This window comes from Buteo buteo, chromosome 26, assembly GCF_964188355.1.
Source record: "Buteo buteo chromosome 26, bButBut1.hap1.1, whole genome shotgun sequence".
Taxonomy (NCBI): domain Eukaryota; kingdom Metazoa; phylum Chordata; class Aves; order Accipitriformes; family Accipitridae; genus Buteo; species Buteo buteo.
This window is the reverse complement of record NC_134196.1, coordinates 3,851,154-3,912,203: the sequence shown is the minus strand read 5'-3', so window position 1 is coordinate 3,912,203 and position 61,050 is coordinate 3,851,154. Positions and strand designations below refer to the sequence as shown.

The following is a 61,050-nucleotide window of genomic DNA, read 5'->3' as shown; positions in this document are numbered from 1 at the left end:
TGAAGATTCCTGAAATAACACCTTTTCCCACCCCTCCCTGCCTGGAGCTGGGTTATTTGCCAGCTCTACTCAACACAAGGACTAACCTGTACCATGGGAATACCTATTTAAAGAGATACGTTTTTAGCTACTCCTTTCCATAGCCAAAGTGCCTGGAGAGAAGCCAAGAGTGATTCTCAGGCATCTCTGAGCCCCTGGGTAATTCAGGGGTAGCAGAAGCGCTGGGGTGTGGGGGTCAGGGTGGCAGAGGACCAGTTTTATCTGGCTCACAGCTTTACAGTCACTCTTTCCAGGAATATGTTCAGAACTACTCTGGCTCAAAAGGTGCATTTTTTTTTGCTCGGCTGTCCTTGTTTTCCAGCTGATTTTCTGATGTCTGTCCTGGCTTGAACATTTCAAAGAAGGATGCACACCAGGAAGTCACCGCTGGAAAGCTGCAGCCTTCCTTCTTATCTCTTACGGATTATCAACACCGCCGAGACCAGAACATGTGTTTTTTCCTACTGCATTAAACATTTTGAATGTATGCTAAAAATGTTAATACGTTATTGAAGGGACTGGAATTTTTCCTTCAGGTGCGATGCCTTTAGGCCATTTGTGCTTCACACACGATTGCAGGTAAGGGCTTGTTACACTGGCAGAAACATGCACTTAATGAAATGTTATTCTCCGTCTTATTATAGTCAATAAGAGAGCTCACTCAGCTTTAACGTATCCTACTTTTTCCTCAAAAGCTTTGCCCTGGAGTCAGAGCTGCAGTGAAGCTGGGGCAAGAAGGATATCTGTCCTCCAAGGAAGACCCTGAGTGGGTGCAAACACGCCAGGACCCCCGTGGCTGCTGTGGGCACCGGGGAAAGCAGCCAGGAGATGTGCAGCGAGCAGGAGGTGACAGCAGAAATGGGAAGGAACCCAAGAAGGAGGAGGAGAGGGCACCGAAGAGCACCAGGAATAAAAACCTCTGGAAATAGAAAGGGATGGTGGCACACCAGCGTGATTTCGCTGATGGTTTGACCCTCGCCAAAGCTGCACAGCCCCAGTGCCGCAGTCCAAAGCAGCAAGGAGGTTCCCTGGGAGGTCGGGGATGTCCCCGGGTGAAGCCCGGTAGCAAAACACGCAGGGGAGGGCGGACAGACTGTGGGTGCCAGAGCCACGCGTGGCAATTCTCACCCAGGGACCTGGCACCCCGGCAGTGAGCCGTATTCCTCACAGGGAGAGCCCTGGGGGGGATCCAGTCGGTCCCCGTGGCCCAGGGGGGGTTGTGGACCCGCTTCACCCCGGGAAAGGGTAGTGGCACAAGCCCTTGTGCTTGGAGAAGCCTCTTATTCCTCTCGACAGCTTTGCAGAAGTTGGCTATAAGCTGGCTGTTCTGCTCTGCTCAGGTAATACCCCGATGGGGTGTCCACCTCAGGGATCCCAGGGCCCTTTTGGAGACTTTGGCTTTCCTTTCTGGCGAGCTTTATCATCAGCTGTGGTGCGGCTCTTTCGCGCTAATTCCATATTATTGGATAAAATAGTCCCATACTGGCTCATCTTTCTCTTGAAGCCTCAGAGAGCTGGCAGGCTGAGTTCTCCTGAAGGTATTGCTCAATACCCATGGATAAGGGCTGGAGTTTCGCAGTATAACTTGAACCAGCATCAGGTTTCATTTGGGTTTCTCAATTTGGATTTAACTTTGAGCAATTTGAAGACGTTAGGGTAGCAAAGGGCACATTCCCAGGTAGCTGCACTCATCACGGCTTTCTTGCTGGATGTTGGCAGGGTCTTATTGCGTATTTACAGGCAGCGTCTTGGGGCACAGAGTGCGTTCAGGGTGTCAGAGCTGATGAAAAAAATTCCATGTGCAAGGAGATAGATCCATATGGCTTAGCAGAACGGAAGGATTTTGGCGGGGATCACGGGGCTGAGCCGATCGTTCTGGAACCACGCTGTGGCCGCAGAGCTCACTGACTTGGCTGGGAGGTGAGCGTTCTCCCCTCCCAGCGCCGTCCTCACCACCTTGCAGGACCGTGCCCGTATTTTGACTCCTGAACGCGTGGCCTCAGCGTGGCCGGGCGCTGGTCCCAGCCTCTCGAGCAAGCAGAGCGTGTTGTTCCGCCTGTCTGCTCGCAGCTTTCGCCTTTCTTCTGTCCTCCTGCTATTCTATTGCTACCATAAAATGCAGTTCTGACCTTTTTGTCCTCGGCAAGCTATTCATTTAAAATACAAATGCTGTCCTCAAACAGCAGCCATTAATATGAGGCAGCAAATTCTTTTCTTTGTTCCTTTTTGTTGATTTCCTCCCATTGGGAAACTGGGTGGCAGGAGAACTGCATAGCTGCAGGAGCAGCTTGCTAATTGCATACTTTCAAATACTAATTTGTATGGGTTTGTTTGGTTATAAAGGGAAAAAGAAACAAGCCAGGGGGTGATAAAAAAATGTCAAGGTTATAAACCCCACAGCAGCACTCTGGCCTGGAATTTTTATTAATTCTTTCAATGTAAATTGTGGCCCCACGGCCGCACATCCGTGCCTCCCGCGGAGCGCCAGGTAGCGCGGTGCAATTCGCCCCGCGGACCTTCGGCACGGCGCTCAACCCCGGGAGCTGAGCTCTGCCCTCGGCTGCCCGGGAAGAAGGCCGGCGAGATGCCAGTCAGCCCAGGGTTCCCACTGTGGGCATCGTTCCCAGCTGGCGCCCAGCTGGCTGCAGGCAGGAGCCGGCCCCCGACCCAAGCGGGGTCAGATCGTGGTGGGGGCGAAGCCGTTTCTGCCTTTGGGGAGCTGTGGTTTGGAGGGTTATCGTATCAGCCTTGTGTCTGTGATGGGCTAAGGGGAGAGGTGAAAGAAGGTACGCGTCGAGGAGTGACACTTTTTACTAAATCGAGAGGGACAGTTGAAAAAAGAGACAAGTCTTTGGGCGCCTGTGCTGAGGCTGCTGCTCAGTTTCCCCTGTGCGCGTTCACCTTTCGTAACCGCCAGGGAAAGCGCTTACTAAACATGAACTGCAAGCTTTCAGCGTTTTGTAACGTGACCGAATGTTTTGTAATGGAAAGCAAAACAAGACTTACGGATATTCAGCTCTTTGAAGTGTTCGAGCCCTTGGGTACCAGCTCCTGCTAGGCTATTAGAGGTGGTTTTTTGAGCAGTTGTCTTTTTTGCCCACTTCCAGGTTTTTTGCCGTACTTGATGTCTTCCTATAGGTTCTCCTTGCCACCAACCAATGCCTGCCATTTTTCTTCTCTTTTTAAAAGGATATTTTTAGACGCTCTCTTCCGAGAAGCTCACAATTCCCATGCATGTTACTCACGTATAGCGGGGGAATCTCTGCCTACAGCGATCCGCTCTGTCCCATTCGGACATTCTTATCACTTCATCTCCTTCTCTGTCTCTGTGTTTTCGCAGTCACAGGTTTGGAGAAGGGCCCCGGCACCCCACCACCCAGCAAAAGCAGAGCATCCCGCGCTCACCCTCAGCACCAGCGCTGCCCTTGCACCCATGGGTGGGGGTGCTGCCCGCAGGGGTGTCCCCCAGCAGGAATTCTGCAGGAGCGAGCCTGCCTTGAAACGTGTGTCGAGCCGCTGCGACTGCGGCAGATGATCGGCTCTAAGTACCCGCCGCGGCGTTCCTGCGCGATGGATGTGACGGCAGCCAGTGCCAGGAGGGACCTTCCCAAGGGAGCGAGCGTTGAAGGGATGGGCACGGCACGGGGACCTGGAATTCACCATCATCCCGGGCAGAGCTGTCGTTGTTCTCGGCAGCTAAAGTTACCGGAGGGCTCCAAGGCTGTGGATGTGAGGGAGGCACGGTCAAGGAGAAATTTTATTCACTGTGTTATGTTTTTGTCTGTTTGCACGGGAAGGGTAGCTATCTCTGGTTCTTCCCTCTCTTGTTGTCACATAACATGATACAGAGTCAGAATGGATTTTTTTGTGTACCACGTGCATTAAAAAAAAAAAAAATTCTTTCCCAGTATATGCTACAATAGGCCACTGTTGTTATTTCCCCCTCTGCTTAATAAAGTAATCATGGTTGCATGACAGCATCGAGGGAAACAAAGCACGCAGAGGCACCAGCTCTCTCAAAAATAACTTATATTGTATTTCATTGATGAGAAAAGGTCAGAGTCATTGGCCAAGTCATACAGTTTGAGTGGGTTTACAGTGGAAAGCACCGTAACTGCAGGACTGTGCAGCAACAAAACTAGTATCTAATTATAACACATACAAATGCTTTGTTGGCTGGGAACTGATACCTGAAGGTTGTTTCTCAGCTTATAACGGGCAGCACAGTGGATCCCTTGACAGGAATCTTTGGGGTTTTTTTGAGTTATGTGATGCTTAAGATAATCGACCAATTCATTTCCTTAACTGGCAGAGAAAGGATGAGTCGGTAACCTTTCTGGCTCATTATTAAAAGAGCATTTATTCAAGGAGCAGCAAGGAGAGCAGGCTGGGTGCTAGCACACGCACTCCCCGGGACTCGGGTTCCTGCAGCCACCCGGTGGGCTCTGTCCCTGCCCCGGGGCGTTTGCTGCTCGATGGTGGTCTGCTGGTGGGGGGGACGGGCTGTCGACCCTCCGCAAAATCTGCGTCAGGACCGCGACAAGTGAGAGTTGTGGTGGTCCCACCACGAGAGCGCTGCTGGTCATGAAAGCCCAGCCCTGCTCTGCTCCTGAGTAATGCCAGGGAAGGAAAATAAAATCCTCCAAGCAGGACAAGGGGGACAATGCTTCTCCCACAAGCCCTGGTCTCCCTGGAGCCCTCAGACCCTGCAGTCTTTGGGGGAAAACCTCTTTGGGCAGCGCCTAGTATAACCCAGTACCAACCTCCACCAACAAACTGGGTGCCATTGCTGCACCCACTGGGGAGGGGGAATTGGGACGACTACGGTCCTATTACTCCCCAGCCTTTTTCCATGGATGTATCTCCGTGGACTAGAGATAATTAAAATAAAAATATTTCCTCAGTATAATGAAGAAACATTCAGACAATTTCAGAAACTATACTAAGATCATGGTAACGCTCATAGTCCTTCACCAGCAAAGCAACAGGCTTTCTTCATTCAATTCACTGGGAAAAAACCATCCTTAACATAACATGGAAGCAAAATCCTTGCTTCCCCAGGTGAGGGAAACTCAGGGATTAGCCATATAGGTTTATTTTTCAGGATGCCTTTGGATAAGCTGTCCCCCAGGATACGCTACGCTGCTAACTCAGCTAGAGGAAAAAGAACAGTGCAGAAATTGTAGCATGAAGCAAGAAGTTATCTCGGTTGTGGATTTGAGCTTGGAGCTGGCATCCAGCTGGCGGAGACCGGATGGCTGTTAAAAATGTCAACAGCCCCAGATAAATGCCAGGATAGCCTTGTGAACAGGAACTCCTGATGGTATTTTCTCTTGTACTGTTGCTATTTTAGTTCTATTTGTTTTCTCTCTATTCTGGACATTATCTAGAGAAAAAAAAAAAGACTCTGCACAGCTAGAGAAAACGGTGTCCTGGAAGGAGAAAGAGGATGCCAGCCAGTTACTCCTTTGCTCCTGGCTAATACAACTGCTGCGTGTTTGATTTTTTCCAAATCATGGAGGGTTTAAATGACAGGTATGGTATGTCCTCAGTTTATGTCATCATCTGCTGGGTATTCAAGGATTTCTAAGGATTTAAGCTTGCCTGCTGTTTGAATACAGGATGAGCAGCAATCCCTGTTGTCTGGCATGTGTAGGGCTTCCCTGAGGGTGGAAAGGCAGACTGGAATTTAAAGTGATTCTCATTTATTTAATATTTCCCTGTACAAAAGCTGGGAGTTTTCCAAAGCTGACTGGAGTGCAGTCATTTGTAGAGAACAACCCGTGGCTGCTACCTGGGTTATGTCGGCACGTAACAATACCTGTCTGCTACACGAATGTCAGACAAAGCTGTCATAAATCTTGAAGCCTGGCAGTAAAATTAATGGGAATTGCAGAGAGCAGGACCTTGTCAGCTTCAAATAGGTCTGTGGGTGGAAGAAAAATTCTCATGCTTTCCTTCAGGCATTAGGCAACCCAGCTACTGATGCTCAGTGGCCATTATCCAATTATAAGTCCTTTTTTTTTCTCCGAAGAATTCGGTCGTTACTGCTTTTAATGTGTCTAAGTTAAATAGTCACCAGCACGAAGCACGGGCGAGGGAGCAGACCCCACTGCAGTCTGCGGCAGAAGTCCCCCGGGGTTTTCTCCTCCTCTCAGCCTTCGGTCTTCAAGCTCTTTGCAATATTGCTTGTATTTTTGTCATTTGGAATATTGCTCTGTCATTTCAGAGGTGAGCGGGACGCAGCGGGGACCCGGCCTCTTTCCTCTTCTGCCCCGTCCAGCTGATGGCTATCATCAGCCCTGGGGTGGGGTGTCCTGTTTACGTCCCAGAGCAGGACTGGGAGTGCTGGTCCGTCCCACCGGCACCACCGTCGTCCCCGGTTCCCGGCGTGCCGCCGCGGGGCGTCGCGCCCGGGACCGGCTGTTTGTCCCTGCTGCGTCGCATTGTATTTACAGTGCATTTCGGGGTTTCTGCCAGTCACCCGCCGCGACCAGGGAAATATTTTCCACCCCCCCGCCTCCTCTGCTGCATAACTTGGCTTCTGTTTTCTTGTTGTTGTTTTTTTCCTCCTGCCTTTGTAGCTGTTGGCTGCGGCCGGGGCCAAGTCACGGGGCAGGATGTGCTGCTTCTCCGGAGGTACGGACATGCGAATAAATTACATAGTTTTCAAGAACTTTTCCAGGCACTGGAAGGTGATCATCTGTACCGCCAAGTTGTTAGCACGGCTCCTGACACAGCTCTGGCCCGTGCCACTTCGTCCCCTCCTGACCCCCCAGCTCTGGCGCTGCCGAGGGCCGGCGTCCCTACCGAAACGTCTGTTTCGGAGGCGTTTGACGGCACAGACGGGGGTAGTTCGCACTGCAGAGCGGCTCTGGGCACCTCTAGTTTGCACACACAGCTCCGCGTGAGCGTTTTCAAACTCCTCGGGTGGCTGCTATCTCCACGCGTTGCAGTCACCAGGCTCGGGCTCCCTCGAATCAACCTCCCTCTTCCAGTCACCCCAGCGGCTCTGGGAGCCTTTTTGAGGACAGATCAAGAAATGACCCCCCCTCATTGCAGCTCTCTGGGCGAAGGGGCTGATCGGGTCTGGGTGGCCATGCCGAGCAAGGGGCGATGGCAGCCGTGGCTGAGCCTTCCTCGTCTCCCACCGCCGGGGTCCCTTGTCCCTGCATTTGTCCACATCTCGGTGATGCTCTCAGAGCTACAAAAGGACCTGTGCATCTTCTTGCCCCCGGACCTGCCCCTGTGGGGCAGTTGGGCCGTTGTAACCACCCCTCGGGGTGCTCCTGGGTCTCTTCTGCAACCCTGAGGGCATCAGGGGATCCTTGCAGGACCACCGACACCTCGCGTTAGGTGGGGCGAATCTCAAGTCCTTGTTTGTGTACCTGAAATAACGTTTCCTTCTCTCCTACAGGTGTTACTCAGATAAAGCCCAAGGAGAGATTATGCAGCAGGTTTGAGCACATGGAGGTTGCACAAATGCTCAAGGTCCAGACGCGAGTTGCACCTGATGCAAACAAAAGAGAGTTCCAATGAAGAGCAGGCACAGAGAGCGCCCACGGTTTTTACAGGTATATATTTTAAGGTTATAATGTTAGAAATATCACCTACTGAACCAGATAGGGATGACGTGAGAATCAGGCATGGGAAATACAGTGAGGAATGTTCTTTACTCCAGGTAAACGTCAGCCTAATGACGGTTGCTTGGTTTTGAACTGGTTTTCCTGTGTTTCAGTACCTCAGCGTGTGTCCTGCACCTGGGGCTGGACCGCATTTTGCACCTGCTAAAAGGGTGCATGTCCACGTCCACAGCAAGTCAGCTCAGGGAAACTTCGCTAATGTTGATTTTAGGAAGCAGTTTTATTCTTCTCAGCAATTTTCACACAGATCTGAGGCCTTTTGCCAGCCCTGATTTCCAGGTGACTTAAAATCCATGTCCTCTGCTCAGTAAGTGTATATGACTTCTATGTCTAAGACTGAGAGAAGAGGCCAAAGAAAGAAATGCGGGCAGTGTGGGCAACCTGCCTGGTCAGGGGGAGCTCAGAGATGTAAGCAGAGAAAACGCAATCTGGGAAACAAAGCAGTGAGCAGTCCCATGGGAACGCACTTACACATACCTGCACCCACAACTATAACCTCCTTAGACCTCTCAGCACCCCGATAAACTTCTTTTGTGCATCTTCTACCACTAAGAAAGCGTCCAGGTAGAGCTTGGAGATGCCTTGAACTGCAGATTGCATTGCAGGGAACGAGGCTTGGGCATGACAAAATTTTCCCTGGGCTACGTGCATCAGTTGGGCTTAAGCATACCCGTGAGCGCATCACATCTGTGAGCACATCACACCCATGAGCACATCACTTCTGCAAGCAGCCTGGCATTATTTTTGCTCCAAAGGACCCACCAGAGTGATGGAGAAGTGAGGAGAAAAGCACAACCTGGAGCTGGGCTGGCCACAGAGAGCGGCTCTCCCGATGCCTGCCGTGGCACGTTGGCCTCTCGGCCACGCTAACATTTTCGATATGCCAACAAGTTTCCCATATATAGCGTATTTCCCAGCCTGTGAGGCTTGCCGAGGCCTCACTGCCTTCCCTTGAAGCAATAAAAGGCATTCGTGATGTTTCTGTGCTGAACTGTGGGAAAAGAGCGGCAAGAAGCTGTGACCTCTGGGCAAGGGCATGCTTTGAAAACACCGTCATCGAAAAATCAACACATCAGCCCAGAAGACCCACAGACAGCTGATCTCCTCCTGCCTTATTGGAGAGAGGGGTCCTTTGGATGCTGGGGCAGCAACCACCAGACATTTTTGAGATGTTTATTCTATCCTGTCTTGATACTGAAGTCAATACGATAACTAAAAATAAAGATTAAAAAAAACCCCAAAACACTGCAGCTATTTGTTCCCGAGTTGTTATGTTTACCCATACCAGCCCGGCTTTCCATTTAGGCAGGCCGGTAGTACCAGATGTTCGGTCATTCTCAGCAACATGGTCATATCCCAGAAGATTTAGCCTGCCGGAGCAACTATATTAAACACGCCTGTAATTTTCCACTGCGGCTGCAAGATCACATTCCTCTGGGGCGAGCAACGGCTGGACGAATGGGCCCCACGCGCGAGCAACCGGTGCAGTCCCGAGCCCTCTCCCGGCTTTCACCATGGTTTCTGGTCTGGGAGGTGTCGAGGACGGAGGAGGTCTCCACCAGTAGCAGCTCCTGGGAGGTGGGGGACACGCTGCTGGGTTCCACGTGCTGCCCAGTCGTGGGAAGGATGCGGCCGGCGCTGCAGGCGACTTCTCCCTCATCCCTCCCGGCAGCCTGTAGGCACGGCTGGGGTCTGTTGAGGTGGTCCGAAGAGAGAAAAAATGCTCTTTAGCAGAATAAAACCAGATGTTTCACCAAAACGCCTCTGTCCGGTCACCTCCTGCTTCCCGATGAATGGGCTGGGCAATGGTACCCATTCCACAGGCTGGGCAACGGTACCCACCCCACAGCTGGCACTCACCCCCTTTGGAGATGTTTACTAGCGAGCAGTCGGGTGCGTAAGGTGACCTCTCTGAGGGACGATGTGGGACATCTCTGAGTACAGCCTCCTCCAAGCACCCCGCTTCAGGTTAGCGAAAACTAAGGGGCAGATCTGGGTGGCTCATCCTGCTTTCTTCCGCAAGCAGCAGTGGTGGCAGAGGACGGTGGAGAAGCCTTCGCTGGCGCAGCGGTGTTCTGTATTTGGCTCAGCGCCTGGTCCTGGCCACCCTCACGGCACAGGATTTGGGCTCGGAGGGTGCAAGGAGGGACTGCAAACTTGTTGTTGGGGCTGGGTGTTCCCCGCTCTGCGCCAAAGCATCTGCTGAGACCTCACGTGCGAACCCACCAGAAAGAGCGAAAAAGTACTTCTGCGAGTGCCTCGGGGGAATAGAGGTTTGGATCCTATGTCGGTGCCCTGGAAGGACTCTATTGCCACGTATACTTAGGGTCTGTGTTGTGGCGGTAGCTGGCTCCAAAACACCGGCTTTAATTCCCCCAAACCAAGAGCACGTCACCAACTGAGAGTCACTCCTGCAATGCTGACCCACAACCAGGAGCGTGGGGGCTCTGCCAGCCAACCCCAGCCCCTACCACTGACCCCCGGCCACTGCTCACATCTAGCCTCCTGCATTGGAAGCCGGGATGGTTGAAGACTCTACCTACCGTGCTTTCTACAGGTCTTTATGTGCAGGTGAGGCATGAGGGATGCTCAAGACTCTACCTACCGTGCTTTCTTCAGGTCTTTATGTGCAGGTGAGGCATGAGGGATGCTCTGGGGAGAGCTGCTGCAGCTCCCGGTGCCACCGTCACCGATTTGGTCCCTGAAACCCCGGCGGCACTCACCTCCACTCTCCTCTTGCCAGGACCAGCACAGTCCAGAAAGGGGCTGCTGGGTCTCTGGGGAGCTGCCAGCATCAGCGACTCTGGTTTGTAAGGCTGGAGGGGTACGTCTGGAAGAAAAGACCCTTTTGTGGATGCTGCTGCCAACTCTGATGATGACCAGGTTGGTTTTCCTGCCACCGATTTTTGTCACGCAGCTGGACTGGTCAAGGCGTTGGTAATCCTGGAGTTGTCAAGCCATAAATCTCCTCCTCGGGTGGGCAGGGACAGACAACCTATTCTCATACACGTAACAGATGGGATTAAACAGATAAACCAAGCAAGTTGCTTCCATAAACTCGCTCAGTTGCAAAGATTTACTGTCCAAACAAGCTTTTCTCACGGAGAAGGGCTTGGCTGGCCATCTCGTCACTGTGAGGTGATCTCATATGGATGGAGGGATACCCAGCTCGCCCTCTCTGTAGAGGGACATTTCTCCTTCCAGCCAAAATCCCCTCACAGAAATCTCTCATGGGCAGATTTGCCCTAGGGAAGTTAAACCCTTTCCTTTGTAAAACCATCAGTGCCCAGACCCAAGGCTACGAGAGGGCTCAGACAAGGTGCCATAAGCAGCGTCTGCCGCTGGAGCCATCCCGGTTCCCTGTGATGCTCCAGCCAGCCGGGACTGCGGACCCTCCAGCTTTCACGATGCCACGTTAATCCACCAGCCATTGCAAATGTTGTTTTAATGGCATTAAAATAAGATGAAGCTAAAAATACCTCCAGCAGGTAAAACTCTCCAGTTTTAAATCAAAACGGAGATATTGGAGGCTTTTAGTCTCCAAGTGCCTCCACACCAGGAGCCTTTCCCTGCCCTCTCCTCTGCAGCGCGGTGCCCCGGCAATCACTAATTAACCGCTTTGCCTTTACAGTTTCAAATGTAAGGAGTGAGCCTGATTTCCACCGTCCCCAGCTTGCTCTTATGGGTAACTGCTCAGCAGCTCAGCCATCAGGCCTGTGTGGCTACAAGGGTCTGGCCAGCCTTGAAAATATTTAGGTACAATTCCCCTTTTTATAAGAAGAGCTTAGAAGCCTCCCAAAACAGAGGTGAAATGGGATTTCTGTGAGCCGTCCATGCTACTTGGCTTTTTTACCACATGGTGAATGTTACCCTCCCAGAGAGGAAAATATCTCCCACGGCAGCTTCTCCTCACCCAGCACCATCTTCGCTGCGCTCTTTAGCGCAGGCATGAAGTCTGCATTGCCAGTGGCGTAAGCAGTAACAGGAGATGAAGATGTTGGAATCATATTATATTTATTACATACATGAGATATAAAAACAAATTACCAAAATAGTAACATTTTTTTTGTGAGTCCACAGGACCTTGCAAGAAAAACACATAAGTAATGTGGATTGGTAGACTCATGACTTTTCTGGTGTTGCATGTCTTCCTTTTCTTTCCCCTCACACTCATGAACAGAATATACTCTTTGCAATGTGGTTTAAAGATGCTTTACAGAAAAGATATATTTTAGTGCTGAAAACTGCAGTAAACTGCTATATTCCATACTGGTGTTAATGAGGAAGTATAATGTGTATATACTGCAAACAATAACACAGAGGAAAACAAATAAAATGTTCAGTTTTAAATACTAACACAAAAATAAAATAAACTCCAGGCCCACCATGAATCGCTGGGTTGTGATATGCGAACGCGAGTCCTTTCCATTCTCCGCACCCACTCCTTTTCCTGCAGGCAGAGTTTTTCTCCTCTGGCAGTTGCATTTTTTACCTCAAAGTCTCTTCTTCTTCTCACACTGCTTGCGAAGTCTCGCTGGAGTCCTGCCCACGGGGTCCAAGTGCTGGTCTGAAGCTGGGACTTCAGTGCAAAATACTTTTATCTTTCAGATTGCATCCTCAGATACTCTGAGTGGCCAGTGCCAGGCTGGCCGTTCCCTTTATACCATTAACGCCGTCCAACTGGGGGGGTCTTCAGGAGTGCTTCTGTTTCAGGGAGTTTTTTCCTGTGCCACCTTCAACCTCTTCTTTCCCCAACACAATTAGACTTCCCGCACCGTGAAGTGGCAGGCAGTAAAGTGCTTTATACATTGAAATATTTACACTAGGGCTAGGTTCATTTTTTTAACACTTCAAGGACAAAAGCTCAGAGACGCTGCACCCTCCGGACCCGGCTCTTCTCCGCGGCATGAAGCGGGTGGACAGCCGGCCTCTGCCCTGCGTCGCGCTTGTGCCAAGGCAGAGGGATTCCATTCGCTCCAGCAGCTCCGTCCTTGCCAGCGCCAGCAGAGAATTTAGCCCCTGAAACCCTCAGCGGGGTGACCAGGTTAAAAGCGAGTGGCGTCAGGTTCTCTTGGGTGCCATGTCCTAACCCGACGGCGTGTTTCTAAAGTTCTAGCCACGCTGCTGCCAGCATCTTCCCGCCGCCTTCCCCACAGTATCCACTGGGAGCCTCCGGTAGTCACCCAGGATCTGCGCTGGTGGCACTGGTTTGCTTCTCAGCTGTAGCTCATGGGCATTCTTTCCTTCTCGAGAGTGGCAATTTAGTCTGGGGCGATCGGTGGCTTCATAGGAGTTGCTCCAACATGGCCCTTCCTCTTGTTTCCCTCAACGCAACGATGAGGTGGGCTCAGGCGAGCCCCCGGCGAGGAAGCTACAGGCGAGTGAATGAACGTTGGCCAGGAAGGGTTAAATTAGACAGCGCCTACAACTCTGAATGCCTCGCTACACGTTTTGGCACTATTTTCTTACATTCCAGTTTTCATCCTAGAGGTCTTTCTCTCTGTGAAGGCGGTTGCATTTTGTGCATAAAGAAGTGCCCTAGGCAGTCGCGCGCCTCTAGTTGCAGTCTCTTTTCAAAATCTCCAGGACCTTTCTTCCAAGAGCCGACTTCCACTGATGGACAAAACTTTTCATGTTGACGATGAGTCTGCCCGTTCGGATGTCCTCATGTCCTGCCACGAGGTACTCCAAGCCTGCAAACCAGCAAAGCGGTCAGGGACTGCACAGCACCATGCTTAAGAAGCCTACTGACACTGCAAGGTCAGCCTGGATATCTAGCCCCATGTCAAAAAGCACTTATACAAAAAAAATATTGAGACATATTAACTCTCTCATATATCTGTATATCTATATCTCTGGAAAAATGACCCGTGGCGCATCTGTCAGTGAGATGCAGTATATAAACTTTGATTTTATTAGCTTCTATATATATAAATATAAATGGAAGCTGAACTCCGGGGGGCTGCACTACAAGTTTTTACACCTCGTTTGGAAACTGCTATTACCTTCATTTGGCAGGCACCTGCCTCAGCCCTCCCTGAATATGGCCTGGAAATCGGTCAGTTCAACACATTCCCGTAATGACAGTGCAGGATGACCTAGTGCCGGTGTCTTGCTCAAAATATCCAGTGCCCCCTTGCAGGCAAAAGCACACGGGACCCTGACAAGAGGCAATACTAGATTTGCCAGCGCCAGAAGAACCCAAGGGGGTGGCAGTCACACTGAGAAGAGCTGCATTAAATTCTGCCTCCGCCAGATGTTTTAGGGACACGACAGCAACATCTGGCAAAGCCTCGCCTGGTGTCCAGGAGCTGCCAGAAAGGGCTGGAGCACCGTCCCCTGCCGCAGGGCTCGCCCCGGGCATCCAGGTCTGCGCTTGGAGGCAGGCGATAACTGCTAATTGGGGGCACGGAGGGAAGCCTTTGGCTTGAATTAGCTAAAGAAACACTGCCACAGATCCCAAAACGGGCCACAAATGTGACAGAAATGGGGATAACAAGGAGGATAAGCCCTCCCACGGCAGGAGGAGCTCCCTACCGGGGCCAGCATCCCACTGGAGCATGTTTGGGATACAGCAAGCACGAGCCCCCCCCCCGTACCCCCTTCTCCTTGCACGGGTCTGGGGAGCACCACGTGGTGGAACGAACTAGCCTGGGGGAGATGGGTCTTCTCCAGCACTCTCGGTCGTCCCACTCCATCCTGGCTGCAGCGGGGAATCTGCTGGCGTTTTCATGTTGTAGTTCAGAATAAAGGGAGAGTGTCCCCTAGTTAAAGGTCAAGCATGTTTTTCTTTAATTCAGTACAATTTGTTATCTACTTCATCTGAGTTTTTGGGCACACGCATCCTCTCTGCTGCCAAGTACACGCAGGATGTGTGCGCGGCAGTATCGCCCTTTGCAAGACATTCATTTTGGCCGCGTCAATCCTGCTGCTACAAGCGCGACTTTTCAAGGGCTCCTAAATCTATCCCCCTTGAGAGAGAAATGTGGCGTGCACCCTCAGAGAGCAAGCAAATATTGCTGCGGTTGCTGATTCCGTAGGGCTTTCTAGATATTCTAGATTTTCAACCTGATGGTAAAGAATCGTAAAATTAAAATGACTCAGACGATTGAGATGACACAAGCCAGGACTTCAGGCCGTGCGTTTTGCCCTGCGTTGCCGGCAGGCAGCTCTCTGCTTCTTTGTGTCTGGGCTGGGCAGAGCCGAGGAGGAGAAGGGGCTCCTGCTCCCTTGCAAATAGCAGAAACTTTTAAATCTTGCAGCTCAGTGTTCCCCCCCAGAAGCCCAACCTGCCCCTGTGGGTGTGTGTGGAGGGGAAGGTGTTCAGGGGTAGCGAATATCCCCTCATAGGAACTGAAGCACATTTATCATCCGAAAACAGCCCGTAGAGATTTGATAAATGCTTGGAGCTTTTATTTCTTGCCAGAGCCTTTAAAAGCCTACCCTCCTTTTGGTATCCCTTTAGCACTGTGAAACAGAATAAAAACATGTCTTTTTTTCTTTTATTTTTATCTTTGATCTCCTCTATGTTTTGGGGGGATGTGATTTCCATCATAGCTATATGTCAGGAAATTGTTTTCTGTCAGCTTGACTTTTTATCTGGCTGTTGTCAGTTTATTCATCTGGAGGTCAGAAGCTCTTACTCTGAGAGAGGGTTAAATCTGCTAAAATAGTATTGCCAACCGTTCAGAAATGAATGTGGTAGCTGAAGAAAATAATGAGATTTCAAAAAATACCTGGGATCCTTTTTCTTCCCCTGTGAAATGATTAGATCTTAAAGATGCACTCGATGTTTTCAAGTTCCCCATTAGGACCAAACTTCACATTTTCTTTCCAACTTGAAAGCTGAGATTAATTTATACGCCTTGGACTCCAGCAGCTGCATTTCAAGACAACACCAAGCTTTGCAGCGTAAATCATGAGAGCCGGCAAGGGAGTAACACCTGATGTGTCAGACGCCTGGATTGTCCCTAAAGACAGTTGCACCTCCACCCTTCCGCTGGTGTTCATTGATTCGGTGATTCCGGCTGCCTTTTCCTCCGCTGGGGAAAAGCAGTGAAGCTCTTCTGAAGTCAGTGGGCTCACAAAGCTGGGTGTCAAGGGCGGGTGTCCGACAGCTTCCACGGCATTCCTCCAGGTTCCTATTAAGGCAGCGGCACCTGGGCTTTTGTTGCTTGCGTTTGCATTGTTTTTCCGCAGAAAAAGAAAACAGCTGTGTCTGTTTAATTACAGATTTATGGTGTTTTACCAACATGCAAAGTCTTACTGCACTTAAACAGTAAAGTCCTGCCTAACGCTGCTGATTCATCCGACCCTTGCACCTGACGAGTCTTCCTGACCACGGCTGCGCAATTTCGGCAGCGTGCCTTCAAAGCCAAAGCCGGTCACTCCGGTGGAGGTGAGAGACGACTGCAAACGCCTCATCAATGAATAACCTGTCTGTGTGATCCAGCCTCGCAGACAGCCCTTTCCCCCCAAAAGAAGTTGGCAGCGCTGCACACGTAAGGGACTTTTCAGCACTGCAGTTGATGTTTCGATCGGTGATTTCCAAGCGCCTTATGGAAAAAAAACCTCCTTTATCTGAATTGGTTGGTAACTGTTGGTTTATCTTGGAGTTGTAAAGAAAGGTGTGTCAGCTGGAGCTTAGTTTTGCTCTATTGAAGAAAACCTCGTGTCTGCATCAACTCGATCGTACTGGAGACTGCATGCACTGTTTAGCCACCACTGGTTATACTCCATTTCAGTACAAGAAGATGAGAAAAAAACTGTGAAGCCAAAGCTCTCCTCTCACTGCATAAGAGAAACTCTTCCAAATCTTGTAGATGCAAATTAGTGTTACTTTCAAAGGGACATCTTCCCTTGAGTTTAGATTAGAACTTCAGTACAATATCATGACTCAAATTAGACCTAAATGTGCTTTTATGGATTCAAATTAGCATTAGTTTTGAAAAGATATGTCATGTGGTCGTGGCGTGATGTGCACCTCCCTACCTCTGGGAACACACTGAGACTGGGGAAGCTGTAAGAATGTTATTATGCTTCATAAAGAGAATCAGATGTTTGAAAGTCTGTAGAATGAACCAAGTTTTTCTCTACAAAACTCAAATTTGATGGAGATTGCTGTTGGAATCCAAATGATGTAACAGCCGGTAATTTTTAATCAACACCGGGCTGCAATCTCAGCTCCTTGGCATGAGGGGACAGAGGGGTGGGAATGAAACCTGTGTAAATGTGGTGGGGATGTACTGCTCAGGGAGTCAAACCTACCGGGATTGAGGATGGGACAAGTGCAGCCTCTGTTAGTCCAGGATTCGGGGTAGAGGGTCCTCTTGCCCCGGAGGATCTTCAGCTTTGTAGATTTCAAGACTTTCTTGATCTTCACATTGACTTCTGCGTGGGAGCCTTTGTCATGAGCTGACAAGATCTTCGCCTTGATCACTGGGAAGACACAAATTCAAAACCAGTAATATATAAACTAGTTACAGTGCCCTTTTTTTGTCTAGTGCAGGCGTCTGGGTGAAGCAGCGAGGGCAATTACTTCGTTACAGTGGAGTTAGCCCTCATCCCACCCTGGTGAGCATTCCCGCTTTGCAGAACGGCCAAATCCAAACGCAGCGGCGGAGGCCGAGACGTTGGTGGGGACTGAGGCAAAACGCGGAGAATTTTGAGCTCACAGATACCCGCAGGCACACTGCCGCTGCCTGGTACCCCACCTGCCGAGCCCACGGATGGTGGAGGCTCAGGGCTCGGGTCCCACGCGGGAGCCTCCCCACGACCGTGCCACTGGTAGGTATCACCGGATCGTGGTGCTTTATTCAGCACTGCACGCCAGGAGGCTCAGGGAAACCTCTCCTCCTACAGCACGGCCCCCTGAAGCTCGTGATGAGCCCCATAATTCATCTCTCTCCAGCTTAGCTGACACCTTTGCATGTTGAGTGATGAAATGGTGGGAAGCCTGAGTGCACTTTAGATAAAATTTATGAACTTGGGTTTTTTTGTGACTTTTAAAAAATTTATTTCTTATCTTTTGCAACATTAAACACAGTCACTGTTGCGGCCAGGGAGCAAAGCAAAGCAGAATCAGATTTTTTCCTAATATCGCTAAGCCGGGGCTGTGCTTCAACAGCTGGCGGCCACTTGAACTTCCCTTCGTGGGCTGCTCCGCAGCCTGCAGAGGTATGAGTTATCTCCCTGTGCGTTTTCAACTTCAGTGTGAGATGAAACAGGTGCAAGAAACCCCTGGAAGACCGTGAAGGAAGGGAGTGCTCCGCAGAGCATTCCTCACTCTGCCGCGGTATGAAGGAGGAGGTTCACTGGCACACACCAGAGAGGTCTTGGGAAACAAAGTGCCTCCTCTCGTTCATTTAAATCCAGGAGACACGTAGACAACATACATCACCCCATTGCAACAGCTGAACTTTGCTGACAGGGGGAAGTTCCCAGCGGAATTCAGTGTAATTCAGGTTTAGTGATTTCTAGACCGTGCTTGGGGCACCTGGTCTCCAGACAGAGTTTCAGTGTCTGGTAACAGTGCTTTACAGCCTGTCTTGGACCTGGATAACCTCTCAGGGACACTTCCAGCTCTTGTCCTCCCGTGATTTTGGCACAAGGGTATTTTGGTAGCAAGCGAGGTGGGTAACAGAGCAAGAGGCTTCACCCACCTTGACCTGGCACCATGGTATCTATACATTTTGGAAAGGTCAAAGATCTGCCCTTAGACCATGTAGCCCATGGTTACACGCTTGCACGGCCTCGCAGCACCTCCCTTTACACCCCGACATCTTACCCACAACTCACCGTAGGTGTACTTCATCCCGCAGAAGACCTTGCGATTTCCTAAAACTTGCTCTTTACATTCGCATTTACCTGGGGAAAGAGGAGGACGCAAACGGCTGTGGATTGGACTTAAAAGACAGGAGCCTTCGCGGGCAGAGCCCGGGACCTGCCAGAGGTTTTCACATGGGCACCAAGCCCTGTGCAAAAAAAGTCCTATTTTCAGATCCAGGCTGAATATACAATCTTAGTCCAAGGGCAATTATTCCTTGTTTACAATTTGAAGAGAAGGGAAACAAAGGCCGTATTATTTTGCCTTGGGATGCAAATAACACTGATGTCGTTCCCCGTGGTATTTTCCACACCGTAATGTACCAGACAAAATTTTAAAAGGAAATGTTGCCGAGGTTAAGGCAGATTAATGACTTCCGTGATCTTAGAACAAAGAATAACACGATATACTTATTTACGTTTAAAATGAAGTTGCCCAGACAAATGATGGAGCTTTCCCCTCAATTAACTCAATTATTGTATCTTCCAGATTTTTATCATGCCGCTTTCTGAAAAATGGAGGAAATGACGCTTGCCTGCTTTGCATGCAGGGATTGCAAGGCAATTATTATTGCCTTATTGCTCGAGGCTGCGCCGTGGGGCCGACCTGCCTCGCAGCACCCTCACGCAGCACCCACCTTCTCCAGACTGGGGGGACTGGAGGGAAATAATTTCCCCAGCTGAAGCCGTAGCTGAAACGCTAGGCCATCTCAGATTGCATCGTGAGCTGCGATTGATGCCAAAATTGTTGTGGGTATCGGGGAAATAAATTCTGTATTTCCAAAATCCCTGCCAGTGAAGCGGCAAACCCCACCCTCTAAATAACGTTGCTGGTTTGTCCACCATGTAGTAGTTCTAGTGAGTACAAAGACATGTTTAAAACATGATGGCCAAGTAAAACAGGGGAGTATTCAGCCTTGAAATACACAGCTGGGACTGCAAATTCAGGCAGGCAACTCCTGCCTTACTGACGGCTGAACACCGGGTGCAGGCTTTTAGGATGGAGCATCTGCCTAAAGGGTTTGCGTGTCCTCGCGTTGATGGGACAAGCCGTAAGGCTCCTCCGGCTGGTGGAGGAGAAGGAGTTGGTTACACAGGACGTTAATGGGGGAATACCCCCTCCTGCAATTGCCAGGGCACTAATTACAAGCCGGTGGAGAAGATTGTATCTGCGCTGGCTGCTGGTGGGAGGGATGGGGCAGGGAAACACGGGTGAAACCGCCGTCCTACCGGAGTGCCGGAGCGCCGAGAAGCCCTGCTCGTCCTCCCAGCCCCAGGCGGGCTCGCTTTCGTTGAGCATCGCCTGGAAAGGAGGTGCTTCGTTGTGCCAGGTCACGTCCGAGCTGTCGGGGGGGGGAAAAGGGAGACGGTCAGCCTTCCTCCTGGAGCTCCTGAAAGCAGGGCCAATATCAACCCGTCCTCTGGGCACGACGTGGCTGCGCGTCTTAGCGACGTCGAACGCAAGGGGCGGTTTTGGAAAGTGAACAGGTTGAGGGTTGCCAGAATGGGTCGTGAATCCAATTGGGGTTTAAAATACGTTATAGGGATATATATGCTCTAAATATCCCCAGTGCGGTAAAAAAAAGCAACATATAAGATCAGGATGGTGGGGTATTATTAAAGTGTGCTGTCTTCTAGAAGTCAGAGCTTGACTCTAAGTCCAACACAGGCAATGCAAGCTGAGTTGCAACAGCAACAATATTAAGCCTTTGGTCTCCTCTCGCTCAGATGTCCCTGAGGCCCGTATTTTGCTCATGGAGAGGAAGGAACTGTGAAGGTTATGGTGAACACCCGATACATTAACATCAGCACCCAGAGCCAATAATCCAACATCAGCGATGCCCTGCCGCGGTGTGCCAGGCACCCAGGCGAACCGCAGCCTCACCCGCTGCTCTATCCCCAGTTCCTGACCCTACCAATCCCCAAATATTTCCTACGACGGCTATTTTCCAGCACAAATAGGCTCAGCGCAGCGCCTTCCCTGGGATCCCGGGGTACGGCGAGGCTGGGAAAGGGGGTGGCCCCAAAAACTCACCCACTGCTGCGGCAGTCGCCGGTGCGGGGGTCGCAGGTACGGGCGCAGTCGCAGGGTCGGCAGCCGTAGGGACCGAAGCCCCAGTAGCCGGGGAGGCAGCGGTCGCAGCGGGGTCCGGCCACGCCGGGTTTGCAGGGACAGTCACCGGTGCTGGGGTCGCAGAAGGTGCGGGGACCCAAGGGGAGCGCGGCCGATCCCAGGGGGTGGCAGGAGCAAGCTGCGGGGGACACGGCGGGACGGGGGGGGAGAGCATCTGTGAGTGCAAAAACTCCGAAAAAATCTGCGGGATGAAGGCGCGGGAGATGCCTGTGACAGTGATGTTTCTGGGCTTTTTTTCTTTCCTCTCACCCATATAAATCTGACCTGAATCTCCCTTTAGAGACTGTATGTCTTTAACTTCCATGAGCTTTCTTAATTAGTCAACCTAGCCTGGTTTCGTGTTATGTTTTGCCAAACGGGCCTTTATTACTTTCCTTATAGCATCTGGACTCCAGTCCAGCCAAGTACCCGGGGACGTGCATGGCTTACGATGATGTTTAAGCAGCTGTGGGTGCTTCATTGCAAAAATGAATCACAGCATAATTGCTTTCTAAAGTAATAACAACTGCCTTGCATCCAGGAGGTTAAAAAAACCCCTCAGAACAGCCATTATAATTAAAGTGGAGGCTGAGCAAAAAGTAACCCTCTGCCTCTGTCTGATTTTCCTTTAAAGCCATCATTTCAAAACATTAAAAAAAAAAGAATGAGGACAGGGACGGCTCAGAGATATGCTTTTGCATATACTCTGGGACACAGGTTTGCGGAGTGTGTGTCAGAAACACCGGCTGCAATTTTTTCCACCCGCACAGTCCCTTGCAGCAGAATGATGGACTGGAAGCGTACTGGGACGCACTGGGAGAAATGGCCATTCTCACAAATCAGAAAGGGTGCCCTAAAATAGGTGCTATGAAGTTTTCCTTGCCTACTTCTTTTGCATAAATATAATTTGTGTCTATTGCAAGACTACAATCTTTTTTCCCCCAAAGGCTTTAATCTTTTCAAAGATCAGAAATACAGTTAACAAAAGGCTCTGACCATTTGGCCTGGCCAGCAGGCAACGTGGTGCCCTGCAGGACCAGTAGCTGGGTGACTCGTGCTCTCCTTCCCTCAGGATTTGGTTCTCTCACCAGGACGTGTTATAGTCAGCCTTGTGCATTATGGTAAAAAATTCCCTGCTGAAAGACTTTTGTCTAAAACGCCATTTATCTAAAAATCAGAATTCCCGAGAAAATTTCATTTGGAGGGAAAATTTTCACCAAATTCTAATACGAGTATTTTTATTTTGCAACTGTGAAGGCAATAAAGCAGAAAAGCCACTGCAGGCAACACAGCCTTTCTTTCTCTTAAAATACTTATTGCTGTGCACATATATTTAATTTTGCTCTGACAACATTTTTGTGGTTTCAGGGATTTGACATACTTGGAGTGTTGTTTCAAAATATTAAAGGATAGATTAATATTGGCAGTTAACTTAGAGGCGACTACGATTCCAAAATCTTTGCCAAAGTAATCCCCAAATTTTCCCCACCCCTTCCATTCCCAAATAAATATAATTATATAAAATTAAAAGATTAGAAAGCCTCTCCACAAACTGCATAACTAGCTGCAGGCAGTGAACTCTGGTACCTTTAATAGCATAGTTTTCAACAGCGCTCACCGAGACTCGCATACCTTTCTCCTGAAGTCTGTGAAGTGTTTTACACCTGACACATGTAGCCAAATGCTCTCTTTTCCTACTAGATGTGGTGGGTATTTCTGGCATTCCTCAGCCCCTTCAGGGGAAATATTAAGCACTTAAAGCTCCTCTATTCTCCTGCAGTCAGTGAGCTAAACCCACTGCTCAGAGAGAGATTTGGTCCTGTTTCGGTCACGTTTCAGCTGAGTTTTACACCCAACCCTATCGGGGCTGGAGCTTTTTATGTTTTAGACAATGCTTTTGCATAATTTTTTTCCTAATGGAAAATTTAATGGCAGCAGCAACACCCTGGTGAGGCGAGCATATTAAATTTACAAAGGCTGTTATGAAAAATACAGCAGCAAGCTCATAGGTAATTAAAAATGAAAATGTAGCTGGCTATACTTTTTAATAAAAGCAGCAAAGAGATGTCTTGTAAAGGTTGGTCATTTTTACAAGGGCTGCCCACCCATCTCCATGGATTCCGTCCCTCCTGGCTGCTCCCATGTGAGCTACCAAGGTGCCGACCTGCCTTGCATCACCAGCCGGCGATTTTAAGGTTTTTGGGTGCATCTTGGGTGCGGGCCCAAGGTGACACTAAGTGGCGTTAATCTGGATGATTTTTGTGGCAAATTTACAACAGGGTAAACATTCGTGACGTGCTGCAGCAGGAATGTGCTGAGCCATAAAGTGCAGCCACATCACTGCGCACCGAGCGCAGAAATGAGACTCCAGAGCTCAGATGGGAGCGCGTTGGACCGATTTTGAAAGAAATGCGTGAAAACAGGACCAAGTGCTTCCATACTATAGCAACGGCAGGAAGAAAAGGGCTGCAGGACTAATAATACGACATGGGGCAGCTGCAGCAACCCTGTACTACATAGCAATATTTTGCACGTGACTTCCACGCACATAGGAATTAACAGCCGCCTGTCCCGGTGTCCCATGAGCTGATTGGGATCGAAACCCAGCGAGCGGGACTCCAGCGGAGCTGCATTTCCCCGCCCTGGACTGGTGATACTGTTGTGGTTTCTTCAGCTGCCAGCTAACCTTTGGAAATGACAAATATTTACCCTCAAAAACCTGCAGTTGAAAAGCAAAAATAAACTTGGCAATTATAAAACCCGATTTATTGTCTGCAATTATACTGTAGCTGAGGCTTAAAAATTCATGAAGGACGTAATGAAAAGGACCGATAGGTAGGGTGGGGGGGAAAGAGTTATCAGATTGCTGTTTTAAACGGCAGAACGTCTCATTTATCGGGTACACACCTACTCCTGAGCAAATATTATATACACTCTTTGCCTACAAGAACCTTTAAAGTATCCTGAAAGATTATGGCTTAACAACTCCTTTATTTACTTTGACCTTGGTATTTTTAAATTTTCAATGCTACCCTGCGGTTGAGCAATAACCGTGCCTCGAGCCAGAAGCAAGCAGGCAACCGCTATGGCTTTCCCGGAAAGAATAACAGGGCACCACGCACGTTCCTCGTTATCGCAGACCGTGGCACGGTCCTTGGAAATGTGCCAGGCATAGGCTGTAATCGGTCTTATATAATTGAATTTAACAGTCATTAGTCATTTGCTACGGCCCTGTAAGCTGCCGTGAGATGCCGGGTCCCTGGGTGCGGGGAGCAGCCCCCGGCAGCAGGAGACCAGAAGGAAAATAGTGAAGGGGTCTTAGGGAGGAGAGCGTTTGTGAGGGTTTGCAAAGCCCAGAAAGAAATGATCTGTGTTTGTGGCAATAGGGTCTCTGAAAGGAAAGCACTCGGATAACCCCGATATTTTTACGGAACCCAGTTTATGCTGGGGAAAGTTGTCTCCCTGAGATACTTGAGTACTTCGTGTTCTGTAAATCATAAATACCAAAAAAAAAAAAAAAAAGAGCAATGAACTAGATGTACTTAATGCAGAAGGTAAATAAAAGTAGACATTCCTCACTGTACTCAAGGCTATCTTACAGTTCTTCTCAAATATATGCTACCTTTGGCCTTTAAATACCAGAGTTCATGAGTACAGAGCGGTCCATAAAGAGGCTGGACTGTTGCATTAGAGAGTAACGGAAACAAATTTACAGTCTTTATGTCAGGCACACTTTTTAGGGGGTAAAAATATGGAAAGTGGAATGCCACAGGGCAGTGACTTAGAGATGAATGCAGAAAGCCAAGGGGACTGAGCACCGGCATAAGTCAACAAAAATACCCATCAATCATCTCATCGCCACAGCTTCCTCCTGCCCAGAAAGGCTGGGAGAAACCGTTCAGTGGAGTCTCCTGGGATTTGGCTAACATATAGCTAATGACGTGGTGTAACGCCTGACTTCATTAGCGCCGGTCTAACTCACAAACAGGCACACGCACGCTGTTGGCAGCCTTCCCTTCGAGTCGTAGCTGTTTTGCAGCGATACATCCCGAGACCTCTGCTTCCATCTGGTTTTGCAAGGAAGGACGTTCCACGCTGGCCAGCCCAGGACATCCCATTTGACTTCGTCTCCGACCCTCCAAACGGCCACAGGATTTGCACCGGGCGTTTTGGCATCAGGAGAATCCTACGACCGGTCCCTTGTGAAACTCCATCTCCTCGGTGGGCTGGATGAGATGTCACAGGAGATGGCGGCCACTCCTACCACTTCCAAGGTGAAGGGTGTTATTTTTAGGTTTCCAGAAGACCGCACTCAAATCAGTGCCAAAGCTTGACTTGGCTTCAATGGCCTTGGAAAAATGCGTGCTTTTCCCTGACGGGAGCTGGCACGTAAAGAGCATCAGGAATTGTAATACTAGCGAAGGTAGTGCAACCCCAGTAAAAGCACGTTGCAGGGCTTGAGAGTCTCATACAGAATTTATTTCAGCCCTTCATCCTGCTTTATCTAGCAGGAGTCAATTAATCCAATTTTTTTTTTTTTAAACCAGCAAGGCTGAATCCATGAGTTAGTTAGAAAAAAACCCTCAAGCCCCTGCTTTGGGTCTAAGCGCAAGATTTAAACCTGTCTTTTTACTAATGAGACCCCAACCCAAAAGTTCGTTGCCTAAGTTCTGACAATAATTATGGAGGGAAAGTATCTGATGTTTCAGAGAAGGAGACTTGGAACTTCGATGTACACAAGTAGCTAAAGGAACTTTAAAAAGTCATTACATTCACTGATTAAAAAAACAAATTTGTGTACATACTACAGCAGTGAAATAATTATTTACACAAGTAATGGAGAATTGTGGTCAATTCTATTTTCATAAAGAGAATTAGGGCTGTAAAACAGGCGGTTCAGCCGTTGCTGCTCCTCCTTGCAACGAGTGAAAGGTGGAGAGGAGGAGAACTTCAGTGACAGGCTGGCAGGGACACCGGCAGTCTCACGAGGATGATGTGCAGCAAAAAAGTGGGACAAAAGAGGCAGACAAAAATAAAACCGCACGCACCCTCCCAGCCCCGGGTGCAGCTCCCCACCCCAGAAGAGTTTCTCTTCCTTTAAACGCAGATAATTCTCCTTTGGAGGAGAGCGATGTGCTCGGTGTCCCCTCAAATGACACAAGTAGGGTGTCTGTTGGGTTTTTTTCTTCCACCCATGAAGGTTCTCCTCCAGATTGGGGTCAGTGAGGAGAAATCTGGTAAGGCCGGTGGGTGGCTGTAGGTTCGGAGCAGAAAGCATGCCTGCACTCTATATTTAGCTGAGCAGTGCAAAGTGCTCAGCGTGGTTTGGGGATCCGGAGTCCCCCACGGTGAGTCACCATCCTCACAGTGGTCCCTGGGGAGCGTGGCTTTTGGATCGCTGCTTTTGCTTGGGAAATATTTAATTTCACATGTGGCCGAGTCATTGCCTTTGGCCTGGCCTCCTTAGTGTCAGACCTTCTGGAATATCACTCAACTCGTGTTCCCGTCTCTCCCTCCGTGCCCACCCGCTGCTGCTGCGGACACGCGCCGGTGAGCGATGCTATGTACCAGCTGCACCCTGCCGTTGGCTGGGGCACCCCAATTCTGAGGTTGCGGCAATCGCCAAAGAAGGAGAACAGGCAGACACGATGCAGCTTTTACTCTCCAAAAATAGTAGGAGAAGTCAATGAATCATCTCTCTTCCCCTGCCCCCAGGCTACGGGGATCCTCGGGACGGATTTGTCAACAGCGTCTGCAGGCTTTCGCCCTGCAAACCGCACCATTGGTTTGTTTTTTTTTTTTGCAAAAAGGGAATGGAGAGCTCCCCATCCTTGGCTGAAGCAAGAAGGTTGCTCCAAGGAGGACCCTCAAGTTCTCACCTTTCCTTTGCCACCCTCCCACTTGAGAAGCATTTTACTGGTAAAAGGTGGCCGACTTACGTTTGCAGGCATCTGGGGCAGAGAAGGGCTTCCTGAGGTCGCGGTAGAAGCCCGGCTTGCAGCGCTGGCAGTGCTGCCCCTCCGTGTTGTGCTGACAGTTGTCGCAGATGCCGCCGCTGCGATTGCCCGATGCCAGCCACGCATCCATGTCAAAATGACAAGTGTCGGCATGCCCGTTGCACTTGCACGCTGAGACAAAGCCAAAGGGAACAGAAAGACTCGTTAAGGCAGTGAAAGATGTTGATTTATAGAAAAGAGACACAAAAACCCAAACCGTGCTTTGGAGTGGGAGACCTGGCCTATGAACCTGTTATTCATTCAAATGCATCAAGTATCATCACGTTTTCATCCATGCTTCCCAACCTCTAGAGGTGACATTTAAGAAAAAATAGTTTATTTAATGCTTTTATTTCCACATAGGCAGGCTGGTGCTAGCTTAAGTGTCGATAGCATCGCGCCCACGGCAGGACGGCACTTGGCATGCCTGCAGACCTTCCCGGGATGCTGCGGTTAATCCTCAGCGCCCTTCTGGCTAGACTCCTAGTTGCTGAAGCAGGTCGCCCTGTGATCCTTGAGGTCCCCTGCAGCCTGCACTCCCCCCGAGCATCCCTCCCCGGCACCGCAGGAGTCATCCTCAAACATCCCCACAGCCCACGGCCGAGCAGAGCCCACGTCCAGCAGCAGAAAGCCATTCCTCCCGCAAATGAATTTGTCAGCGGTGCCCACGGAGGGGACAACGCCGGCCCACCGTCACCTCCAAGGCAGCTTGGCCGGCCGCAGCCTGCCCGCAGCAGAAGACCATCTCTCAAGGAGATGCGCTTGGGTCCCAGAGAAAGGTCAAACCGAGGGACAACACGAACTCGTGAGGATTTCCAAGTGAGGGGCTGCTCAAACAGGGACGTCCCTGCCATACAAACACGCGGTGGGCGCTGGGCAGGAGCGTGGCATTGGGTCTCCGCTCTCTGAGCCACTTCGCAAGCACCTACCCACCACCCCAGTATCTGCTGCCTCTTGGAAACACGGGAGAAAGGCACCCAAGGAGGAAGCGTTCCGCTCCGGCACAGGCTCTGGAAAACACTTCTCCTGGCTGGCTACTTACATTGACACTCTTTGGGTTCTCCGGTTTTGCCGTCGGCAGCCTGCCAAGGCTGGTCGTTGTAGAGCGGGGCGCAGTGCTGGCAGTGGGACCCGGCCGTGTTGTGCTTGCACATGCATTTCCCATGGACCTAGGAGGGGGAAGAGAGCAAGGATCACCCACAGCAAAGCCCAAAGAGTCTCCAGGGCACGAGCAATACCCAGGTACAGGAGATACCGTGCCAGCTACACGCTATTACGTAGACTAGAAAGAGGGCTCGCACGATGTCTGCTTTGATGTCCAGGGAAATATTCTGCGGTTACGCTTTCAATTAGATTAGTATTTGTGGATCTGCATGTCATGGTATTGTATAATCATACCTTTTTTAATTTTTTTGAGATCTAAAAGGATCTTTAGCAGAGTTTCCAGCTGCAGCGTGAATTTCCAGGAGAGATTTAAAAAAGCCAATATTCAAAGCATCCTTGGGAAACACTGTAAAACCTTTCTCCTTTTCTCCCTCCTAAACAGGAATACACCCTTGCAGTACTGCAGGAATAGCACCCACAACCTGAGCACCCAGCTCTGTGTGCCCAGCCATCACCAACATAACTAAGAAGAAGAAAAAAGAAATTCAAGCCCCTGAAACACAGATATCTACTCATCCTAGGCGGATTTTTTGCCCCGCAAAGGAAGAACCAAGGATAGCACAAGGACCACGAGTGACTATACTCGGCTATGTTCGTGACAGATAATTTAACAGCTAGACAGCCTGGTGTAAGGGGGTAATTAGAGATGAAAAGCCAGCGTAGCACGCTTCGTGCCAGCTGCCCTCTCAGCCGCTGGCATTACTCACGCTGTTGGCAAATGCAAAGAAAACAGAACGTAGCCAGAGGGCAAGAGCAGCCCGGCAGCGCTTAGATGCGATGAAATCAAGCTCTGAAGCAGCACGGCTCTGTCGGCAAGGCTGAAGACCCTGCCTTTTCCCATGGACCGCGGCGGGCACCTACCTACCGTAGCTATTTTGGTGGCTGCCTGTGCTTGTGGCTTTATTCTGCTCGATGTTTTGCTTTTAAATACGGTTTTACTAAGAGCATTTCAGCTGCAAGTCTCTCCGGCTACCTGATGCATGGCCAAGCTTGAGGCACGACCGGCATCCTGCATTGGCTGAAAAACGAGCTGAGCGGTGCCTCGCCACGCTGGTGCCCCTTCCTTCACCGGTCACAGGGAAAGTGATGGAGAAAGAAAAGCAAGAACCTGAGCACGGCTCGGCTTCTCCTGCTGCTCAGTAACGAGCCAGAGACCTCAGCTCGCCCTGCCAGCGAGGCCCAGCGCTCGTGCCGCAGGTTGCCGTAAAAACCGACGGAGCTGGGGAGCTGCACCAGCCACCGGCTGCTTTCGGCATCGGGAGCGACGCAGGGCGGTCGGGATGCCTGGTGATCCGGCAACGGAGCTGGGGCATGGCTTTAACTGCTGCTGGAAAAATGCTGCCTTCCGCTCTGTTTAACTTGTGGCTTTACAAGTGTGCTGTTCCTAACTGCATGACTTGCTGCCGAGACCTGCCACCAAAAAGGTTCCTGTGAAAAACCTGAACATTAAACAAAACAGAAGAGGAACTTGACCATGTTGTAAACAGTTCCTGCTTGTTACGTAGGTGCACACACACACACACGCGCTCCCCCCGCCACGTACACTCCTGGCTGAGGATGACTTTCTGATTTATTTATTTTTAATGAATAGATTTCAGCTGCTATCTCAGAGGGGTCGGATGTAACCGGTACAGAAGCTTCAAAACTGACCTTGAAAGGCCTTAAAAGACTTTTCAGCAGCAATGCAAATAGCAAAATCTTCCAAAAACTTTTCAAAGGATACTTTCCTGCCTTATTCAAATGTCTGAATCATCAAAGCAGGAATAAGCAAAATACAGTGCAGCAACTGGACTGCGTAAGCAATGGACAGATACAGATGGAATCAGACACAATGCGCAAGCATCTACGCTAAAGCACAAATACTAAGATAATATCACTTTCTGTGCTATTTGGCCTCATCACAGATATCAGTTGGTCTCACCACAGATACTGGTTGGTCTGTCTGGCTTATCAGATTGATACATGCTTAAATGTGTGCTAATGTTTGAAAAGAATGAGAAGCAAATACAGAAAAGAAACAAGACAAATTTGCAGAGGGAATATTTAGTTCTCAAAGGGCGTCTTGTGTTTTCATATTTTCATTTTTGCTATCACCTACAAAACATTCTTCAAACTCTCACATGCCTTGTTTTCCTAAATTGTCACTCTTCAGTAAAATTTCTCTCTCTCATATATTTTTTAGGCAAAGTCTGCACACAAACCAATGTTACAGAGCTACTTCACACACATTTAAAAGCATCCAGCTGCATGAAAACAGAAATTGGTTAAACCTGTATTGGTCGGGTGGTCATCTTCTGGTGGTTTTGATGGAGCCTTAACTTTGATGTCATTTTTGGTAGGGCTTTCTTGCAAGCCCTTTGGCGATTGAGTGGTTAGGGCTAAACTAAACAGGTTGTAGTAGCCTGAACCACATCTGTGGCCAGAGAAATCCTTCAGCTTGTTCCTCACAGGCCTGTCGCAGCTTTTAGGGTAGAGGGACCCACCAGACCTGGGATGTGCGTGATCAGGAGGGGAAGGTGACCTGAGGGAGCCAGAGGGTGCCATGGTCAAAACCAGTTGGTCCCTTGGTGCTTTGGTAATTGTGATGCCAAAGTGAGAAGGACACGGGAGAAGACTTGCGAACAGGGGGATGTCTCAGACACGGGGACTCTTGGGATTACTGCGGGGACGCGTGCTCCCCCTGCACGTGCCCACAGCCTACGGCCTCACCCCTCAAATTCAGCGTCCCCCTTGCCAAAGCCGCACAAAGCATCAGTGGGGACTCAATCCATCAGCCAGCAGCTGCTCAGCATTAATAATGTGCCACTCTGAAACTCAGCAGCACCTAAGAAACTCTCAAAGGATTAAGCATCCCAAGACACCAACAGCGAGTGAGGCAAAACTCCCTGCTGAGGAGCATTCACGGTCCCAAGGCGTAAGAGCCTGCATTTTCTGAAAGCCCAAGTGCTGTATAATAGAGTGTTGCCAGAATAGGGGGAGGTGGGTGAAAATACAACAGAAGAAGATGGGTACCCAAGAACCTGACGTGCAGCCATTAATTTGGCATGCAGAGCTAGTAAGCAAACCCCTAAATAGCTGTGCGCCAACTTATTAATGTTAATCTGTATGCGAATCCTAAAGAAGGAGGTTTTATAAACTTGAAAAACTGCTGCAGCAACGGCAGGCTTGCGGGCTCTCAGATGCTGTGGCAAGGAGCGCTGCAAAAGAGCCAAATTTGGAGACGGTGCAAATCGAGCCAGCTGGTGTTAGATCGACCCTGAGGCAGAGCGGGACAGGATGCTCCTGGTATTGATTGCTTGCGAAAGTACGATGCACCTGGGGGGAAGGAAAAGAATGGTCTGGCTGAAAAGCTTAAAAAATAACAGAACAGTGCGATTCCGACTTCTGCGTAAAGGCGAGCGCAGGACCAGCGCAGAGGTCCGTAGGTTTGGGGTCCCCAGCTGACTCGGTGGGTGCTGTCGCAGCCTGGGTCGGAAGGAGCCCCGTGTTCCCAGCCCTTATCATAAGGGTCCTCCTTTGCAGCCTCCTTTCCTCCGGGGTTTATCCCAACCAGATGCATTAGTGTCTTCACCAGATGCTCTCTCCCAAGCCCAGATCCCAGTTTGGATCCTGCACCCCACCTCCGCTCACCTGGGCTGGGATGACTGTTCTGTAGCCCAGCCTGTCCCCCACGCTTCCCAAACCTGTGCGTCCTCGCTCGCCGTGGGGCTCGGGACTCGTAATCCCAGCGGGATTCACATCTGGGTGAGCACCCACAGAGGTACGGGACGCAACAAGCTCCCGTCTTTGGGAGCGAGCTTTGGGAGAGGCAGCAGGGTTCCCGATTCCGGCAGTGCCAAGCCTTTACAGCGGTGCCGCTCAAACGGGCTGGACCCCGAGAAAACTCTGCCTCTCCCAGGTCCCCCCAGGTCCCACGGTGGCCCTGACCCCTCTCAGCCAGGCAGAGCTGGGCACAGACCCACGAGCGAACAAGCTAAACTGCTAAATGGCCGGTCTTAACCGAGCGAGGGGAGGGAAACGGGGTCTTCAATAACTTGTTTCTCAGTGTAACTGTTTAGTTAATACCTTCTTTCCCCGAAATGTTATGAAAGTCGGACCTAAGTGCTTCAAAAACCTTGCCTCGGGCTGATGTATTTATTCTCTTTCAATAGCATTATAATGATTACCCCCCAAAACAGCTCTGCTTTAAAGAAATCTCTCCATCCTAACTTTATCCCATTGAAGAAAATATCTTTTTTCTTCTACGTAATTCCAGCATGACAGAAAAGATTTTTATGCGTCGCAAACAACAAAAGAAGGTGAATATTAGCAAGCCCTTTCTTGCAGCCCATAGGCAGACAGGTATTTTTTTTTAGTTATGAAGAAATACCATGAGAGCTGAAAATAGGAGAAAAACAGGACAAGAAGAAGGGGTAATAGAAGTAAACCAGAAGTGGCAGCAGGTGAAAAACAGCCAACAGACTGTCCACACCAGGCAAAATGAATGCCTGTAAGAGCTGTAGGAGGGCCAGATGCAAGACCGCGGTGCCCTGTAAATTCCCCATCGTGCCATAGAGCAGCTGGGCGCTGGGGCCGAGAAACCAGCCCAGCACCTCTGCTGGGACCCCAGGCAGAGTGGGGAAATGATGTACCCAGCCTCGGGGATTTCTCTGGCATCTCAGCACCTTTCCGAAGGCAGAATGTGACCCCCACGCATCAACAAGGGGAAGAGGACATTTTGTCCTCCCTTTTCATTCCCCTCGACTTACATTTAACTGTAAGGCGTACCCACTTGGGTCATTCTGGAGCATCACTAAGTACACAAACACAATTCCCAGTACGTCTCACCCCTTTAAGCATTCACACGGCTCTTGACTCATTTAAGCGGCAAAGCCCTCTCCTACCATTTTTCATTTTGTCACGGGGTCTTTACATCCCAGTTCACTTTCACACTGTTTCCCTTCTTAGCTCGACAGCCCTGTCGCAACGTCAGTCATTAGAGGGCACAATGCAAACAGTGTTACAAAAGTTGACTTCTGTAAGATAAATGAGCGACTGATTTCTCTATACAAAGACAGTTGCTAGGGCATGCTTCCTTCCAGGGCCTTTTGTTACTGAATTATAACCTTCCAGTGCTTCCTTTCAGATTGCAAATACATAGGGTTTTTTCTTCAGTCGAATCCTATAAAATAGTTTCCCCCCCTATTTATCATGTTCTGCAGTGAGAAAGAAATGCTGCGTCGAGAGAAAATTGCTTTCAGTCACCTGTTATGAATTGATTTATATTGCAAGAGCTCACCCACTATATAGAGTCCAACACAAACACACACTAAAAGAAAATCAGTGTCCCAAAGACCTGATAGCGTAAATAGGCTAAATAGCTGGGAGGAGCAACTGCTTTTAATAGAGTTTCTTTCTTGGAACTGCTAAAATTGTATTTTCTCTATTTTTTCTTTTTTTTTTTTTTACTTTCTTGGAAAACGGGCTTGATATCAGCCTAAAGGAAAATCACGACACTCACGCTGGGTCTTTAACGATAGCTTTTAAACTGTGTTGCGTTCGAGCCCCTGTGCCAATTTTAGAAACAATGCCTACTGGCTGCTGTCAGCATGCAGGGAGGTATTCTTTCCCAAAGCACCAGACAACCAAATTTATGCATGAGAAAATTCTCATATCCTATCTTGTTCTTGTGAAAGAATACAAAGCTTGTTGTCCAGGGTGTGGGGGCTGTCTGGTGGGGTTTTTTTAATTCCGTGTACAATAGGCTTCTGTCAGTGCTGCTAGAGAAGACCTTCAGCATCTTTTGATGTCAGTAGCACGATAGCAATTTATAACAGCCGCTGGGTTGGCCACATGGGAAGGGGGAGGAATATTCACCCTGCCTGACTATACCAAAGTGCTTTAGCACGGTAGCTCAGTTTACCCGGGATCCCAACCATACTGTATCCTCCCATCCCTTCGTAACTCTGGAAGGAACCTGGGGAGATCAGCTGGCTAGCTTGGGTACATCAAATGCATGCCTAAAATTAGGGGAGGTATAGCTGGGGTTTGGTGCGTCATTGTCAGGCAGCTGCCAGAAATCAAGTTCAGCTGCATTCACTGATCAGGTTCTGGAGCTGGTTTGTCTGTTCGGCCTGGAAAATAAAGCACAGTTCCTGGAAAAGTCCTTGGCTTACACTGACGCAGAACCTTGGACTACTGAAGAAGTGTATAGGCGTAACTGCAGCAGTACCATTTTGGTACGGTAGCAGCACCCCACCAAACCGCTTTGGGCACATATGTTAAGTCCACTGAAGATTCTTCGTCCCTCAGTTCTAGTTTCCCACTTCCCTTCTTCAGAGCAAAGATAGCTGCTGTACCGTGTTATTAAAATTGTCATTAGGGGAAAAAGAGACCAAGAGGATGAACAAAACCAGATCGCTTCATTCGTTCTCACTCTCAATGCAGGTGAAAGACGTGCAGACAGGGCTGCACTAGCGGGAGTGCAGGAGGGGAAGGGAAGGGCAGAGCTGGCACCATTAGATAGTTGATAATATTGGATTATCAATGAGATAATGAAGTCATCAGTTGATAGTGGGATCTCATCTGATAGGGGTAAGAGCATTAAGCCCCAGCAAGGACACAGCCCTGTAAGAGACTGGTAACTCAGGCCAACCACGAAGACCACTTGCTGTTGCAGGGTTCTGCAGTCAGGGAGGAACAAGGGGTCTCCGAGATGGATGAACTCCTGCCCTCACCTTGAGACAGAACTGCACAGGCCAGGTGAGATACCTCTGGGTTTGCTTTCCCCACTTCGGAGTCCTAAATTGCAAGATCCTACTTATCTCCAGGCTGATCTCCTCTTCCACGACCTTGCCATAGTTGCAAGCAGGCCATGGGGATGCTTTAGCTGGTAAGTGGCCGAGCATGCTCGGCAATAGCTCCATGTGCAGAGGTACTGGCAAGGGGTGAGAAGCTCCTAAGCCACAGATCAGTGGAAAAACCAGTCTTCTCACGGCCACTGAAGATGAGGAGGGATCTCCTGTGTATGTGAATCCATTTCTCTACTCGCATGGGCGATTTGCTGTGTAATGCAGCTCACAAACCGACCCAACTGCTTTGCATGGTGTGGTGTGAGGTGCGTTTGTCCACGCACATTTTTTCCCGGGCTGTTGTTGATGAGCTTTGGGTAGGGACCCTTTGAATAAATGTGGGAGGAGCGGGGAAGAGAAGGAAGTGTACCCGTATCACCCTGACAGCTGTCTGTTGCACACAAGTGTATAACAAGGGACAGTCAGGATCACACTACCCATGAGGAGCAGCCCTTGCCGTCACTGGAAGGCAGCCAGGTCTTCTCTGTAGTCTTCCCCTGCGGCTCATGGAGAGATACCCTCCCCTAGATCAGGAGCCTACCTGTATATTCAGAATTCACCTAAAGGCTGACACGGCATTTCTGATGCTCAAAGGAACCCAGAGCATTCCTACATCAATTCCTTTCTCCGTTAGGAATTGCCGGCAAGCTTTGCTCTGTGGTACCCACACAGCGACCGCCACAGAGCGGAGCATCACGGAGAGTTTTGCAGCTGGATGGTGGTGAGCACACAGAAACGAACCTCCTCTCTTATCAGGCCCTGGCTATTGCTTTTTGCTGTTGGGGCTAATGTGAAGTGTTTTTTTCTCACAGTGAATGTTTCGACTCTGTGAAGTCCACCTTTGCTTTGACTCACCTCAGAGGGATCACGAAGGAGGTTATCCCACCCCAGTGAACGGAGCTCGAGCTGCTTCTGCTGGGGTAGAAGGAGCTCCAGTTTGTCCACGGAGCCACCCTGTTGGCATCCCACCCCCACGCCCCAAGGATGTCCCAGGTCAGTATTATCTCATGGCCAAGCTGGACTTCGCCACCCTTCAGCCACTCAGAATACTTAACCTTCAAAACTGTCAGCTTCTCAGCACATGATGGCCCAGCCCTCGAGAAGAAAAATGCATCCGATGGGAGGAATCCCGCGGCAGCGAGCTGGGACGATGTCCCAAGCTGAGCGGAGCATCCTGGCCCCCTCGGGTCAGGTCCCTGCACCAAACCTGCCCGAGCAGCAGCCACCAGCATCCCCACATCCCTACGAGGCTTTGTCAGATCTCTGGGTGAGGTGGCTGAAAAGCTTCTGGATGCTTTGAGAGATCTGCCTGAGACCTGGTAGCTATGGCCAGTGCTGCCAGGACACCCTGGCTTACTGCCCAGAGCAGCCCAAGAGAAAAACAAATATATCACGTCTGGGTCTTCCGCTGGCCAAGCAGGGACTGAAACTAAGCCTGCAGTTAGGATTTTGCCTATGGGCTAAGACCAAGTAGGGGGTTAAAAAAACTTGCACATACTTTTTTTGGAAAAGTTTTGTTTGTTTTGTTTTGTTTTTAAGGATCTTAAACTTGTTTAAATTTTGATGTTAACTCTCTAACTTAGGGGATATTCTTCAGGAGTGGTCAGGTCTAAACAAGCATAAAAACAGAGCCAGACTTTATAATCATATTGTGAAATGGTAATGTGTTTCCCAGCTTTTGCTGTCCTTGGTTTTTCTCCTAAAACCCCATGTAGGTACAGTTACATAAAGACAAGACTGAAGTCCCCATCTCACACTTGAATGACTGACGATAATTCTTCAGAATTAGCTTTCCTGTGACTTTTTCAGATTAAATGTACAAAAATCCTCCCTCTCTGAAATCCCACTCCCTTTTCAGAAGTTTCTCTGCCTTCTCCCAACTAAGCAGCCACAGACCCCGCATCCCTTTTCTGTTCATTCACACGCACACGTCTTGCTATCATCTTGCAAATAATCCTCTTTTCCCACCTTGAAGCAATGCACTGGCAAACCCCAGCCTGGTATGCACAAGTGGGGTGCCACCGCAGTCCCCAAATCGCAGCAGCCTCGTGCCAGGCAGGAGCCTGCCATGGACTGTGCTCAGCCCAGGCTGCCCTGGTCCTGTGATGGAAAAAGTGGTATTGGGAGAGGAAACATCTTACCATTCCCTGACCCTCCCTGCAAACCATGGGGCTATGTCACCCCTACACCGGCACGTCCCTTACGGGACATGCAGAAAAAGCTGTAAGGCACGGTAAAATGAGTCAGCCTGACTGCAGAAAAGTCACCTTTGGGACTCCTGCCACATACGCTTTTAGAACCGGAGTTGAATTTCCCATCCCCTCAGGGTTGGCGTGGGGGCTTGTTGCTATTTCTTGCTTTGGTTTTCAGTGCGATTTTGGCACTTGGTTCCTTCCCGCAGCACCGCCTGTTACCTGTGTACTATGGTTTCCATAGGCTATAGCCCTACTGGAGGCGTATTTGGCTGCAGGCTCTGTTACAATTCCCAGGGCACGCTCCCGTGCAATTGTATCCCACCAAAATAATCCTGAGCAAACAGCTCCTTTCAAAGACTTGCTCAGGGAACATCTGTGGAAAGCAGAGCAGTGCTACTTGAAACAGCCTTATCAATCATAGCGCTGCATGCTTTCGAATTGATATATTTTCAAGATGTTGCAAGACTATAGCTGTATTAGAAGGGAAACGTGCTGTCTGCTTCATGTCTGAGACCATAATTTAAGTGAAATGAGAGTTCCCCAAAGAGCTGGACAGATGCCAGACCTCCTTACCTCGAGTAACTGCCTTATGGGTTTTTTATGATCTTTCCCTTTCTAACACTATTCAGCGCAATATGTTTGACTGCCCTGGCTTTCCCTACTGCTCCTCTGCCAGCAAAGCCAGGATTTTCAGAGCCAGCCAAGATGGGTAGAAAGGACAAGATGTGTTAGGGACGGCGAGTGTCCCCAACGCAGCAAGGTGCAGGCATGTCATGCCACAGGCATCCAATGTATCGGCCGCTCAAAACTGGAGCACAGGGCTTTCATCTGGAGAAGAAAGGTATTGCAAAGTGCAATAGAAAGCCTGGGGGTGAGAGCCAAGACCCAGCTCTCTGGGCCCTCGGTTCAGCACCCAACCCAATATCCAGAAGCAATGGCAATCACAAGATGCCTAGTACCTCCGGAGAAGCTCTCCTCCTTCTTTGTCATCAAGCTGCCCTGCATTTATTATCTTTTAGATATTGTGTTATTGCAAGTTAGCATTTGGGGGAAGAAGGGAGTCAGCAATTTTATTTTTTTTTTAAGGATCCACCTGAAATAAATAAATAAATGACTGTTGATCACCCTTGAAGGATGAGAGTCCTGGCGGACCAAGGCACACCAAGGCACGAGGGAAGCCCAGCACTTCAGCCCAACATGGAGACCACCTCCTTTGTAAAGAGCTCTTTTGCTCGCTGTGCTTGGAATTCAGGGCATCACACGACAAATACCGCATACTTGGACATATACCATACTCGATACCATCCCTACTGTTTTTAAAAACTCCGCTTCCCTGCAGCGCAGGCGTTGTTGGGCACGTGTACATACCACATGGAAAACACCGGCCGCCTTGATGGGCTTGAATCCGGCGACGGGGACGCAGTGGTCAGCGTGGCCGTTGCAGAAGCAGCTGCCCTTCACGATGAAGTCGTAGATAGCGTAGTGCAGGGGCGGCGGGGGCTGCGGGGACCGGGGGGTCGGGACGGCCGGGAGGCAGGGGCAACCCTGCCGCTCCAGCAGCCGTACCCGCAGGTTGGTGATCTTCAGCCGCGCCTGGGCTTCCGCGCTGTACGGGTCTTCTGCGGCGTAAGGCGGTGACAGGGCTCGGTATATCACCTGGGCAGAGAAACGTAGCGAGGGAAGCAGAAAGAAGGATGTCAGCCAGCCCCGTGGTGGGTTGGGGGGGTGGGATGGCGATGGGAGCATCCCCTGGGAGCCCACACCAGGTTCTCGTGATGCTCTTCCCCCTCCGTAAGCGGCAGGAGCAGTAAATCCACCTCCACCCCGGTGCGCACAAAGTGACCCCCCCACCGTGATCCCTTCCATCCCTTTCCACGTGAAGTCCGGACCCTACAGGTGTCAAGTGACATTTCACTATTAACTTAAAGCAGAGGTCGGTGCCGCTGGTACGTGGCCCGGCACAGGGACCGGCAGTCCTGCAGGGGATGCTCAGGTGGGGGACTCTTCACCCCTCCCCCAGAATAGGTGTATTTTTTAACAAATAAAGCTCAGATTTCCAAATATTTGGTTCTTATCAGTCCCAGGCTGCTTTCTAGTGGAAAAGTGATGAGGTGTGGCAATTAGTGACAGCAAGCTGATAGTCGAGAAAACTGAGATAAGAAAGAAAGAAACGTGGGGGGCTTCTGGATTTTAAACAAATACTTATCAGTCAGTCTTTATTTTAACTCCAGTCTGATTGAATAGGTAAATATTGGCTCAAGCTGAAAATTGAGAGCACTCGATACAAATAACCAATTTTCTTGAAGAGGTTTATTTTAAAGTTGTTGGTCTAGCCGCCTACAGTGAGACATCAGAAACAGCATATACTTCATGTAACTACCATCAGCATAAAATGACACATTTATGACACACGTATTAGTTACCGGTACATTCAACTTACAGTGACGCTTTCTAAATAGTTAAATAGCTCTTCACTGCATAGCCACTGAAGGCTTGATGAACTATGGTATTTCTAAGCCACATTTAATCAGTCACTCGCCAAGTGTTTGAGGGCACGACGCAGCCTAATGGCTCGATGCGCTGCTCCCGGCAGCGGCTTAAAACCTCCTCAAACCACCCTGCTGCCCCACTGATGACCACCCATGCCACCCGAAACGCTGGCCAGACTCCGACAGACAGCAAGGAGGTGTGCGGCAGCGAAGGGTGACCATCGTTTCTTGCGAAGAGCGACCATCGTTTCTTGCAAAGAGCGACCATCGTTTCTTGCCAGGACGCGCTGCGGGGTGCCTGGCGACAGTGTGCGAGCCTGCCAGCGCCGCTTACGGTGATCACAGCCTCCTTCTCCCTAAATCCGCTCCTCCTGAAGGATGCGGCTGACACGCTTCAGCTGATGAAGGCTTCCCTTTGATTTCGCCAGGATTCACGCATCCTGGAAATAACGACCCTGCTGCTGCCAGCTCCCTGCCTGCCGGCTTTGCCTGCCGGCTGCCGCCTCCGCTCCTGGCCAGGACCTGGCTTTTCTCCAGAGCTGCCAGCATCCAGCCGGAGAAAGCTTTGTCCCAGCCTAGAAGGAGATTTAGAGCTCGTTTTGGAGCTGAATGGCAGCAGTGTGCTTTGACGTGGCCCGTGTTCCTGCCAAGCACGGTCGCGACCAGCAGCCCCGTGCCGTCATCCTGCAGATGCTCCCTCCCAAAGATATTCCAGCATCTTCTGCCAGAAGGACATTGATAAGGGAGAAGGTTAACCGGGAAAGGTGGTCAGAGGGCAAGGCTGGTGAGCGGTACACCCCTTGTGTGGAAGTGTTGAGTCTAATGAGGGATATTAATAAATAGAAACGCATTTCAAAAGGTTTGGGGTTTTTTTCCCCTCTCTTTCTGGAACATACAGAGTCTTTTTCTGCTTTCCTAAAATAAAAATATCAAGCAGATATGAACAGAAAGCCAAGCGAACTCAACTATCAGGCCCTGCACCTCTCCCCAAGGCTTGCTATTTACCCAAATTTAAATCAATGCCATTCTGATCACATTTACTCATTAGTGGCTTTGTGAACACGAGATGCTTTCAGATATGGAAACAAAATTCCCTGGGAAACATCCAAACTGGAGACATTGATTTCCTTTTAGTGGAGATGATGGAAAATGCCAGGCTGAGAATTTTCAATAAAAACCAGCATTTTGAGTTCCTTGCGATTACATAAATCACATCTCAGAGAATTCTTTGTTCATCCTGATTTGGATGAGAGCAGCAAAGGAAATACATAAATGAGAACAATCTATGCTAGATGCAGCTGCAGACTTTCTTCTCATAATTTTTAGTTTTTCTTGTTTATCTATCCCCATTTAATGCACATGACTGATGCTTGCTGCTCTAGTAAAGACAGTCACAGCAAGGAAATCAAAAACCCTGAGAGCCTTCATGCCAAGAGAACTAAACCTTGCCTGTGTGGAATTCAGGGGGAGTTATGCTGCTGATTTCAATGGAGCCAGTATTCCCGCTCAGGCCCTGAAATGTTACAAACATTTCTTTTTATGGCTACTTGAAAACAGTGATGCTAAACATGAGCCCTCTCTGTAATTCCCAGGGGCTGCGGGCTCTCAGCCCCCGCCTGTCCCGTATCGCTCCGGCCGTGCCCAGCACCCCGGCCCCGGCTCCAGATCTGCGCTGAGCCTGGTCTCAGCACCACCAAGACAGTAAACACCCTCGTCCCTCTGTCCCAGACGCTAGTAACTCTGCTTTAATAAAACATAAACCCGTCATTATAACATGTAGGATGCCATACAAATAGCAATTCTCCGCTCTGCCCCAGCAGATTGAGCTGGAGCCCCCAGCGGCTGCGTAATAAGGTCAAGGATGTGTTTCCCAGCAGGATTTCCCTGTTCAGTCGTTAACCTCGCTGATTTATCCCAGCCCGTCTCATCAGGAGTCAGCACATCGCTGCCCTCATACAGCTCGTATGGGTCTGCCTAGCACCCCAGCCCCACGTACGCACACGCGCGTGGGTGCCAGCTTTCCTGTTTTTACCTTTCCTTGGACTTTTCGGTGCAACTGACCCACTGATAGGACCTGCCCTGGTCTGCAGCATCCCATCTATGAACGAACCATGCTTTGCACAGCAAACCTGACCACGTTTTCACACCTACAGTTCGGCTGGTAGCCCCCGGCCACTGCAGTCAGAGGCCTCCTCAGCCAAAATATTGTTTAGTTTTGATGGTGCAGGGGAAGCACGTAGGCAGGATTTGAGAAGAACGTCCTGCCAACACGCATGTGTATCTGACGATGGGGTTTTGCAAGCCCATCATCTCCCTGGTGCCACCGGGCAGGATTTCAGTCCCGCTGCCCGCCCGGGGACCGCCGGCTCCTCTGATGGACTCTGTTGGTCCAGCGCTCCCCAGCCACCCTGGGACGCTCACGGTGACGTGCCCAACCCACAGCCATCATTTTCTCTTCCCAACAGCTCCCCGAAGCCCGTCGGGTTTATCCTGCTAAAGCAGCATAAAAAATACGCACGCCCGGCTCAAATCGCAGGGATGGAAACTCTCCCCAGCATCTCCACCACCATGGCCGTGGTCTCGGCGGACACGGGCATGTCATGTCAGCTTTTTTAGCTGTTGGGGCAGCCCCTCTGCCAGACATGACAGGGGGGTGGCAGATCCCTCCCACCCGCCAGAGAAGTCGCTGCCTGCAGAGCCATCAAGTCCATTACTCTTCCTATCCCAAATACGCTGGAAGAAATTGTGCCCGAGGGTCCTGCCGAAGAGAGCCGTGTTGCGATTACACAAGGGAGATAAATAGCTAGATGAGGTATGGGAGAACATCCTTTTTGATAGATGATGCCATTCCTGTTTGTTTTCACAGAGCAAGGCCTCTGCCAGTAGAAAACTCCACCACACGAAGGGGAACGCATCCACCCCTTTGGTAAAGGAGCAACGGCCCCGAAATCTGGCCATTCGCCTGCAGCAAGCCTCACCAGAAAGCACGCCATGGTGACCAGACCTCCGGCTTTCCCACTCAAGTCTGTTTGCAAGCAGGTGTCTTACCGACAATATGTCAAACCCCGGCATTACAACGTTGGGTGGACAACACGACTTCTCCCAGTGGTGAACACCACATATGAGAGCAAAGGGTGGGAGGCTTGGATCTTTACATCAGCGGCTCTTTAGTGCATGCACTAATCCAAATTTTCTATTTTGTAGAACAAGTAGGAAGTAATAAATTGAAAACCCACAGCACTTCTTTGCTAGACATGCCATAATATATCCTACCGGAAAGATATCTTCATTCCCAGTGTTGCTAGCTCACTATAAATCTTATGATATTTGGGATTCTTCTTAAACACAGTCCCAGGAACTGAACCTTTATCTCAGCTTCCATCACCTTGTGCATGCCATGGAGTAAAAATATTCTGCTCTTCAGCCAGACCGCTCCGGTTGTCTGCAGTTTGGGCACATCATTACATAGACACCCTCTAACAAATTTCCACAGCGTTTGAATTTCCTTATGGCCTGTCATGAGCAATTCTTGCTCTGTAGATTACTTCACATGGTTTTTTGTCTTAGTGGCACAAGAGGCTTCAGCTACTTGCCATTCCACAGATGCAATAATGTAGCCCTGGATATAAATAAAGCAGCAGACATGAACATGGTGCACTCAAGTAACCGCCTGCACCACAATGACCTCGATTTATAAATACATAAAAGTCCCTTTGCAAGAAGTACCCGAGTATGTTTACACACAAGAGGCAATGAAAGGACATCTTTATATATATCTCCACAGTGGGAAGGAAAATGCTAATGAATGATGCTGAGAGCAACAAAATAGGCTCTGAAGTCAAAGTTGCCCGAGGAAGTCAACAAAACCAATGAAAGATTTGCCACCAGCAAAGCCTTCTCAATGAGTCACGGACGCATCTTGGACCACTGCAGCTGCAAGGGCCCGGACCTTTGTCAAAATACAAGTGTCCACAGTGATAAAATGGGTCCCTTTAGGACACAAATGCCCAGGATATTGAAGAGACATGCGTGATCCCCAAAAAGCTTCTTCCCCACAGACCTTCAGAAATAGGCACAGCCGCGGAGGCCGTGGACAGGGACCCCCAGCACCCACGTGTGTCCCCCTTCCCCGGGTCCCTGCTCCTGGCTGGAGGTCCCACGCTACAACCGGGAGCCTGGCCGTGGCCAGTGTTTCTCCCCCCAGGCCTGGAAGGCATCAGGAGATGGTTCACAAAATGACACCACGAGTAAATTACAAACAGATGGAATAAATGGATGGGTGACTCAAGAAGCGTGCACACATGGGAACAAGCCAACAAACGGGAATATGGCAGAAATAAAAGCAATAAACAAATATTAAAAACCTCACCAGAGTTTTATTTGGTTGTAAATGAAAACCAAGGTGGTAATGCTGCGTGAAGTGGTCTGTGGTTTCTTTCCAAAAGAGATGGATCAACTCTGCCCTATATCATCTGACCTGGATCGCTGAAAATGCATCTATAAGCACTCTATAATAATAACCTATCCGTATTAGTGATTCACCTGTTTGGCTCGTGGGCATTTGATAAATTCAGTACTGCTTCATTTGATTTTTGCTGGTGGTTTTATTCCTTTCAATGTATTTTACAGGAACACAAGAAAAAAATAATAAGAATAGAAAGAATGTAAGGTTTGCTGTCTTCTCCAAATAGAAAGGCAGCAAAAGCAATGGGGGACGTGCACCACCTTACGAAAGGGCGTGTGATGTCTAGGTAAGTGTTTAACAGAAAAGTTAAGGTTTGCATTAGGAGTCTGCAGTGTCTCTTGGTATGCAAGCACTAAATAAATGTGGCTAATTGGCCTGCATTATGGGGCCCTGTTGAATCTCCACGTCACTGGAAGCTCTCTGGTTTATTTAGTGCCTGGACAACGCTCGGAAAATGTAGGCAGTAAAGGCGGCGGTGGAGCTCTGCCAGCGAGTCCAGGATCTCATCCCTTTACCTCCTGAAAAATTTCCCCGGAGCCTGGCAAGCAGCCGAGCTTAGGCACTGCCTGCCTGGCGCTGGGGCTAAGGCGAAGGGGAGCCCTCGTCTCCCACCTCCCAGCTCCCGGATTTCCAGCTGTGTGCCCAACATCGCCTCACATCTGCTTCTGCCCGCAGGAGCCAGCTATTGCTCGCAGCCGCAGCGCGAGCTGAGACGCTCCGTGCTGCCCAGTACAGCCCAGTCACCCCCAGTCACCGCGTTCTGGACCCTGTCCCCCCGTCCCCCCCTCCACAGACAACCCAGCCCGTCCAACGGGCCAGGTCCTCTCCCACAAGGACTACCCAAAAATGGCAACTGCTTTCAGCCTTGGCTGGTCTTGTTTGGAGAAGCTTAGCTGGGAAACTTTACTGGGCCAATTAAGGTTTCCTTCTTAATAGATGTAAAAGTCAAAAGTAATAGTTTCTCTCGGTAAACATTACGGAAAGCTCACAGCAGGCAATAAGGCTGATTTGTAGAAATGAGTAATTGAAAAAATAATAATAATGATGCAACATGTGTGTGCCCGCTGGGCCTGTCTATAATGTCAACCTGCCACAGTGCCTGCTTTCAACTTCCACCCAAGAAACTGCATTAGGAGCAATAAACTCATCATCACCACCAAAGCCTGATTAGACTTTTCTGTTTTTCACTTGCAGATGGAGTTGGATGTTAGTTTAGCCGCAGAAATCCAGAACCAGCCAGGTGCTCCCAGTTCAAAGAGGTGTCCTCCCACCTCCTTCGCCCACCCCACCTCGGTCACCCTTATGGGGCGCAGAGGAACCTTGGGGCTGAGACTGCTCTGTGCTCACCCCCAGGTGCCTTCCCAGGAAAGAGTAATTAAGCTTATCACCCAACAACATGTGCAAGAAAGACTGAGGTGAGACACACACTCTGCAGACGGGTTTTTCTTGTCTCCCAGTTTCAGTATTGAGAGCTCAATCCCATGCTAGCATTTACCTTCCCGGTCAGTATTTTAGTTTCCAGGCATTTTCTGCATCAGTGTGGTCTTCTGCTAGGCTCTCTCCTGCTTCTCCTCAAGGAGAGGCGAACTGTGTCTGCAGAGGAGTGTTTCACTTGTGAAGCCTTCCCATATTATTTTAGGTGAGTTCCCTACTGAAACAGCCCTTGTGCCACTGCACTGCATGTGTATCTATGCGTCTGTCTACCAGTCCACCCCAAAAACTTTTGAAACCACTGGCTAACTTCAACCACATTTGGGAGATATATCTTAAAGGTGTTAAGCTCCTAGAAGTTGTATGAAAACAATCTTGTTCCTTCACAAATTCAAACCCGGTGGACTCCTCGCCCTGTGAAGAAGGCTGCCAGAGCCCCAGTGCTGGTACCTTCTATTGACAAAACAGACTTATTTGATGTATTACACCACCAAGCAAAAGAGCTTTTAAGAGAGGAACCCATGCGCATCTCTGTGCTATGTTCATTGCAATGATCCTAGGCTAAAAAAAGACTTTTTGGCAGATGCTGTAAATAGTTCACATGGCGTGGGAAGTCCATCGGCCTAAACCAGGCAGGTATCACCCACCAGCTCCTCTAATAGGCTTCTTTGGTTTTCTGCCTGTCCGGCCAAGTGGACTGCAGGGAAGAAGAGCCTCTCTTTTTCTCACAGAGAGCTCTGACCCCTCCCTGCATGTGCACATTCACGGTGCACACTTCAGCATCACCTGGGTGAGATGAAACAGCAACAGAAATTGGGAAACCTGCCTTGCCACTGCAGAGAGGTGACCATCAGAGACACCAAGATCACAGTGAGCAGTGGAGCCTGTCTTTCAGGCCACAGTGTGAAGCATTCTGTCCGCATCCCCAAGCAACGGTGACAGAAACCCACTGTGTACCACCAACAGCAGCCCCTGAGTTCCTTGAGACGCTGGAGAAATGGCACTCCTGCAGCTGCTAAGGCTGCTTCATAGATTTTGACAAAGGACGACATTTGGCCCATGCCTACAGCCCTTCTGCAATCTTTTGCAGCACATAAAACAAGACAAATAACCCCTTGTCTCACCATCCAAAAGCTACGCAATCTTGCAAAGACTTCAGGAGGAAAACCCAGGTATTTCAAATAACCAGCCCTTGCGGGGGCCTTGGCAAATTAATTTATACCAGGGCAACTTTTATCTTTTGGGAAACTCAAGGCATTCTTCTGCCGTTCTCAAAAGGGAGAAGCTGTATGGGAAGAGCTCCTACCCACACGCAGCAGCAGGACAGTGGGGGGTTGGAAAAGGCACAAGGAGAGCTAGGCAGGAGCCTTGGGATTTCTCTGGGATCCTTGACATCTCTGGCAATAATCAATCAGACGAGAGCCATCTTCTCAGCTTCCCTTCAACATCCTGCCACACAATTTCATTAGATGAAAATGAAAACCTGCTAGGTCATGCCTGCCTTCATGCAGACAATGATCGCAGAAGTAATATGCTTACCAGAAAAATCTCTCTCCAGCTCACAACAGCTCAAAACATTTGCATTTCTTCACCGCCAGTTAACAGCGCTTCTCCAAGAATTGATAGTTTATTCCACAATAGCTTTATTTTGCCTAGTCACTACTTTCACTCATCAAACAGCTAAAAATGCTCATTTTTTTGGCTCACAAACCCCTCCAGAGGCATGATATCACCAGCTATGCAATATCAATGAAAATAATTATTGCTTTTTTCTCATCTTCAGAATCACCGCTTCCAAGGCTGCCCTATCCCACATAGGAAAATGAACCAGCGCATTTCAGCTGATGATATGAAGAAGTCCTTTGACCCATCAGCAAGAAAGATGGTATTTAAATGCTTTTCCCTCCAGCAATTCCCCTCCTTTCCCTATCCCCACAAAGATTTATGTTCTCAGCCTTGGCCTGCCGGCAGTACCTGTCGTGCATATGGAAGACCAAGAAAACCCGGAGCTACCTCCAAAGAGCCAGACAGAGAACTGGACTCGCTTGTTCGTAGGCAGGGCTGTAAAAAGAGCTGGCTCACTCCCCAGAGCTGCAGAATAACCCCTTTAAAAGCTTCTGAGCACGACGTACCACTGCAAAAGCCTGCAAGGCAGCAGGTTAGCGTTTCAGTAACTGCAACAGTACTAAGGATCAAGAGGATTTCTTTCAGCCTAAGAGTAACCCGATTTCATGAATATTTCTCAAGTGGCCTCGTCTATAATGAAAAGGCTTTGTGTCTATAGAACTGGCTGCTTAAACCACCCAGTTACCATGAGCTACACTTAATTTTAGGAAAAAGAACACCTGTCTGAATTATATGCAATTATGCACTGTCAAAAAGGTCATGAGAAACAGCACCCTCCTTTTAACCCATGGTTATAGTTTTTAACCACAGCGATGAGGGATGCCGCAGAGAGACTGGTGATAGAGAGTCATGGCATATGTGTCCAGCAAGTTTGTTTTTGGACATTAACTTCTTTTCTTCCTGGAAATGTTGCCCAGGGAGAGTTTGAGGACTTCACCGTTTGTGTAGGATTTTGAACGTTGGTATAGTGGATACCTCATGCCGACACCCATTGTGCCTGGCGATTAATCTCAGATTAAGTCCCCATGAGCTTTTGATCCAAAACTTCTGAGATGTGTCAATTCACTGCTTTAGGTTACGCACATCCCGTGTAACCGGTTGTATCCAGGAATCCCAAAGAGAAACATGGCAGCCCTACTTTTCAGCCAGCAGAGTGGAAGCTGAATAAGTGAGCCAGTCCTCCCTTCATGCCAAAAATGAACTGTGAAATGAAGCAGTGGGGTGCAGTGCCTGAAGAGAGGCTCTGGCTGCACCGCTAAAATCCCGTGGCACTTTTCTCAAGGGAAGCAATAGTCCCACTAACAAGGCTAGATGCCAAGTTAGAGAATTAAATTCTGCCTACCCAAATTCCTTGTTTCATATGGGTACAGTGCTCTTCACTTCCTACATAAGAGGTTTGGAAAGGGTCTCCTGGAGCCCTGGGACCCATTCCCTCCTGCTGTTGGCAGCCTACAATATACCCCCTTTCACAGACTGGTCAAGCTCCCGCCGAGGAATAATTTGTTTTAGCCGTAATTGGAGGCCGATCCAGAAGCCCTGATCCGCAGTCATTAGAAACTTGCTGTTCTAAACGGGGGACTGCCGATACGTGCTGTTAAACACTGGCTATGCTCCATCCCAGACGCGGCTGCATTTCAAGAGCTGGCCAAGCCCAGGGCCAACCTCCAAGTGCCAAAAGCACTGGGAAAGCCAGGAAGAGAAGGAGACAATGAGACCTTCCTGTGGGCTAACTGCGACAGGGGGAACCACGTGGAGGATCACCGGGCAGGTTGGAGAAGCGTCTTGCTCCTCGCACGCCCTGCTCCTCCAGAGATGCTGAGCACCCGGGAGGTCCGGCAAAGGGACACGTCGCTCCTCCGCGACTGCCCGCAGGAGAGCGGGAGGGATTTGGCACAACCTGGCCCAGAGATCTGGCGGTATCATCCCTGGTGCTCCACGGATGGAAAAATTCAAAAGCAGGTGCCGGTGCTCGGAAAACAGCGGTTGTGTCGCTCAGCCCCAATGGTGACCAAACTCTAGAGGGAAGTGTCTTTCATGGTAAAATTCCCTGGAGACCGAAGGTTCGTCTCGACATGTACCCAGAACTGCCTTCCTCTCCTGTCCTCCCAGGCACAGGTAAAAACTAAGCTCAGGTTTCCCCTTTTTCCCTGAATCCTCTTTCTGCTGCCCCATTATTTAGAGGGAGAAGCTCCCCCCGACCCCACTATGTTAAAGCCAGTGGAAGCCCCGCACAGGGCTTGGGAAGACGGGCTTCCCTGCCGGGAGGGAAAGCTCGGGGGCCAAGCCAAGAGATGCACCTCGCCACAGCCATCAGCAAGGTAGCCGGTGAGGAGTCGGCATCTCGCTGGTGTGCCGCTGCTGTTGTCGCTGCCTCGAGAAGGGCAGGCATCCTGCTCGGCTCTCACCAGCCCTCCTCGGCCACCCCGTGCTGAACAGCCAGCTGCCACAGCCTGGGATTTCTACATCATTTCATTGACTCTGGCCTGTCTTCGTTTACTTCGTCTCATTAACTATTCCCCTAGAAATCATTATTCTCGTGCTTATGAAATAACGGTCCCCATGTCTTGCTAAATTCACTGATATAGTGCAAAGAGCTGGGCTGGGTCTGGCCATCACCCCCATCATCCCTGGCCCCTGCACAGACTCTCCTTTACACGTGGCATTTCTGTACAGAGCCCGACAATTTGCATTTTGCCAAAGACAGAATGATCAGGAAGATGCCGCTAAAGAGGTTTTTTTTCGTACAAAATGCACTTCTACAAAGCGTAGAGATGGGACTCTAAAACATACTTCCCTGGCCACGTCCCCACGTGTCCTGAGCGCTGCTGAACACCAGCCAGGATCCCTCTCTCCTTCTCGTCGGTTTGACCTTTGCTTTCTCTCTGTGCAGACATCAGTGGCACAGGACGATTAAAAAAGCCATTTGCAGCCCTGTAATGGGCTGACATCCCAGGCTGTTTTGAGGTTATTCTCGAATATTTGCCCAGGTTCTTCGTGGAGTGCCAAGTCTTGCAAGTGACTGAACTCCTGTGACCCACGAGTTCCTTGGAGGATCTCAAAGCAATGAAGATGTAGCTTCAGTTAAGGATAGCAATGAGAAGCTTAAAACCCAACCTTACTCAGGCCTAAAAGGCAAAAAAAAAAGGGCAAAAGCTTCTAGGCTGCAACAGAGTATTTCCACAACCCAAAATTAGGGCTCCAAAATAAAAATCACGGAGCATCTTTAACTCCTGTTTGCGTCAGCGAGTGTTACAATTCCTCGCTGTCTATCAGGGCCAAACTTGTGAGTAGCAGGACACAATTTCCTTCTCCTCTACACAGCTAATTTCAGGTAGAACCAGTAGGACTGGTGTCCAAATCCTTAAGGACCAGAGGCAGGCTGCATGCAGTAACAGTGCAAGGCAAAACATTTGAAGGTTTTTCTGCTACAGAAGGCCCATGAGATCAATGAAATGCTCCGTAAGCCACACACACCCCACAGTAAAACAGTGGTATGTGATGTTTCGAAAGTTAAAAGCACGTTAGAATTTGTTGCTGGAATATAGTCAAGCTGCAAATATGCCTCTCCTATTAATAGCAAACAGCAACAATAGCCGAGGTCTCCAAGTGATTTATTAGCAGTATTCTGAATAGATGAACACTCAAATAAGTTACTAATTTACTAAAATCTTGTCAAGGAGACTCTGCTTCAGTAAGTCCTTTTATCCTGGAGCTTGTCTAAATGGGGACACTCAGGCGAGCTAATCTGAATTGACCACAGATGGGAATGTAAAGTGAATGAGATAATTGCATTGCAGAGTGGACAGTCACTCTCGCTCACAGTTAAAGTATTAACATCTGCTAAGGGCCCCTTGTCGATGAGCCCTTAAGAGTGATCTCTAGATGAGGACAATTTTAAGATTAGAGTGTGAAAGAAGAAATATTAATATGATTTGAACTATGGGAGGGAAGGTAGCCTTTTATGCATACTAATAAAATTGGCATTCCTGTCTGAGCATGAAGCTGAAAGAGTTTACTTCTGCATCTTGTTTACCGAGATCAGATTATGTTTGGCTGGTGAATCCAGTTCTGATTTCCCTTGCAATAATGTGGCTGAAGGGTTACACCCTGGAAAACAGTGGAAATACTCTGGATTTGTAGCACATTTGGATGATCCAGGCTAAAACTTGGCCTTAGCCTTTCTCTTAAAACACTGATGATATAAGGCCACCATTTAGAGGTTTCTGCCTCTGCTAAACAAACTGCTGCTGTGAAACAATTAATTCACTAAATGAAGCATGGGGAAAGTCTTTAGTGACCCCCCTGTGTGCCGCTGATCTGAAACTATTCCCTGACAGGGAAGGAGTTTCTTGTCCCCTTCACGGTGTTGCAAATCCAACCCCTCCAAGCGGCAGCTGCTTGAAGCTTGCTGGAAACCTGGGTTGGTTGTACTGGGGTTTCCTCCTCCTTCCCGCTTCTCCTTTGCCCATACTGGATGATGGGGGACAGCCTGGCCCTGGGTCTTGAACGGTGAGAGCTCCCGAGAGCAGTGCCAGCCTGCGGGTGGATTTCTGAATAGGATGGAGCGAGTGCCTGGGGATGCCGGGGCAGGAGGTTGGCACCCACCGTCTGCATCTTTTCTTCTGTTCCCTACCGAGGAGGAGCTCAGTTGTTTTGTTTGGCTCCTGGATCCTTGCAGAGAAGTCATTGCTTTCCTGCCTGCTGAAAGGGTGGGTTTTCTTTGCGTGAGGCCAGACTACAGCCAGGCTGCTCTGGCGTGGGGCTCGGCTCGGCAAAGTCTCTGAGCATGTGCTGACCTGCGAACTCATGATTACTTCCACCGAGAAAGCCTTTAAGACCAAACCTGGGGCATCAGTGCAGCGTTCCTGAGATCGGTACTGTGCCATGCAGCCTTCGACCTCTTTCCTCTCCACTTCTGTCCAGATCTGTCCTTTCCTTCCTAATCCCACCGTTGGGCTGTCGATCCTCCAGCTCATGCCTGCTTCAGGGTGGAGGACTCAGATGCATCCAAAGCAGAGGATAACCATGCCCGGTGGTTTTGCAGCATCAAGGACAGGTAGCAAAGAAGAGCGGAGACCTGCCAAATCTCTGCCGAGGTGACTCTACCCATCAGTAGACCTGCCAAGTGCCACATGTGGCGTATGACATTACCTCTTCTGGCTGCCACCACTGTGGTGGCACCCAGCTTGGGTGACCGCAGCACGGTGACACCCTCCAAGTAGAGATCGCTCTCCCAATGCTCTCCACCACTGCGGTCCCACCACAGCAAAGAGAAGCCCAGAGCTGCTCTACTACAGAAGAAAGATGAAAGGCGTCTCCAAGAGCCATTTCAGCATCTCTCATTTCTCTACCAGCTCGGAGCTCTGGATCTTTGAAATGAACCCAGAGGCTTGGCAGCTCGCTTTCTGCGCTATCGTAAATCTCCTCAAGATCAACACCATGCCAAGTCGTGCTGAGGGAGGATTTTTGTCGTAAGAGTTGAGCTAGGCATCTAAGGAATGACTCACGGGGATGAGGGCAGAAGAAATGCAAAAAGCCTGATCTTTCTTTTCAATAAAAACTGACGCAGATACACCTTTGCTTCAAATGAACACAGGTGATTTATTAAAAAGAGGCCCTAATCCCCTGAGTACTACGAGCTTCTGCATGCTGCTGCCTTGAAACGGGGCTCGCAGGCACCGGAACGATCGGCCGAAACGCAGGCGGATCAGCACCGCCGGCTCTTTGCAGAGGGCTAAAGCCAGAAACCACCAGCCCAACCAGCCACAGGTCCGTGCCAAGCTCCGGTGCCGTTTCGGGTGAGCCGGCATCTCCTGAAGCCTCCCCAGAGGAAAATTGTTCATCCGAGGGGACGGGCGGCAGTGACCGATCCCGCAAGCCCTGACTCTGCGCCTGGAAACGCGCATGTGGCGTGGAAATGTTTGAAGTGGGAGAAAGTGGTATACAGAGGGAGCGATACACGGCTCGGATCGCAGGTTACAGTTGTTACATCGCAGTTAAAAAAAACTCTTAAAAAAGTTTTCTCTTAAAAAAGAAATCCAGTAGCGCTCGTGGAATTTATGTTTGTGCTTTAAAGAAAGCTGCAGCAGCTGAGCTGCAATTAAATAATACCCTTCAGACTCGGACATTTCAGATGTCTGCGGATTTGAAAGCACTGTTTCAAGGGAAATTACTGTTTCCATATGTCTGAAATTAGGTGCCACCAGAAGTGGGAGTAAAGCAGGACATAACTCCAAACAGAGCACAAAACTCTGATGTTTCTTTAGGTGAGATACATGTTGCTATTGGCAGTTACAAGTAATTGCTGGAATGTAGCGCACTGTAATAAATTAAATGTGATATTTGCTAAGCATGCAGGCTTGCCATCTGGTCACCAGAGAGCTGCTGTTATTGCTTTACAGGTAAAAAAGCGGTTAAGTGCAGGGAACTGAAGTGTGCCATATAAATAACATCTTATAAGCTCCAGCCCCTTGGACTCACCATTTGTTTAAAACCTGGAATAATTAGATGCTCTTGACTTTTATAGCTTCTCTGCAATAACAGAGGCTAACGCGATGCCAGAAGAAGAGATCCCGCAGGAGCAAGCTCGGTAAACAGCCTGGTTTTGCAGCATGCTACCGCAGATGCATCAAACACCACCAAATTCCTTTTCTTCTTGAGATGGGCATTGGTTTCTACACACGAGACCTCGATCCTACTGTCCCTATGCATTTCACCAACCTATAAAGGAGCCAGCCCGCGGTCGGGATCCGCACAGGTCCTCGCCAGGCACAGCCCCCGTCCTGGTGCGCAGGTACATCACTGGGATGACCGCAGCGAAAACTCGCGCTCGCTACGCGGGACCCAGCAGAAACGAGGCAAATACTGCCCCGAATGATGCCCTGGGTTTCTCATCCCTGTGAACGATCCCTGGAAAAGGAGAGTGCAAGTCCGGGTACCGCAGACGCATCCTGCTGGCTGGCCCGAGAGCTATAGATTTCGGTCCTTGCCCTGTACCACAGGCTGGCATAGCCTTACGCTTCAGGTGGTGGGACACAGGGGCTGGCCAAAGTGCTGAGGGCCTGGGAAATTCCCGGTGGAGTACGTCCGTCCTTTCTTTTGTAGGTCTCACTTTGCATTTAGCCCCAATTCAGAACCACGGAATGGTTTGGGTTGGAAGACTCCTTCAAAGACCATCTAGTTCCAACCCCCTTGCCATGGGCAGGGACATCTCCCACTAGACCAGGTCGCTCAAAGCCCCATCCAACCTGGCCTTGAACACTTCCAAACAGAGGGCATCCACAATTTCCCTAGGCAACCTGTTCCAGTGCCTCACCACCCTCATAGTGAAGAATGTCTTCCTTATACCCAATCTAACTCAATTTCAGTTTAAAGCTGTTACCCCTTGTCCTGTCAGAATAGGCCCTGGTGAAAAGTCTTTCTCCATCTTTCTTGCAAGCCCTTTTATATATTTCACTGTGAAAGGAAGTTCAGGCAGCTTTTTGGCAGCACAAGCAAAGGGAGGCAGGAGATGAGAGGAAGATAGCACCTTCTTTTGCCAGCCATCTGATTTAAACCCTTTGCTGGGCTAATGCAATAACCATCCTTGGTCTGTCTGGCAGGTCTGGAGATCCTTGTTTCTGAGCTGACGAGAGCACGGAGCAGTTTCTCCTAGAGCAGGACATGGGCTGCCTCCCGAGATGCAGCTAAGACATGCACTTTGGTGAAAAAAACAGCTCTTGGTATTTCTGCAGAGAGTGGGTTCCTAGCTGGAGCATGGCTAGAGGAGAGCCCAAACGATCCCCCCAAACAGGGGATTTTTCTCAGCCATGACTGCTGGTCTCCAAGGACTGGGCTGTCACCTCAAAACCCATTCTCAGCAGAAACTACAATGATATAACTGCCCCCCCCCCCCCCCCAATTCACTAATCAGATTTGCTCCTTTCTCTACGTTAGGTCGGAGGGGAATTTTGATTAAACTTTCGGACAAGCTCATTAAATGATGCCACTAGAGGGAGCAGCCTTTAAAGTCCAGAGGTGGTCACTGGGGACACCTTGCCAGGAGCGGGGACCCTGGAGGGCAGCCCTGCATCTGATGCTCCCAGGGCAGGGTCTCCAGGGCCGCTGGACAGCCTTAAGGCACCAAAGGGAAGAGTATTATTGGTAGCACCCCCAAACGCATGCTTTATTATCTGCTTTCTGATGTTGAAAACAATCTTTCCCACTTGTATTTTTCCTCTTAGCAAACACGATGTTTTTCTTCATTTTTTTCACGCTCATTTCACATCAGAATGAGTGTGCACAGAGTAAAAAAAGAGGAGGTGTAAGTTTCTTAATTACCTGGCTAATGTGGCTTATGGGGACAGTACTCAGTGTGGTCAGCGGCTCTTTTGAACGGTTACATGCTTACTTCTCAGGGAAGGCGGTCGCTATTTCAAGTGAATCTGGTGACCGCTAATTTTAACACGGTTGCATTTTGGTCAAAGTTGAACCAATTTGCATCAACCCTAAATCACACGACCTCAAGGACCGGAGAAGACCGTCAAAGAGTGACATTCCTGAGGAATGAGCAGCATCTGCCTTGTTTGCAGGTGTGTGTGGGGTTTCACCGGGTGAGGGGAGAGGGTTTTTTGGAAAAGAGGGGGATTACGAGCTCAGCAAAGTGAGGGGCAGAGCGGTGCCTACATCACCTGGGAATGAACTGTGTTAATTAACCCTGTGAAACAAATTTGATGACAAAGGATGACAAAGTAAAGTAAGAAGCGTAAAGGCCGGAGCGGAGATTGCAGAAGGAAAGAGGGGCTGGAGCGAGGGCTTTCTCATCCCGACCCCGGCAGACCTACCTCTCCTCCGGTGCAGGGGAAGGGACTGGAATATCTGGAAGTGCAAATGGCTCCTCTCTGACTCACGTCATCCTCCAGCCCGAAGGTGGCCGAGCAGTTAGCAGCAAAGTATTTGTAAGGCATCCACGTCTCGCCGAAGTCCTGGGAGCGCTCCAGCACCATGGCGGCCGGCCTGGGCGACTTGAAGACCAAAATCAAGTGAGTGAAGTAGAAGGCGGCTTCCAGGTCCAGCCGGATGGTTTCGCGAGAAGCATCCCGGGCCGACTGCCACCAGGTACGGGGCAGGCGGAAAGGGGAATCGGCCATGGCTGCCGGGGGGTGAGCCAGCCCCGCGTGGGCCCCGCCGCACCGGCCGCAGGTGGGGAGCTTGCAGCGGCGTTGGGCGTCCTCGGTGTAGGCGCAGAAGAGTTCGGCGGCATGGCGCCCGCAAGCCGTCTCCGTCCGCAGCGCCCGCCCGTGGGCCAGGTTGCCCATCCGAGGGTTGCAGGCTTTTTCGCAGGGGCTGCCCGTTCCCACCGCGCTGCCCAGACCTGCAAGGTAGAAAGCAGGGGTGGGGGGGGCTGAAGGCGGCTCCCGAGGCGGGCGCACTCCACCCCGTCGACACGCTTTTCAGGGATGCTGCCCCTGCCGAGACCGCGTGCCGACGGAACCCGCCGAGCCCGGGGGGGCCGAGGGAGAGCGCGGCACTGCTGCTCAGCTCTCCGCTCCGTGGAGCTCAGCATGTCTGTAAGAGCAAAACAAACCCAAAAAAGCCCCAGGGCTTCCCCGCGCTTTGGGAAAATCCCGACCAAGAGTTGCAGAGCAGAGAAGGCAGCACGGGAGGAGAGATGCCGCCACCTCACCCTCCCACCCCAAACGGAACCCGGAGCAGGGCTGAAGTTTCGGGGGCAGTGACCGTGGCCATGCTGCCCCTGCCCTGAGGCCTCCGAGGGGATCCAGGTGGTCCTGGGGAAGGGGAGAAAAGCCTAAGAAAGACGGGCTGCTGGTGACACCGGGGCAGCCAAGGAGCCATACAGCAGACCGGGTGTCAGGGGTTCCAGAGCTGGTAGGAATATCTCCTGCCACCAACGACCTCAAATCTTTAACCCCTTTCCCACCCCTCCATCCCTATCCCAAGTCTCCCCACAGTCGGAAACTGCTGCTGAGGTCAGGGCTGAATCGAAGCACGGCTGAAGTTTGGGAAGGCTGTCACTGGTGAGTGGAAAGGGGGAAAAAAAAAAAAAAAATCCTTGGTTGAAATGATGCTGGCAAGCCGCTTCACAGCTGAGGCTTTGTGGTTTGTGTTCCAAGTTTCTCTGGAAGCCTTGTTGATTTAGTAATCCACAGTTAAAGTGTCAAAGAAAAATAAAATCACCATGGGGTTTGGTGTGAAACCATCTGCAATGTAATCCTCCTGCTGCAGGAATGTTTGATTAGGGTCTCTCTCCACCTCTTTATTAATAAATGTAACAGTGGGTCAAGGCTGTATTTGATGAACCATAACTGTTTAACATAATTAAAAAAAAAAAAAAAAAGTAAGCTCTGATGACTTGGATGTGGGCAGGCCAAACCATCTGAGGTGCATAATGTCTTCTTTATCACCAGGCCAGTCATACATAGTCAGCTTTGTGCACCAATTACTATGGCTTCTTCTTGACATTTTTGTTATGTCCAAAGGTCGTTTCAGTTTAGGATCCAATAAATCCTTTATTTGGGGTTTATTCAGCTTTTGTCTGCAGTGTCATAGTTGCAATTAAGCCATATTATGCACTAGCAGAGGCTAAGCCTTCAGAGCTTGACAGCACTCCCCACTCCTTCTGCTCCTCAAGAAACACCCTGGAAAGAAAACATTTCTACCACCAAAGGTCTATACAGGTTTTCTATACCGGTGATTCAGAACAGATGTGGACCGCCGCTTGTTATGCACCCATTATAAAGCACTTCTGAATCCAGCCTCTGGATTTCACCGGCTAAGCGCTCTTGCGAAATTTTTAGTGAACAAGAAAGGCTCAGCCAAGTTAGCTTCCTACAGGGACCTGGTAAAACTGTGTCTGAGATGATCTATTATTAACTGTGCAGAATACGTTTACTCTAGAAAAGTAAACAAATATAACTGTAAGATTAATGTAATATCACTTACATCTCCTGAACATCCTTTTCAAAGCCCTGTATAAACATTAACTAACCTACGCAGCTCTCCTGAGGGGCAGGTAAGTAAGTGCTATTATCGTATTATCAGTTAGGCTTGCCACAAGTTGGCCTAATTTATGTCTTTGGCTGCTTTCCTGGATTCTTTGGCTACGTGTAACACAACGCAGCTCGCCGCTAAACAAACAGATGAACGTTTACCGCGGTTCCCTCAGCTGCGGGATTGCAAAGCAGATTTGGGAAGAGGTAAGAGGAGCAGGGCTCAGCCAGCACCCTGGGACAGGTCGAGATGATTGTTTGTGTTCATCAAGTCCTTTTGTTTTTTGTGCATCGCCGATTCCTGTCCCCGGGGAGGCAGCGGAGGAGGACCCGGTCGGTGGGAGGCTTCTCGGTGACTGGTGACGACCGCGGTGGTGGTGGTGGCAGGGCTCGGCAGGGGCAAGGTTCTGCCTGAGCCCGGCCAGGAGGGCTTGGTTCCCAAATTCCCACGTGAAACCCCTGGAGCTGAGAGTTTTCGACTGCTCCCAGCTCCTGGTGTGCTCCAGTCCCTGTCACTGAGTGGAGCTGTCTTCGGGCCAGGTATGGAGGGTCCGTCCCTTCCTCACCTGGGGCCAGATTTGGGGCCAGGGACCTTGGCTTCAGCGGGATTCGAGAAACACTGCTGGCACGTAGACCCCACTTCCCGTCCCAGTGGGAAGGCGGGGGGGGAGAGGAAACCCCCTTTGAAAGGGTGTTTGTTTTCCTTTGGGTTGGAAAGAGTTGCATGACGGATGCAGAGCACCGCAACGTTATGAAAAGTGACAGCTTTCTAGCGTACCGCTGGCTGCCACAGGAATTCAGGAAAAGGACAAATGAGAGCGTAAAGGTTTCCGTGCCGGCAGCCCCAAGCTCGCCACTGCTGTGCCGCAGCCCCGCAAAAGGCGCTTTTCCTTACTTGCACTTCACGAATCTGCCCGAGTAAATGCTCCCATGCTCTATACCGTACATGCCACCGGACTGGGATCCTCAGCAATGAGTAAGAGCATGCAGCGAATACCATGACTCACCTGTAAAACATCCACGGAAAATCATACGCTTCCCGCTGCAGCATTTTAGTGACCCTTGCCTCGTGATGTTTCGTTTACATCTGGTGCCCGATTAAATGTTTGTCCCCCCATCTGGGTGGGTTGGGGTTTGGGGTTGGTTTGGGTTTTTTTTTTTTTTTCGTCTTTTTAAAGAAGAAACCCGGCACTCGGCTTACTGTTTACACCCAATTGTCTCCGCTGCGGGCGGCTCGGAACGCCAAGCGGTTTGTCCTGCGGGGAAAGCTGGGGGGGGGCTTCCCAAACCCTGCCCTCCCCCCAAAAACAAACCCTCAGCCCTTTTCCTCCGCGACCGGGCACCGAGCTCTCCCCTTCCCCACCGAATCCTCCAGCAGGAAAAAAAAAAAACAAACCACAAAAAAAAAAACCCAAAAGAGCGGCTCCCCCTTCCCCCCCCCCCCCGCTTCCCTCTTTGTCTGCGGCTCAGGGGCAAGCCGTACCGCGGAGCAACACCCCCCCCCCGCAAAAAAAAAAATAAATTCCCCCGCGTGGGTGCCGCTCAGCCACCCACCTGCACCAGTAGCTCCCACCAGCAGCACCAGCACCGACACCAACCGCATCCCCATGACCGAGCGCCCCGCGGCGCCGACCGGCCCCCGCCGTGGAAACCGGGGGGGGGGGGGGCGGCAGCGTGGGGCGCGGCGGGGCGGCGGGGCGGTGTTCGTTCGCCCCACGCCGCCCCGCTCCGTCCCGCCGCTCCGCCCGGTCGGCGGGGAGGAGAAGGGAGAGCAAAGCGCTTCCCAGCGGCGAGCCCGGGGCGGGAGGATCGCCTGGGGGGGGGGGCTGGAAGCGAGCTGCGGCGTGGGAAGCCGCGGGGCGGGGGGGAGAAGAAGAAAGGAGAGTTGCCAGCTCATCGCGGGTGGGACATCGGGAAGTTAAGGAGAAGGGTTGGGAGAGCGCGGTCCTTCGAGGCGCGTCTTTCGCGAGACGCTCGTTTGGCTGCCCGGCGGTCCGATAAAACCCGTTCGCTCTTCTTAGAGTGGCAGAGAGAGTCGTGGAATCATCACAGCTGGAACAGAACAGACGTGGATGGGAATCGCGGAATCGTTGCGGTTGGAACAGAACAGACGTGGATGGGAATCGCGGAATCGTTTCGGTTGGAACAGAACGGACGTGGATGGGAATCGCGGAAATGTTTCAGCTGGAACAGAACAGACGTGGATGGGAATCGTGGAATCGTTGCGGTTGGAACAGAACAGACGTGGATGGGAATCGCAGAATCGTTGCAGTTGGAACAGAACAGACGTGGATGGGAATCGCGGAATCGTTGCGGTTGGAACAGAACAGACGTGGATGGGAATCGTGGAATCATTTCGGTTGGAACAGAACAGACGTGGATGGGAATCGCAGAATTGTTTCGGCTGGAACAGAACAGACGTGGATGGGAATCGCAGAATCATTTCGGTTGGAACAGAACAGACGTGGATGGGAATCGTCGCGGTTGGAACAGAACAGACGTGGATGGGAATCATGGAATCATTTCAGTTGGAACAGAACAGACATGGATGGGAATTGCGGAATTGTTTCGGCTGGAACAGAACAGACGTGGATGGGAATCGTCGCGGTTGGAACAGAACAGACATGGATGGGAATCACGGAATCGTTTCGGTTGGAACAGAACAGACGTGGATGGGAATCGTGGAATTGTTTCGGCTGGAACAGAACAGACATGGATGGGAATCGCAGTTGGAACAGAACAGACGTGGATGGGAATCGCAGAATTGTTTCGGCTGGAACAGAACAGACGTGGATGGGAATCGCAGAATCATTTCGGTTGGAACAGAACAGACGTGGATGGGAATCGTCGTGGTTGGAACAGAACAGGCGTGGATGGGAATCATGGAATCATTTCAGTTGGAACAGAACATACATGGATGGGAATTGCGGAATTGTTTCGGCTGGAACAGAACAGACGTGGATGGGAATCGTCGCGGTTGGAACAGAACAGACATGGATGGGAATCGCGGAATTGTTTCGGTTGGAACAGAACAGACGTGGATGGGAATCGTGGAATTGTTTCGGCTGGAACAGAACAGACGTGGATGGGAATCGCAGTTGGAACAGAACAGACGTGGATGGGAATCGCAGAATTGTTTCGGCTGGAACAGAACAGACGTGGATGGGAATCGTTGCGGTTGGAACAGAACAGACGTGGATGGGAATCGTTTCGGTTGGAACAGAACAGACGTGGATGGGAATTGTTT

General features: G+C 50.1%; 1 protein-coding gene and 1 long non-coding RNA gene across 4 annotated transcripts; one reads left to right on the top strand and one right to left on the bottom strand.

Moving 5' to 3' along the window:
- Positions 1-5,255: 5,255 nt before the first annotated feature.
- On the top strand, positions 5,256-9,032 carry LOC142044868 (uncharacterized). The gene is made up of 3 exons (XR_012654446.1): positions 5,256-5,574; positions 7,457-7,613; positions 8,288-9,032. It is a non-coding gene; the product is annotated as an uncharacterized LOC142044868 (long non-coding RNA).
- A 2,647-nt stretch (positions 9,033-11,679) lies between these two features.
- On the bottom strand, positions 11,680-59,567 carry NTN4 (netrin 4). Of its 3 annotated transcripts, none has more exons than XM_075057805.1 (10): positions 59,358-59,558; positions 55,638-56,167; positions 38,173-38,460; positions 27,658-27,784; positions 26,559-26,747; positions 20,542-20,758; positions 19,737-19,849; positions 18,480-18,548; positions 16,950-17,120; positions 11,680-13,375 (listed from the first exon to the last, which is right to left on the bottom strand). In XM_075057805.1, the coding sequence occupies exons 1-10, from the start codon at positions 59,410-59,412 to the stop codon at positions 13,239-13,241; spliced, it is 1,896 nt and encodes a 631-aa protein (XP_074913906.1). In that variant the 5' UTR covers positions 59,413-59,558; the 3' UTR covers positions 11,680-13,238. The 3 variants fall into 3 exon arrangements, with proteins under 3 accessions (XP_074913906.1, XP_074913908.1, XP_074913907.1); XM_075057806.1 differs by lacking the exon at positions 11,680-13,375 and adding an exon at positions 13,382-14,446 and having other exon boundaries at positions 59,358-59,567; XM_075057807.1 differs by lacking the exon at positions 38,173-38,460 and having other exon boundaries at positions 59,358-59,564.
- Positions 59,568-61,050: the final 1,483 nt, after the last annotated feature.

Bases quoted from the DNA above. Each gene is read 5' to 3' on its own strand.
- NTN4 (XM_075057805.1), bottom strand. From the start codon at position 59,412: ATGGGGATGCGGTTGGTGTCGGTGCTGGTGCTGCTGGTGGGAGCTACT. The intron at 26,748-27,657 runs GTAAGTAGCCAG...GCTTTGTCTCAG, and splicing joins AGAACCCAAAGAGTGTCAAT to CGTGCAAGTGCAACGGGCAT. The intron at 18,549-19,736 runs GTAGGACGGCGG...CTCTTTCCCCAG, and splicing joins CTCGGCGCTCCGGCACTCCG to GTAAATGCGAATGTAAAGAG.